The 72,089-nt window shown below is 36.5% G+C and overlaps 4 protein-coding genes across 6 annotated transcripts; 2 read left to right on the top strand and 2 right to left on the bottom strand.

The window, feature by feature from the left end:
* Positions 1-35,766: 35,766 nt before the first annotated feature.
* On the top strand, positions 35,767-38,148 carry LOC113281820 (ninja-family protein 6-like). 2 transcript variants are annotated; one of them, XM_026530690.1, is made up of 3 exons: positions 35,782-35,834; positions 35,936-36,625; positions 37,372-38,148. In XM_026530690.1, exons 1-3 carry the CDS (start codon positions 35,795-35,797, stop codon positions 37,794-37,796), a joined length of 1,155 nt encoding a protein of 384 aa, XP_026386475.1. In that variant the 5' UTR covers positions 35,782-35,794; the 3' UTR covers positions 37,797-38,148. The 2 variants fall into 2 exon arrangements, with proteins under 2 accessions (XP_026386474.1, XP_026386475.1); XM_026530689.1 differs by having other exon boundaries at positions 35,767-36,625.
* A 280-nt stretch (positions 38,149-38,428) lies between these two features.
* On the bottom strand, positions 38,429-41,217 carry LOC113281821 (probable serine/threonine-protein kinase DDB_G0278665). Its single transcript, XM_026530691.1, has 4 exons — positions 41,114-41,217; positions 40,916-40,993; positions 39,241-40,093; positions 38,429-39,106 (listed from the first exon to the last, which is right to left on the bottom strand). Exons 3-4 carry the CDS (start codon positions 40,047-40,049, stop codon positions 38,893-38,895), a joined length of 1,023 nt encoding a protein of 340 aa, XP_026386476.1. The 5' UTR covers positions 40,050-40,093; positions 40,916-40,993; positions 41,114-41,217; the 3' UTR covers positions 38,429-38,892.
* Positions 41,218-41,972: 755 nt separating this feature from the next.
* LOC113281818 (protein CHLORORESPIRATORY REDUCTION 7, chloroplastic-like) lies at positions 41,973-42,937 on the top strand. 2 transcript variants are annotated; one of them, XM_026530687.1, is made up of 3 exons: positions 41,973-42,126; positions 42,265-42,398; positions 42,498-42,937. In XM_026530687.1, exons 1-3 carry the CDS (start codon positions 42,066-42,068, stop codon positions 42,540-42,542), a joined length of 240 nt encoding a protein of 79 aa, XP_026386472.1. In that variant the 5' UTR covers positions 41,973-42,065; the 3' UTR covers positions 42,543-42,937. The 2 variants fall into 2 exon arrangements, with proteins under 2 accessions (XP_026386472.1, XP_026386471.1); XM_026530686.1 differs by having other exon boundaries at positions 42,488-42,937.
* LOC113281819 lies at positions 42,923-43,709 on the bottom strand. The gene is made up of 3 exons (XM_026530688.1): positions 43,453-43,709; positions 43,270-43,375; positions 42,923-43,193 (listed from the first exon to the last, which is right to left on the bottom strand). The coding sequence occupies exons 1-3, from the start codon at positions 43,578-43,580 to the stop codon at positions 43,149-43,151; spliced, it is 279 nt and encodes a 92-aa protein (XP_026386473.1). The 5' UTR covers positions 43,581-43,709; the 3' UTR covers positions 42,923-43,148.
* Positions 43,710-72,089: the final 28,380 nt, after the last annotated feature.

Genomic DNA, 72,089 nt, shown 5'->3' with positions numbered 1-72,089 from the left:
CCAGTATTCTTATTTGTATTTGTAAGTTTTCCGCTTAGAAATATATGAGTGGGTGTAATAGAAGTTAAGGATGTAATTGTTCATGAATCATGACATCCTTGAAAGCTTTGTTTGAGTATATCTACTTTTCCAAATTGGAAAGTGATTGTAGGGGCTGTTGTAGTTGTTTCATTTCGATTTTTATAGCTAACATAGTATACGTGCCATAATACTGATGTGTAACTGCGGCTTACACATGTCATATGCATGTGTAACTGCCTATTACACATGCCTATGACATATGTAACTGCGACTTACACATGATATATGCATGTGTAACTTCCGATTACATGTAGAACAGTTTGCTTGTGTATGAATTTTTTCTAGGTTTTTTTAGTTGTTTTTACTTCTTTTAACTGTTGTAGCATTCAAAATGTTCTTTTACATTTATTTCATGAAAATATCCAACTGAGGAAAGTAACTAGATTTCTGATGAAGGATGTGGCATCTCGTTTGGCTGAGAGGGCAATTGCACTAGCTGTATCCGATGTTGCATTGGATATTGTACTGACTGAAATCTACGATCCGATATGTGATCTACTCAGCAATGTGCTCTTTCGTCCTGAATAACGAAATAAATTAGGATTATAAAGTTTTCTGCGAGGTTATTCTTATGTTCCTGTTGTTGCTTACAGAAGTTGCAAAATCTTCTTTGTCTATTTTACATGTATATGGCGCTAGGATAATTAGGAGGTGGCTAGAGAAGAAGGTGGTGACAAAGTTGTCAAATATGCTTCTAAGAGAGAAGATTGATGAGAACTCTACCGTGTATATTGATGCAAGTCTAGATGGAGCTGAACTTACTTATCAGGTGGAAAAGAATGGTGGACTGGTGAATGCCATCACCGAAATTGCGCTTGATACTACTGCAAGGTTAGTCCAGCATGCCTCAATCTATATTTTGTTTCCTATTCTTCGTTTTCGCGGAAATGTTGAACCTTTAACTCATAGCTTTACCGCAGAAATCAGTGGTTTGAACATCATACACTTGGTAATCATGCTTATGTTCTTGCATTTATTGGTTCGTGTGCTGAATTCCAATATGGATGTGTAACTCCTAGTTACACTAGTCAGTTGCATGGGTAACTGCTAGTTTCACTACTCAGATTTATGTGAAATTGAATATACATTGTTTTTCATTTAATCTTATAAAAACTAATTGCTTGTCGTTATATTTTTGGTCTCATTGGAACTGGAGTTGACGCTGAACACACAAGTCAAACGCATGTGTAACTCTCAATTACACTAGATAGATGCATATGTAACTCTCAATTACACTAGACAGATGCGTGTGTAACTTCTAGTTACACATGCTAAAAAATTATTATAAATGGATTCTAAAGTAATACATGTATTTTTTTTATGCGTTCTTTTTTATGTCTATTTTTTGATATGTAACTTTGCATTACACATGTCATAAGGATGTGTAACTTATGGATACACATGGCATATGCATGTGTAACTTCTTTTTACACGTTCACACTATACTATAATAATTTTGGGCTTAAATTTAAATTTTATTTAATTTGGGGTTTGACAATATATAAAAGGGCATGGATGTCTTTTAATAACTCGGGGCCTAGATTTAAACTTCTTTTAATTAAGGGCCTCATATTATGGGTTATCCATGGGTTGGGCCTTAGCCTAATTTCCCCTTAGAGAAATATAGAACTACTATATTCGGAATATAAGACAGTATTATCGGTCTTACAAACTGAGAAAACTGTTATATGTTTGAAGCCGTATTACATGTATTCATACACGTAGCGGAGTATCTATATATCAAATTTCAGATTTGTGTGATATGCATATTCGTATGTACATCATGAAAAAATCTGTTTGCTTCATGATCCGGATAGGTGTGTATATTCGTTTACAAACCATTGTGGTACTATGGTAAGGGAACCGGGTTAAATAATCAAACCAATATGCAATACAAAACAGATCTATGTTCTAGAACCAGTTTAGCACCCAAACCGGTACGCAAGTTGAATGTTCTGTGAACCCCGGAACCGGAAAAGTCCTAAGTTTGCAAACCGGTACGTGAACTGAAAAGTTCTGTACAATCCGGAACTCGGTAATTGCATAAGTTTGCAAACCGGTTTATGAACGGAGAAGTTTTGTAGACTTCGAAACTCGGCTATTGCATATAAGTTTGCAAATCGGACCGCATACTGTGACTTAGCGGATTCACGAACGTTTCATGTAATTGTACTTTGTACATTTACAAACTGTGTCGATTATGATTCAATTGCGATTAAATTATTTCCTTGAAGCAATTTGCATTTGATCAATTCTCTAATTAACACTAGCCTCGTTTGATCACATGATTGTGATTCAATACTAATGTCTTAGTGCACATGAAAATGAGCGTTAAGCTTTTAAGTTCAAATCGGTTAGTTTCGGCTAACCATGTTGAACATAGTCTTTATACACGGTTCGGTTACGGTTTACACAACCAGAGTGTATATCTTGTGTATGTAAATAAGATTCAAAGCTTTCATCTAACGATGATTATTGTTTGTTTAGTTCCAAATCTACCTTAGCTTAAACCTAAAGCAACCTAGGCTTGGAAGTCTATACAAGGGGAACTCTTGGAAAATGGGATCTTTGAATCCTGACACTACTTTTTGGTGTGTCCTGGTTGCATTTAGAGTCGTCCTCTCTAGAAACCCTTTTAGGGTTTAACGACTACAAAGACTTCATTGGGATTCGTGAATCCAGGTCCAGTTATCTTTTATCTTGATAACTTGAGTATCCTGATCTTGATTATTTGTAGAGCCTTGATCTATGAATCAAGATAGATAGTAATCAACAAAGTCTCTTCATTTCATACTTTGTTGATTCCGCAATTTTTATACTTGTGAGGTGAATAATCATCTAGGCTGCACTTCGGGTTGCATAAGTCCGGATTTTGAGGATAGCCAGACTTTTGTCTAAGTTGTTATTGATTTCCATCACCTGGATATTTCATTTGTTCTGAACATCCGTTTAGACCGTAGATCAGGAAATCAATAACAAGCTTAATTTTTTGGAGGCAAATTTGGTTTAAAATCTTCAATTGAGTTGAAGCAACTCTTAGTTGGTGTAAGGCCGTCTATAGGAATCAACCACGCGGAGTCCTGTTGGGATTCAAGAGGCGTAAGGAGCGTGAATATACCTAAATCAGTGGAAGACTGAGTTCGGGGCTCAACTACATTTCAGACCGGAGTTAATTGGTAGTAGGCTAGTGTCTGTAGCGGATTAATACAGTTTTGTGTTCAATATGGACTAGGTCCCTGGGGTTTTTTGCATTTGCGGTTTCCTTGTTAACAAAATTTCTGGTGTATGTGTTATTTATTTTTCCGCATTATATTGTTTATCTTTATAATTGAAATATCACAGGTTGTGCGTTGATCAATCACAGTAGCTAGGTTCAACCTTGTTAGTTGGAAAAGACGTGATTGATCCTTGGACATTGGTCTTTGGTACCGTCCAAGAACTCTCTTTGTAGTTAGGTTGACGGATTCAATTCTGTAAACGTTCTAACAACAAGAGAGAGAGATAACTCTAGGCACTTTCCTTGATTGAATTTTTACTCTCGGAGTTGTGTTGAGTTTGTCCATACAGATTTCCTAAAAAAAGTTGGTAGTGTATTTTAGTACATATTGTAAGAGTATTGCTCGGTCGAACTCGCATGCGTTGCTTTCTCAAGCATGTTTGTCAATATTAGTGATCAAAACTATAAGTCTTGATTACTAGCCTATTAGAGCTAAGGTCTTAGATTAGGATAGAAAGTGTAGTTGAGCTCAAGACTCCATGGCAATCATCATATAATACGAAGGACTACTCAAGGAACTGGTGGATCTTCATCGACTAAAAGGTATGTGGAGACTTGAACTTATCTGTCACTCAAAAGTCTATTTACTCTATCTCCTACTCTTGAGACAAAAGTCGTTTTGATATATAGACTTTCATTATACACATTTGCTATTTCGAGCCGAGTTTATCTCGCCTATCTATTTCTCTAAATGTGTGTTGGAAAGCTTTCGCTTTAGCCGAATTCATCTTTACCAAGTGACGAAAGTCATGTTGTGTTTCAATCACTTTGAAAATTGCTCTGACGAAAAATGGTCTGTGAATAACGTCTATATAACGTTCTCTGAGAATGTTTCAATGATTGAAATGAGAGTTTAGATTACATAACCATTGGTGGATATAAGCATTTTTGTGGAAACACATATATGCATAAGTCCTATTCCTTGAACCAAAGTTTGCTAACTTTTTTGATCAAGTGAAGTTGGAAGTGACGTGAGCCAAGTCCGCAAACTCAGTCCACGAACTTGCGGAACATCTCAGCCCGAGATTTTCTGCTGGAGTTTGTGTACTCCTTCCATGAGGTTAAGTCCGCGAACCCAGTCTGCGAACTTGAGCAGGTTATATCTAAAGTCGGTTGTTCTTGAACTAATGTTTAAATAAACTAAGGAATGCTTTTGCAAACCGTGGATATAAAGTTCATGAACCGATTCGAGTGAATGAAACCGATTTTGCTTCAATTGTGTCTTGTGTAGTTACATAAGATTTCCTTGCAATTGAACAACTCACTAACTAGTTTATTTGAGTCATTTGAACTAGTTATGGTGAAGAAGAATAAGTTTGATATGAGGGTAATCATATGGCTAACCTTTGGTTGACTTGTTGAACCAACAAATGTTAATGTTTGGGTACGGTTCATAAACCCAAAATTGGACATTTAATTTGTGTATGACAAGCTAAGTTTTCGATCTAACGGTTGAGAAATATTAGCTTGAATCTAATCAAGTTTTCATCTAACGGTGAATATTGAATGCTTTGTTACTAAGCTAACATTGATTGCAAACCCTGATTTGAAAGTGTATATAAGGGAGAACTCTAGCAACTGGGAAACCTAATCCCCACACATTCTGTGTGATACTAGTTGTGCTAAGCTAGAGTCGATTCTCCTTTAACCTTTAGTTTCTTCTTCTAAACCAGGTTAACGACTTAAAGACTTCATTGGGATTGTGAAGCCAGACCGATACTACTTTTATCGTAGTTGTGTGATCTGATCTTGTTGTTTCTATCGTACGACTACAATTGTAATAATTGGCTTGATATTGATATCTCCGATAGGCAAGATATAAAAGTAATCACAAACAAACTTTGTCTCATCGTTTGTGATTCCACAATATCTTTTTTCGCTACGTCGATTAAGATTATTGTGAGGTGATTGATAATACTGAGCTGTTCTTCGGGAATATAAGTCTAGTATTATTGATTGGTTCATGTTCACCTTGATATATCAAAACACGGAACAAAACTCGTAGGTACATTCTTGGGAGACGGATTTATCTATTATCGTAGACTTTTCTGCATTTGCGGTTTCCTGGACTAGATCCCGGGGTTTTTCTGCATTTGCGGTTTCCTCGTTAACAAAATTCTGGTGTCTGTGTTATTTCTATTCCGCATTATATTTGCTTATATAATTGGAATAATACAGGTTGTGCGTTGTTCAATCAATTAGAATATCCGACCTTTAGGTTGTTGATTTAAATTGATTGACACTTGGATATTGGTCTTTGGTACCATCCAAGTTATCTCTCTAGTATTTGATAAAGACTCGCAGATTTCTATTTGCTTGAGTATATATCAAATCGAGAGATTGAGATATAAACTCTTTGATATACTTTTTATCTAGATTGAGTCTGACTGTCTAGTTGATTCTCCAGAAAGTATATTGGAGTTTGTCCATACAAATTGCTAAGCGAAATATTGGGTGTGGTTGTTAGACCCCCGCTTTTTCAATTGGTATCAGAGCAGGCAAACACGTTCAAGACCTCACAAGTCTGTGTTTGTAGCGACCTGACTCTATGGATAGAGGTGCTATCTCTATTAACGTACCACCAGTCTTCGATGGCTCTAATTACTTATGGTGGAAAATTCTTATGCGAGATTTTCTTCAAGCGCATGATTTTCAATCATGGGTATATGTTTTTAATGGCTATGATCCTCCTGTTGTGGCAGTTGGAGATGTAAACGTTCCCAAATCTATTGGTGAATACAGCCCTGCTGAGATACTTGCTGCAAAGCAAAGCTCTGACGGTTTAAATGCGATCATACATGCCATTACCCCAAATCTTCATCACCATGTGACTAATTGCACTAAGTCGCAAGAATCTTGGGATATCTTGGAAACCGTATTTGAAGATAACTCCAGTGAAAAGGAAGCTAGGCTTCAAATCCTTAATTACGATTGGGAAAAACTTCGTATGGCAGATGAATAAACATTTGATGAGCTTAATCACAAAGTGTCTGGAATTGTTAATGCATCTTTTGCATTGGGTAAGACTATTCCTGAAAAGGATATTGTGATAAAAATTTCTCAGATCGCTGCCATCTAGATACAATTCTAAGAAGCATGTTATCGTTGAGGGAAATAACCTTGATAATCTTTCCAGAAATACGCTGGTTGGGAAGCTTAAGATCTTTTATCACGAACATTCATCCAAAACTAGGGATGTTGCGTTCAAAGCACAAAAGGACACTAAATTACTTGATAAGAGTAAAAAAGTGTATATCTCTGAAGATGATTATTCTGAGACAGATTTATCAGATGAGATCTTGACAAGTCAGTCTCGATGATCACAAGACAGTTTAGAGATCTTCTGTTGAAGATAAGTAAACGGTTCTCCAGAGATAAGCTTAAAGCATCAGTTAAGCCTCATAATCATATTCCTCTTAAAGACAGGGAAACATATGAAACTGATGATGAGGATATGCCTCAGTGCTTTAAGTGTAAAGAATTTGGTCATTTTGCAAATGAGTGCCCAAATCGTAGAAAATACACTGGGAACAAAGGTCTTGCTGCAACTCTTGATGAAATGTCTGACAGTTATGATTCTAATGAAGACGAGAAATCAAGTGTTGCACTTCTTGGTGAAAATATTGATTTTGATAACTGTAGCAATACATACATTAATCTAAATATTCTTTCAGAAGATAATCCAACTAGTCTGGAAGAAAAAATTGACCCATTTCTTGGAAACTTTGTTTGCAATGTTTCAGGTTCCACCATGTATCTAGCTCCGTGCAAATCTCAGAAACCTGATTTTTATCCTAGCTTGACGTGTTCGTATGTTCTCTAAAGGGTCATGAACTTTCAAGGTGTTACAAGTACAATCACCAATTAAGGCACGTCAACAAACTTCAACGAAGAGCAAATCATTTAGCAAGGAAGCTTAAACTTGCTCAGAAGACCGCTGAGGTATGTAGGATGTTATCTTCGTCTGAGAAGCTAATTTCCAAGGATAAACCAAGACCATTAGAGAAGAGAATATGGTCGAATTGTTTTGATAGACAGAGGTCTGTGGATTCTTCTCAAGAGGAAAATGGTGGACAAATTGTTGTTCACCACAACGCAACTTGATTGTGTTGATTTGGAAATCTTGTCTCATGTGCCTGATCAAAAGAGACAATGATTTTGTATCTCTCAGGCTTTAGGAAAAGTTTTTTCTTTTTTCTTTTCTTAGTTTTTGTTCTTCATGTCTATCAAAGGAGAGTTATTATCGAAAATTCCACTCTATATAGGGTTGTGAGTTGGAGTGTGCGAACCTGTTTAAAGGTTTCGAAACCCTACATTCTTTTTTCCTTTTTCCTTCCTCAAAACCTCTTTTTATCTCAATACTACTTGTTGAGTTCAATTTGTGATTTCCTCTCACAAACCCATACGTATGGATACTCCAAGCATGATGTCTTCTGATGGAAAAGATGTTAATATGATTGTTAATCCATCAATCATGAAGGAAAAAGAAAAATTTATGTTAGCTCCGACATTGAAAAGAAAAAGAAGGAATATGAGGAAGCCAAAAGCCGTTCCTTAAAATTCTCAGAAGTATGCTGATGTTCTTAAAAGTGTTGAAGGAGATGCGAAAGGAGATTCAACAAATAAAGGCTTTTGTGTATAAGACTCATGAGATTCAGAAGGCCCTGGTTCGACAACATCATCCAAGAAGGTTTATTGACATAAACTCCTATCTTAATGAACCTTCTGTTCCAATGGTTGTTGACGACAAGGAGTTCGGGAACGATAAATAATTCTTCAAAGGTCTTAACATCTAGTAAATCTTCTATTTTTCTATTTTTGTTTAGAAGAATAACTAGAGGTTGGAATAGCCATTATTGTTGGTTACACATAGCTATGTCAAATGTTTTCATCTTCATGTTTTTAGATTTATTGGTTTAAATTCTAAATTGCTTGGAAGATGATTTTTTGCAGTATTAATCTTTATGGTTTTATATATTGCAATATTATTATGGGATATGTGTGTTTGCGTCCGTGAACTTGATTGTCCCATATCTTGTCAAAAGTAAAGTCGTTCATGAATTGATATGCATGTATTGATGAAAGAATGAATGGACTTTTGACAAATACAAAAGTTAAGCCTATATTGTCAATTATTGATGAAAGATAGGTTAAAATCTTTTGTTTGCAAGGATTATGTCTATTAAATGTCGTTATGCAAATAGTGATGGAAAATAGAATGAATCCTTCTATATTCCGCAGTAATTGATCTTCCTTGATCCATATTTTATGTATTACTGTGTGGCTCCGTAATGTGTCTTATGTTGAGCACGAAACAACCAAGTTGATTATTTTTATGATTAGCCTTATTGTTTTTCCGTAAGGTACTTTATGTTGAACATTTTGAACTAAATTAATCATCTTGTTTGATTATTTAGTTATGACTCCATAAGTCTTCTTATGTTTGAGCGTTCATGACTGGGTTGATTGTTTTCAAGATTAACTTAGGCATTGCTCCATAGACTCTCTTATGTGAGTATGACCAATTAAATTGATTACTTTTGTGGTTAATTTGGATGTGTATTTCGATTAGATTAATTATGGGTTAACTTGTGATTAATCTAATTGAGCGCTCTTAAGTCTCCATAAGTTTACTTGTGTTGAGCATTTTCGGTTAAATTAATTATGAACTTCTTGTGGTTAATTTAATATTTTGGATTCAAATTCATACTTGTATTTGATTTGTTATGTCCAAAGAAATCCTTCTTTTCTTTCGAAATTAAGGTCGCTCTTGTTGTTCCCTTGGGAATGACATATTATGGGGAAGAGTTCTTTTTGAACTTGCGCTTTATTGCCAAATCTTTGTGGGGAGTGGTGTTGTGGAATATTATATGGGTTATCTTGTATCTTTATAAACTCCTTGATGAATTCATTTAGCCTCGGCTTTATGATTGCATCTAAAGAACAAGTTGATATTTTTTCTTTCTTTTGGTCAAGAAATGTCTCTTTCGGAAATTTCATTAGGATCCCGTTCTTGTACCTTTGCCAATTTTATTGACAAAAAGGGGGAAAATTAATTTGTAGTTCAGACTAAAAATACATATGGTTTTCGGATCATTATGTAAGGGGGAGTGGTTTCCATGTGAGATGGAGTATTGACTAAGGGGAAGTGATACATATCACCATAGTATTGTTGTTGAAGTTGCGATACAACTGAACTTTGACGCTGTATAATGATATTATGACATTGTATAACAATGATTGAGAACTATTGTTTTCTTGTTGTTATAGCTACGGATTTTCAGCAACGATGATGCTAAACTTACAACCTTTGGGATCATTGGAGTACTTGGAAGTGACGAAGATTTCGAGTAATGTTGAAGATTAGGCATGTGGAATAGGAGCTACAAAAGTTAATTAATTTATTTTTTGTATTTCATATGTATTAATAGTTTTGCCACTAAAATTGACAAAGGGGGAGATTGTTAGAGCATTGCTCGGTCGAACTCGCATGCATTGCTATCTCAAGCATGTTTGTCAATATTAGTGATCAAAACTATAAGTCTTGATTACTAGCCTATTAGAGCTAAGGTCTTAGATTAGGATAGAAAGTGTAGTTGAGCATGAGACTCCATGGCAATCATCATACAAGACGAAGGACTACTCAAGGAACTGGTGGATCTTCATCGACCAAAAGGTATGTGGAGACTTGAACTTATCTGTCACTCAAAAGTCTATTTAATCTATCTCCTACTCTTGAGACAAAAGTCGTTTTGATATATAGAATTTCATTATACACATTTGCTATTTCGAGCCGAGTTTATCTCGGCTATCTATTTCTCGAAATATGTGTTGGTAAGCTTTTGCTTTAGCCGAATTCATCTTTACCAAGTGACGAAAGCCATGTTATGTTTCAATCACTTTAAAAATTGCTCTGATGAAAAATGGTCTGTGAATAACGGCTATATAACGTTCTCTGAGAATGTTTTAATGATTGAAATGAGAGTTTAGATTACATAACCATTGGTGGATATAAGCATTGTTGTGGAAACACATATATGCATAAGTCCTATTTCTTGAACCAAAGTTTGCTAACTTTGTTGATCAAGTGAAGTTGGACGTGGCGCGAACTCAGTCCGCGAACTTGCGGAACTTCTCAACCCGAGATTTTCTGCTGGAGTTTGTGTACTCCTTCCATGAGCTTAAGTCCGCGAAGCCAGTCCGCGAACATGAGAAGGTTATATCTAAAGTCAGTTGTTCTTGAACTAATGTTTAAATAAACTAAGGAATGCTTTTGCAAACCGTCGCTATAAAGTTCATGAACCGATTCGAGTGAATCAAACCGATTTTGCTTCAATTGTGTCTTGTGTAGTTACATAAGATTTCCTTGAAATTCAACAACTCTCTAACTAGTTCATTTGAGTCATTTGAACTAGTTATGGTGAAGAAGAATAAGGTTGATATGAGGGTAATGATATGGATAACCTTTGGGTGACTTGTTGAACCAACAAATGTTAATGTTTGGGTACGGTTCATAAACTCAAAATTGGACATTTCATTTGTGTGTGAGAAGCTAAGTTTTAGATCTAACGGTTGAGAAATATTAGCTTGAATCTAATCAGGTTTTCATCTAACGGTGAATATTGAATGCTTTGTTACTAAGATAACATTGATTGCAAACCCTGATTTGAAAGTGTATATAAGGGAGAACTCTAGCAACTTGGAAACTTGATCCCCACACATTCTGTGTGATACTAGTTGTGCTAAGCTAGAGTCGATTCTCCTTTAACCTTTGGTTTATTCTTCTAAACCAGGTTAACGACTTAAAGACTTCATTGGGATTGTGAAGCCAGACCGATACTACTTTTATCGTAGTTGTGTGATCTGATCTTGATGTTTATATCGTACGAGTATAATTGTAATAATTGGCTTGAGATTGATATCTTCGATAGGCAAGATATCTCATCGTTTGTGATTCCGCAATATCTTTTTTCGCTGCGTCGATTAACATTATTGTGAGGTGATTGATAATACTGAGCTATTCTTCGGGAATATAAGTATGGTATTATTGATTGGTTCCTGTTCACCTTGATTTATCAAAAGACGGAACAAAACTCGTAGGTATATTCGTGGGAGACGGATTTATCTATTATCGTAGACTTTTCTGTGTGATATAGATTTGTTTATTAAAGTCTTCGACTTTGGTTGGTAGCAACTCTTAGTTGTGGGTGAGATCAGCTAAGAGAATCAAGTGCGCAGTGTCCTGCTGGGATCAGAGGCGTAGGAGCATAATTGTACCTTGGATCAGTGTGAGATTGATTGGGGTTCAACTACAGTCCAGACCGAAGTTAGTTTGGAGTAGGCTAGTGTCTGTAGCGGCTTAATACAGTGTGTGTTCAATCTGGACTAGGTCCCGGGGTTTTTCTGCATTTGCGGTTTCCTCGTTAACAAAATTCTGGTGTCTGTGTTATTTCTATTCAGCATTATATTTGTTTATATAATTGAAATAATACAGGTTGTGCGTTGTTCAATCAATTAGAATATCCGACCTTTAGGTTGTTGATTTAAATTGATTGACACTTGGATATTGGTCTTTGGTACCATCCAAGTTATCTCTTTAGTATTTGATAAAGACTCGCAGATTTCTATTTGCTTGAGTATATATCAAATCGAGAGATTGAGATATAAACTCTTTGATATACTTTTTATCTAGATTGAGTCTGACTGTCTAGTTGATTCTCTAGAAAGTATATTGGAGTTTGTCCATACAGATTGTTAAGCGAAATATTGGGTGTGGTTGTTAGACCCTCGCTTTTTCAATTGGTATCAGAGCAGACAAACACGTTCAAGACCTCACAAGTCTGTGTTTGTAGCGATCTGACTCTATGGACAGAGGTGCTATCTCTATTAACGTACCATCAGTCTTCGATGGCTCTAATTACTTATGGTGGAAAATTGTTATGCGATCTTTTCTTCGAGCGCGTGATTTTCAATGATGGGTATATGTTGTTAATGGCTATGATCCTCCCGTTGTGGCAGTTGGAGATGTAAACGTTCCCAAACCTATTGGTGAATACATCCCTACTGAGATACTTGCTGCAAAGCAAAGCTCCGACAGTTTAAATGCGATCATACATGCCATTACCCCAAATCTTCAGCACCATGTGACTAATTGCACTAAGTCGCAAGAAGCTTGGGATATCTTGGAAACCGTATTCGAAGGTAACTCCAGCGAAAAGGAACCTAGGCTTCAAAACCTTAATTTCGATTGGGAAAACCTTCGTATGGCAGATGAAGAAACATTCGATGAGTTTAATCACAAAGTGTCTGAAATTGTTAATGCATCTTTTGCATTGGGTAAGACTATTCCTGAAAAGGACACCGTGATGAAAATTATCAGATCGCTGCCATCTAGATACGATTCTAAGAAGCATTCCATCGTTGAGGGATATAACCTTTATAATCTTTCCAGAAATACGCTGGTTGGGAAGCTTAAGATCTTTGATTACGAACATTCATCCAAAACTAAGGATGTTGCTTTCAAAGCACAAAAGGACACTAAATTACTTGATAAGAGTAAAAAGTATATATCTCTGAAGATGATCATTCTGAGACAGATTTATCAGATGAAGATCTTGACAAGTCAGTCTCGATGATCACAAGACAGTTTAGAGATCTTCTGTTGAAGAGAAGTAAACGGTTCTCTAGAGATAATTCTAAAGCATCAGTTAAACCTCATCATCGTATTCCTTCTTAAGACAGGGAAACAGATGAAACTGATGATGAGGATATGCCTCAGTGCTTTAAGTGTAAAGGATTTGGTCATTTTGCAAACGAGTGCCCAAATCGTAGAAAATACACTTGGAACAAAGATCTTGCTGCAACTCTTGATGAAATGTCTGACAACTATGATTCTAATGAAGACGAGAAATAAAGTGTTGCACTTCTTGGTGAAAATATTGATTTTGATAACTGTAGCAATACATACATCAATTTCAATATTCTTTCAGAAGATAATCCAACTAGTCTGGAAGAAAAAATTGACCCATTTCTTGGAAACTCTGTTTGCAATGTTTCAGGTTCCACCATGTGTCTAGCTGCGTGCACATCTCAGAAACCTGATTTTTATCCTAGTTTGACGTGTTCGTATTCTTCTCTAAAGGGTCATGAACTTTCAAGGTGTTACAAGTACAAACACCAATTAAGGCACGTCAACAAACTTCAACGAAGAGCAAATCATTTAGCAAGGAAGCTTAAACTATCTCAGAAGACCGCTGAGGTATGTAGGATGTTATCTTCGTCTAAGAAGCTAGTTTCCAAGGATAAACCAAGACCATTAGAGAAGAGAATATGGTCGAATCGTTTTGATAGACAGGGGTCTGTGGATTCCTCTCAAGAGGAAAATGGTGGACAAATTGTTATTCACCACAACGCAACTTGATTGTGTTGATTTGGAAATCTTTTCTCATGTGCCTGATCAAAAGAGATAATGATTTTGTACCTCTCAGGCTTTAGGAAAAGTTTTATTTCCTCTTTTCTTAGTTTTTGTTCTTCCTGTCTATCAAAGGAGGGTTATTATCGACAATTCCACTCTCTATAGGGTTGTGAGTTGGACGTGTGCGAACCTGTTTAAAGGTTTCGAAACCCTACATTCCTTTTTCCTTCCTCAAAACCTCTTTTTATCTCAAGACTACTTGTTGAGTTCAATTTGTGATTTCCTCTCACAAACCCATACGTATGTTAATATGATTATTAAGCCATCAATCATGAAGAAAAAAGAAAAATCTCCGTTAGCTCCGACATTGAAAAGAAAAAGAAGGAATGTGAGGAAGCCAAGAGCTGTTCCTTCAAATTCTCAGAAGTTTTTTGATGTTCTTGAAGTGTTGAAGGAGATGCAAAAGGAGATTCAACAAATAAAGGATTTTGTGTATAAAAATCATGAGATTCAGAAGGCCCTGGTTCGACAACATCAGCCAAGAAGGTTTATTGATATAAACTCCTACCTTAATGAAACTTATGTTCCAATGGTTGTTGACGACAAGGAGTTCGGGGACGATAAAGAATTCTTCAAAGGTCTTAACATCTAGTAAATCTTCTATTTTTCTGTTTTTGTTTAGAAGAATAACTAGAGGTTGGAATAGCCATTATTGTGATTACACATAGCTATGTCCAACGTTTTCATCTTCATGTTTTTAGATTTATTGGTTTAAATTCTAAATTGCTTGGAAGATGATTTTTTGCAGTATTAATCTTTATGGTTTTATATATTGCAATATTGTTATGGGATATGTGTGTTTGCGTCAGTGAACTTGATTGTCCCATATCTTGTCAAAAGTAAAGTCGTTCATGAATTGATATGCATGTATTGATGAAAGAATGAATGGACTTTTGACAAATACAAAAGTTAAGCCTATATTGTCAATTATTGATGAAAGATAGGTTAAAATCTTTTGTTTGCAAGGATTATGTCTATTAATTGTCGTTATGCAAATAGTGATGGAAAATAGAATGAATCATTCGATATTCCACAGTAATTGATCTTCCCCGATCCATATTTTATGTATTATTGTGTGGATCCGTAATGTGTCTTATGTTGAGCACGAAACAACCAAGTTGATTATTTTTATGATTAGCCTTGTTGTTGTTTCGTAAGGTACTTTATGTTGAGCATTTTGAACTAAATTAATCATCTTGTTTGGTTATTTAGTTATGACTCCATAAGTCTTCTTATGTTTGAGCGTTCATGACTGGGTTGATTGTTTTCATGATTAACTTAGGCATTGCTCCATAGACTCTCTTATGTGAGTATGATCAATTAAATTGATTACTTTTGTGGTTAATTTGGATGTGTATTTCGATTAGATTAATTATGGGTTTACTTGTGATTAATCTAATTTAGCGCTCTTAAGTATCCATAAGTTTACTTGTGTTGAGCATTTTCGGTTAAATTAATCATGAACTTCTTGTGGTTAATTTAATAATTTGGATTCAAATTCATACTTGTATGTGATTTGTTATGTCCAAAGAAATCCTTCTGTTCTTTTGAAATTAAGGTCGCTCTTGTTGTTCCCTTGGGAATGACATATTATGGGGGAGAGTTCTTTTTGAACTTGCGCTTTATTGCCAAATCTTTGTGGGGAGTGCGGCTGTGGAATATTATAGGGGTTATCTTGTATCTTTATAAACTCCTTGATGAATGCATTTAGCCTCGGCTTTATGATTGCATATAAAGAACAAGTTGATATTTTTGCTTTCTTTTGGTCAAGAAATGTCTCTTTCGGAAATTTCATTAGGATCCCGTTCTTGTACCTTTGCCAATTTTATTGACAAAAAGGGGGAGAATTAATATGTAGTTCACACTACAAATACATATGGTTTTCGGATCATTATGTAAGGGGGAGTGGTTTCCATGTGAGATGGAGTATTGACTAAGGGGGAGTGATACATATCACCATAGTATTGTTGTTGAAGTTGTGATACAATTGAACTTTGACGCTGTATAATGATACTATGACACTGTATAACAATGATTGAGAACTATCGTTTTCTTGTTGTTATAGCTACGGATTTTCAACAACAATGACGCTAAACTTACAACCTTTGGGATCATTGGAGTACTTGGAAGTGACGAAGATTTCGAGTAATGTTGAAGATTAGGCATGTGGAATAGGAGTTACAAAAGTTTATTTATTTATTTTTTGTATTCCATATGTATTAATAGTTTTGCCATTAAAATTGACAAAGGGGGAGATTGTTAGAGCATTGCTTGGTCGAACTCGCATGCGTTGCTATCTCAAGCATGTTTGTCAATATTAGTGATCAAAACTATAAGTCTTGATTACTAGCCTATTAGAGCTAAGGTCTTGGATTAGGATAGAAAGTGCAGTTGAGCTCAAGACTCCATGGGAATCATCATGCAAGACATAGGACTACTCAAGGAACTGGTGGATCTTCATCGACTAAAAGGTATGTGGAGACTTGAACTTATCTGTCACTCAAAAGTCTATTTATTCTATCTCCTACTCTTGAGACAAAAGTCGTTTTGATATATAAACTTTCATTATACATATTTTCTATTTCGAGCTGAGTTTATCTCGCCTATCTATTTCTCGAAATGTGTGTTGGTAAGCTTTCGCTTTAGCCGAATTCATCTTTACCAAGTGACGAAAGTCATGTTATGTTTCAATCACTTTGAAAATTCCTCTGACGAAAAATGGTCTATGAATAACGGCTATATAACGTTCTCTGAGAATGTTTCAATGATTGAAATGAGAGTTTAGATTACATAACCATTGGTGGATATATGCATTGTTGTGGAAACACATATATGCATAAGTCCTATTCCTTGAACCAAAGTTTGCTAACTTTTTTGATCAAGTGAAGTTGGAAGTGGCGTGAGCCAAGTCCGCGAACTCAGTCCGCGAACTTGCGGAACTTCTCGGCCCGAGATTTTCTGCTGGAGTTTGTGTACTCCTTCCATGAGCTTAATTCTGCGAACCCAGTCTGCGAACTTGAGCAGGTTATATCTAAAGTCGGTTGTTCTTGAACTAATGTTTAAATAAACTAAGGAATGCTTTTGCAAACCGTGGCTATAAAGTTCATGAACCGATTCGAGTGAATAAAACCGATTTTGCTTCAATTGTGTCTTGTGTAGTTACATAAGATTTCCTTGCATTTGAACAACTCTCTAACTAGTTCATTTGAGTCATTTGAACTAGTTATAGTGAAGAAGAATAAGGTTGATATGAGGGTAATCATATGGATAACCTTTGGTTGACTTATTGAACCAACAAATGTTAATGTTTCAGTACGGTTCATAAACCCAAAATTGGACATTTCATTTGTGTGTGACAAGCTAAGTTTTCGATCTAACAGTTAAGAAATATTAGCTTGAATCTAATCAAGTTTTCATCTAACGGTGAATATTGAATGCTTTGTTACTAAGCTAACATTGATTGCAAAACCTGATTTGAAAGTGTATATAAGGGAGAACTCTGGCAACTGGGAAACCTAATACCCACACATTATGTGTGATACTAGTTGTGATTAGCTAGAGTCGATTCTCCTTTAACCTTTGGTTTCTTCTTTTAAACCATTTAACGACTTAAAGACTTCATTGGGATTGTGAAGCCAGACCGATACTACTTTTATCGTAGTTGTGTGATATGATCTTGTTGTTTCTATCGTACGAGTACAATTGTAATAATTGGCTTGAGATTGATATCTCCGATAGGCAAGATAGAAAAGTAATCACAAACAAACTTCGTCTCATCGTTTGTGATTCCGCAATATCTTTTTTCTATGCGTCGATTAAGATTATTGTGAGGTGATTGATAATATTTAGCTGTTCTTCGGGAATATAAGTTTGGTATTATTGATTGGTTCCTGTTCACCTTGATTTATCAAAAGACGGAACAAAACTCGTAGGTATATTCGTGGGACGTGGATTTATCTATTATCGTAGACTTTTCTGTGTGATACATATTTTTTTATTAAAGTCTTCGACTTTGGGTCGTAGCAACTCTTAGTTGTGGGTGAGATCAGCTAAGGGAATCAAGTGCGCAGTATTCTGCTGGGATCAGAGGCGTAGGAGTATAATTGTACCTTGGATCAATGTGAGATTGATTGGGGTTCAACTACAGTCCAGACCGAAGTTAGTTTGGAGTAGGCTAGTATCTGTAGCGTCTTAATACAGTCTGTGTTCAATCTGGACTAGGTCCCGGGGTTTTTCTGCATTTGCAGTTTCCTCGTTAACAAAATTCTGGTGTCTGTGTTATTTCTATTGTGCATTATATTTGTTTATATAATTGAAATAATACAGGTTGTGCGTTGTTCAATCAATTAGAATATTTGACCTTTAGGTTGTTGATTTAAATTGATTGACACTTGGATATTGGTCTTTGGTACCATCCAATTTATCTCTCTAGTATTTGATAAAAACTTGCAGATTTCTATTTGCTTGAGTATATATCAAATCGAGAGATTGAGATATAAACTCTTTGATATACTTTTTATCTAGATTGAGTCTGACTGTCTAGTTGATTCTCTAGAAAGTATATTGGAGTTTGTCCATACAGATTGCTAAGCGAAGTTTTGGGTGTGGTTGTTAGACCCCCGCTTTTTCACACACACACACACACACACACACACACATATATATATCAACGAGGATAATAAGGATTGAAAACGCAGGGGACTCCAAATACAACCAACTTTTTCGTTCGACAACCTGTATAGACAAAACTTAATACAATATCAAGCAGACCAACTTAATGACCCTTGAAAATATGTATATAAAATTTATATCTTAACCTCCACTCAGTCAGTACGTATACAGACACAAGGTCCGTGAACCTGATTGTTAAGCAGAGTACTTGGACAATCTCAAAAATCAATATCCAAGATCAATCTAGTCGTATCCAAATAATCCAATCGAAATTCTTCCAAGTGGCTAACTTGTTATCTATCTTTCAAGATACGAATTCTATAAGAAAAAAGTCTCGTAACAGATTAAAATTAAGGGGACATACCACTTAGATTGAGTACGTATTAACCTGTGTAAATCCAATTATAAAGATAAACAATATAATACGGAAAGAAAAAAACATAAGACACCAGAAATTTTGTTAACGAGGAAACCGCAATAGCAGAAAAACCCCGGGACCTCGTCCATATTGAACACCATACTGTATTAAGCCGCTACAGACACTAGCCTACTATCATACTTCGGACTGGAATGTAGTTGAGACCGAATCCATCCTCCAAGCGATTCAGCTGCAGTTGCGTTCCTTATATGTCTTGAACCTCGCAAGGTTCAACGCACGCGATTCCTTTAGCTGACGTCCTATATCCTAAAAGTTGTTTCGGCCTAAGTTAAGACTTTTGATACCAATCTTCCTCTAACAGATAAGCCTATTTGATTTCATTTTAGATCAAAGATCAGAGTGTGGAAATATGTTTGCAATAGACAAAGCTAGAAAACCTCACAAATCGGGAACTTACGACTCCTAAAGAGCAGCCTAGATTCTTAACCACCTCTCAAGAAAAATCGTCGAAAAAAATCAACTAAGATCAATCTTTAGATATCTATCTTGAAGAATCACAAAAATCTGAGATGAAGAGAACTTTGTGATTAATATTTATCTTGCCTGAAAGAGATTGACGAAAACCTCGATAACAGAAAGCGAGATTAGGATACACGAACTATCAGGGTAAAGATAGTCAGACCTGGCTTCACGAATCCCCAATGCGAAGTCTTTTAGTCGTAGACCTAAAAGGTCTATAAAGGACGACTCTAGAATCAACTGGGACACAAACTGTCAGGGATTGAACTTCCCAGTTGACAGAGAGGCTCTATTTATAATTTTCAAAGTCCAGGGTTAGCATAGAATTCAAGCTAAGATAACTTTAGAATCAAGTAACCTACTTTCAATCTTTGAAAGACAATAGAATAGTATACATGTTAGGTTCGATAACCTTGCCATGCATAATGATTGTTCGGCTTTGCAAGTTAGCCAAAGAACTAAAAGCTATTTGATGTTTATTCAAACAATCAAGACTTTAATCATGAACCACACACATAAGTATTTATGTGATTAAAAAAGTCTTAGAATTATTTAAGAGAATTGAAACAATGCTAGAAATAAGTCTTTGTGCATCTGTTAAACATTATCGGGACAATTAGTACAACGGTTCTTGAAACGCAACGCTTGTTCACGATTCAGGGTGCTACGGTTCGTGAACCGAGTTCGCAAACCCTACAAAACTCCGGAACTCAGTTGAACTCAGTTCGTCAACTGAGTTCGCCAACTGCTAGCCAATTTATCCAACATATAATTCAGTTCACCACGGTTTGCAAACCGGGTTCGTGAACTGTCCGCTGCTGAACTTATGGTTCGCAAACTGAGTTCGCCAACCTTCCCTGCATTTCTGTAACTCAGATACTTATGGTTTGCTAACTGAATCGCTAACCTACCCTGAGACGAAATTCAGTAAGTTCATATTTCTCTATTACGATATATTGAAACATTCCCACGTGACAAATCATTTGCTTGAGGAATTTTCAATTGAACCACAAATTAATTCATAAAACTAATATTGTTAATGGACCGTTGAACATCTAATTGCTAAGTCACATTTCGATATTCCTCTCAAGACAAGATTGACTCGAAATCTACTTCATTGTAAATCTACTATAAGTCATACGACATAGTCTCAACAGAAAGAAAAATGGTATAGTGAGTAAAATAGAATGGTTCAGTCGTCACATACATGGATACAAAAGTTCTCCAAATGTCTTCGTTAGGGATGGCAATGGGGCAGGTATAGGGCGGGGACCTTGGATCCCATCCCCTACCCCGTTCAAAAAACCAAAACCCATCCCCTGCCTGTTCCCCGTAAGAATGGGGCGGGGACGGGTATGGGTAATCCCGGTAGGGGATGAGTTACCCATGGGTCACCATAACATTGCACCAAAAATTTAAAATTTTGTAAATAATAATAATTTAAAAATAATTATAATGGTTCAAACAATAATAATAACTTAAGCAGTGCATTTTAAAATTTTAAGTTTATAAGAACCAACTAAAACTGAAAAATAAAGGAAACAATTGATTCACAATTAAGTATATGGTTCTTTTTACTTCTTAGTTTCACAATTAAATAATAAACAAAAGCGATATCAATATATTTTTATTATAAAAGCCTAAACCCTACATATAATATTTTATGGTATGGAGCGGGTATGGGGCGGGGACCGTGAATCCCATCCCTGCCCCATCCCCGCATCACTGCTTTCGGGGATTCCCCGTACCCCGCTCAGTTCCCCGCTCCGTTCCCCGTTTAATTGGGTAAAACCCTAACCAGTAGGGGCGGGTTCCCGCGGGGATGGTTTTGGGTGGGGAAAATTGACATCCCCAGTCTTTGTCAATATTCAGTCTTCAAGGTTGATCTATGATACTCAACTACAATTCTAACCTCGTCCGAGACTTAACTTAGTAGACTAGGAACCAAGACATAGTTTTGATCATCTAAATTTGACAGCACGCTTGAGATAGCAAAACTTGTGGGTTCTACCGACCAGTGCTCTAACAATCTCCCCCTTTGTCAATTTTAGTGACAAAACTATTCAATACATAAATAAAAAACTTTACAGCTCTTCATACTTTAAGTTCTTCCAATGTTTTGCATGCGTTCGTTCAGTACTTTGTTGTTGAAGATCCGTAGCAATAACAACTTATGTGAATGCTCAATAAGAGTTATTTATAAAATGTGGTAATATACTCTGCTCATTAGCCGTTATATGGAAATATAGTATTGTTACCTTCCTCAAAATTCAATTGCTCCACAATTTCGAAGCAATACTATGGTGACATGTTCTCCCCTTAGTCAATAATACTACTTTTGCAAAATAGGTAAAATCTATAGATAATAATTCACTTCCCCTTACATGATGTTTCATAAAAGCCATACGTAATGTAGTAAGATACTACTTAACAATTATCCCCCTTTTTATCAACAAAATTGGCAAAAGCGAAAAATCGGGATATAATGAATGGGTTAATCAAAAGAGTTTCAAGACTAGAGAACACATACCGACCTTTAGTTTAGACGACTTCAACCAAGAAGAAAAAAGGCGCAAGCATCTCCTACAATTCCACATCCACTCACCCCACAAAGGTATTACCTACCATTAAGCACAAGTTCAAGAAAAAAAAAAACTCTCCCCCATAAATGACATGAGTGACCTTACTCTAATCACAAGAGAAGAATCCCTTGGACCTTAAATTCAATAGGCCAGTTACGAACAAATTAAATTTGTATCCAATATTTTTCTCTCTTGTCGCCAGTTACGAACAAAGAAGTTAAAAATAGCGATCGTAATGTTAGAGGCACTAAGATACAATATTTTCGTGAGAAAAACATCAACAAAAATCATTCTCCATGCCAGTTACGAACAAGAGAACAACTAGTGCGATATGACTCAACATAAGAATTATAATTTCTCTAACCATGTACGAATGTAGAGACTGAAGTTCACCACTTATTCCCTGGTGGCGACACAATCAAGAAAGTAAGTCGATACATAAAGAACATCTTACGGAATCTTGTTAGCAGTTTAGAGAAATCAAAAACTGTTATTCTCAAAAAGGTTTTTTCCTCTTTTCAAGAGTAAATAGCATAACCTATGAGAAAATATGAGATATATGTTCTAATCACCAAATAATGATAACAAAGAACAAATCTCACAAAATACGCAAACATATATATAATCCAAAAAGAATTAGGTATTGTATATCATCTTCCAAAATAAAATATAATTTAATAAATTTTAAACATGCAAGATGATAATATTTGGAATAGCTAATGTAACACATAAAAAACTACTCCAAAAACTAGTATTCCTCCTCAATAATGAGAACATAAATTCCTACCAGGAATTAACTAGTGAAAAGCAAAGAACGAAAAAACTCTAAATTCTGGAAGAAGTATCATCATTTCCGTGACTTTTGGATTTGTTTTCAACAGTATCGTCAATCTATCCAGAGAAGATATCTTCATTGAGTATACAGGTGACATGCGATTTCATGAGAACAAGGTCAGAAGAAACCTTTTCCAACTCAGTCTTTAGCATGTCTTGATTTTGAATGCTTCAACAAGCTTAATATTTGCTTCTTCAAATTGTTTAAGAAAATCATAAAACAACATTAGCAGAAATCATTTGTTCTTGTTCAACATCTTGATGATCATATGCAAAGTAGCAATTGATATTGGGATGCTCCTCAATGCCATCAACATCTTCTTCAACAAGAGTCATTTTCTTCTTTCCTTGAATCTTAATACCACTGCTCTTGTTATCAAGAAACTCATCCATGTTGTTAGAAACAGACATGAAAGATAAAACTTGAAAGAGAAAAAGACTTTGAATGAGAAACTCAACTTAAGTCTGCGGTTTTTAAATTCGTGAACCCACACTAGTAGAAAAATGACATTTAGTAACAGTTCAAGCTTTTATAAGGTAACAGTTCGTAAATTTCCTGTTACTAAATGTTAGGTTGTTAAATAATGGTAACAGTTTTTGTAAGAACTGTTACATAGTGTCATCTAGGTTGTATATTGTAACAGTTTTTATAAGAAGTGTTACTATATACTCATGTTACTGTAACAGATTTAATATGTTACCATAGTTGACATTATCGTGACATTTATTTAGACCAACTGTTATTATATACCCATGCTACTGTAACACATCTAGTATGTTACCATAGTTGACATTATCGTGACACTTTTTAGATCAACTGTTACCATATAACCATGTTACTGTAACAGATTTAATATGTCACCATAGTTGACCTTACCATGACATTACTATAAAACAACTGTTACTATTTATCTACATAACTAGTTATATGGAAATCAATTTCAAAAAGATTACCTAGCTCTTAGACCGACATGTCACAATTTACTTGTTGATTTAATTTCATGCACTTATCTAGCCATGGCTGGCATGGCTAAGGTTTAATAAAAATTTAAATCTAAGGTTAACTACGGCTTAATTGAAATTCAAATCTAATAGAAAAATAATAAACAAGTGGTACGCCATGTAGAAATATACTACAATATAAATGTGTTGTAGTTGGGCGGTGACAACAAAGGTGGTGGTAACGAACGTTGTGGTGGAGGTCGATAGTTTATTGTTTAATGAGAATAAGTATTTTATATTGATAACATTAACCAAAAACAAAGAGTGGAATAGTGGTTCAAGAGTTATGGTTAAGTTAGGAAGTGTAATAGGTCTCAAGGTCGAATCCTATGAAAAGTAATTTTATAGAATTTATATTTCAAGCTCAAAAAGCCCAACTCGTGGTTGTGGAACGATGGTGGACATGGTTGCGGCGGTGCTGGTGGTGGTGGCGGCGCTAGTGGTGGAGGTGGTGGTAGTATCACAATAAATTGTTACCTTTATGCTGTTTTTGATGACAGTTTTCATAAAAACTGTTACGGTTACACAAATAATAGCAACAGTTTTATGAAAAACAGTTACCGTAGCAATTATCCAGTAACATATATCGAATAAATTGTTACCAAAAACTACTAACAGTGACAGTTTTAGAATTTATGAGTCATTTTTCAATGATCATTCCATAACAGGTTTTATACACTTTCTGTAACAAGGGCTTTAGTAACACCGCATAAAAAACTAAAGCTGTTACAGAAATAATACAGTAACAGTTCTTAACTGTCACCGAACATCATTTTTACTAGTGCCAAATGACTTCCAAAAATAGGATTGGTACGTGACTAAAGAAATTTCGGAAGTTGAGTCAAATAAGGAAAAGTGTTCGTGAGCTGAACTTCCTTAACTCTAGATTTATTAAAAAAAACATGAAATTAATTTTAAGTAAATATAGTCTTCTCGTCAAAGCTCAAGAGTATTTCAAAACATCCATAGCATTGTGAAATATTCCAATAAACAATTCAAAACTTTTGGAGAAAGGCTCAACAACAAAATTTGAAAATTACCAGATGAAAATCACAGTAATATGCTTATATATTCTCTTCTAGAAGTGACAATGTAACAATGTCAAAAGTAGAACTATTTAAAACAAATAAAACACCTATTTACTTATATCCGCATCTGACATGATATTTTTTAATGATGAGGATTACCGTATTGAAGCTTAGAAATGAGTATTTTCATACTCACCTTTTGAAACCTTTCGATGTTTTGTTTTGACTCTTCTTCTGGGCTTACCACTAGGTTTTGAAAAGTTATCATAGAACTCACTATCATCATGAAGAGAGATGAGGTTGGAAACTTTACCTGAGTTGTTCTGCCTCTGGAAGGTGCTAGATAGCTTGTCAATGATATTATTAGAACCAGTAATCATCAAATCCATATTTTCTAGTTGTACTGTCTCTTTAACTGGTAAATCCTTAGATTTTCCAAGAATTGAGTACTTACCGAAACCAATGATCGTGATGACTTCCTTAGGTTTTTCTTAATAATTGTACCAAACCCTGTGCTCTTTGTCCTATTTGATGAGTAAGCAGTACTAGCATTCCTAGAAGGTGCCTTGATTTGAGAATCAGTATCTTTCGTCATCAAACCCAAGGATTTTGATTTTTGAGTATCAGTAACTTCTTTTAATATGAGATTCAACGTGTTTTGAATATATTCAGACCGAGAATCAGTATCCCTCGTCATCAAACACAAGGGTCAGCTTAGAATTCAAGCTAAGATAACTTGAAAATCAAGTAACCTCCTTTTAGTCTTTGAACACAATAAAATAGTATACACGTTAGGTTCGGTAACCTTGTCGTGCGTAATGACTGTTCAGTTTGGCATGTTAGCCAAAGAACCAAAAGTTATTTGATGTTCATTCAAACAATCAAGACTTTAATCATGAAACACACACATAAGTATTTATGTAATTAATGAAGTTTTAGAATTGTTTAAGAGAGTTTAAGAAATGTTAGAAATAAGCCTTTGTGTACCTGCTAAACATTATAGGGACAGTTGGTACAACGGTTCATGAACCGCAAGGCTTGTTCACGAGTCAGGGTGATACGGTTTGTGAACCGAGTTCACAAACCCTACAAGACTCTGGAACTCAGTTGACCTCAGTTCATGAACCGAGTTCGCCAACTGCTAGCCAATTTAACCAACATACAATTCAGTTCACCACGGTTTTCCAACCGGGTTCGTGAACTGTCCGCGACTGAACTTATGATTCACAAACTGAGTTCGCCAACCTTCCCTGTATTTTTGTAATCCAGATACCTATGGTTTGCGAACTGAATTGTTAATCTACCCTGAGACGAAATTCAGTAAGTTCATATTTCTCTCTTATTATATATTGAAACATTCCCACACGACGAGTCATTTTCTTGGGAAATTTCCAATTGATCCAAAGATTAATTCATAAAACTAATATTGTTAAAGGACCATTGAACATCTAATATTGCTAAGTCACATTTCGAGATTCTTCACAAGACAAGCTTGACTCAGAATCTACTTCATTGTAAATCTACTATAAGTCATACGACATAGTCTTAATAGAAATAAAATGGTACAATGAGTAAAATAGAATGGTTCAGTCGTCACATACATGGATACAAAAGTTCTTCAAATGTCTTCGTCGATCTTCAGTCTTCAAGGTTGATCTCTGATACTCAACTACAATTCTAACCTAGTCCGAGACTTAACTTAGTAAACTAGAGACCAGGACATAGTTTTGATCACCTAAATTTGACAACAAGCTTGAGATAGCAAAACTTGTGGGTTCAACCGAACAGTGCTCTAACAAGGATACTTTGATTTGGTCCCCTTCTATTTCAGGTAAGTTTCCTACAAAATCCGGTTATAAGATTTTTATATATTATATTTCTAATTCCTTAGCTTCAAATGAGTTTCCTTGGAAGAAGTTCTAGTTGTTTAAAAATATTATCCCTAAGGATATGGTCTTTGCTTGGAAACTTTTACATAATGGTTTGGAAATTAAGAAGAATATCATGAGATTCAATAACAATATTGAAAACTTATCCACTCTTTGTAAACATGATGAGGAATCGATAGTGCATATGCTTTTCAATTGTCAACGGGTTAAAACAGTTTTTAACAATGCTTTTACCTCAATTTTTCTTTATCATGAAGTTGATGACCCTCGATCGATATTTATTCAATGGCGAATGATCTTGAGTATCATAAATTCGTAATGGGTCTGTATATTTTATGGAATATGTGAAAGATGAGAAATGACATAACTTTCTCTGGTGCTTCTTCCTCGGTGACGTTAATCTCTGGTGCTTTAATGAATCTTCCATATTTATGTTCTCGACAATGTGAATCCCTGATATTCGTTACATCAAGATTAATGTCGATGCAACCTTCATTCAAAATAAATGAGCTGATGAAGTTACCAATCAAGACCATCTTGGAAATTATATGGGTTTGTGGTACTATTCTTTTTTATGTTACATCTCCATTATTGGCAAAAACAAGGGTTGTTCAAGTTAAAATTGATTTAGCTCGAAGATATGATTTCGTAAGTTATAATATATAAAAATAGACGAGACAAATGTAACCAAAGGCTATTATAGGAGATGTCAAAGATATCCCTTGGAGCATACATTCTGCGGTGCTAAAGATTGAGGAGGCAACCGTCGAGTTTGAGAATATAAAATTTCAGCCTATACGAGAGATTGTAAATTCTTTAGCTCATTCATTATCGTAATTTGTTATGCATGATAAGATTGAAGGGTGGTGGAATGCCTCTTCCCTTCATAGATGTATTTCTTCAAACCTCAATTTGAATGACGTATTTTAATAAAGAAAATGTAGGGACCCTTCTTCATTTAAAATAAAATAAAATAAAATAAATGATGTGATGTGATAAAATAAATAAATAAGATGGTCTAAATGTCCTACAAACTAAATGAGAAAAAAACTTAGGGTGAAATACTTGTCTTTTACCCCAATAGTTTTTTTTTAAGGATTATTTAACCAACTTATTATCTAACTTTCTCTACAGGAGACTTGATATTCATTTTAAGCATCAATTCAGAATATATATGTATGTTAAACTTGGGATTGAAACGACATGGTATCGGTGGTGACCATGTCAGTGGCTATGGTTATTAACTTGGTGTTTGTGGGTGTTAAAGGCTTCTTAAATGAGGTACATACATAACAAAACTCACACGTGTTTCAATTACACTTTCTTTAAATCGTCTTATCAAGAAGAAAACTGCGATAAAAAAATATAACTAAAGAATTGAGGCAGAATTCTGAAAAATTACTAGCTGGCTAAGTTTGGTTACACCAGAAAGTTGTTACGATTTTAGGATTTGACTCAACATTAATGAGCGAAACACAACACATCTCTTTTTTATAGTTCAAACACAATATTAAATTTGGATATCAGATGAAAAAAATTAGATTTTGTCGAAGTTTCTGACCTAGGTTAAGGTTATGGGCATGCATTTTCATATCTTTACCTAATGAAAACAAAGCAGTTCAGAGATGCAACTAGTGCTGACCATTCATGAAAAAGAAATGTAACTGTGTGTTTCATCTGAGCCATTTGATTCTAATAACACTAAACTTATAAAGTCCATATTGGATTTGGAAATTTAGTGATTATACAACCCACTTTCCTCTCCAGTTCTCTTGCTCTTACTCTTCTCCACTTTTGATCTCTTGTCACTTCTTTAGATCGATAAACTTTTCTCATTTATCATATGGGTGTTCTCAGAAGAGAATTTTATAAGATTTTTTTTTTTGATCGATAGAGAAGAGATTAGATTGATAAAAAAAATAGGGGGTATAAAGGTTATACCACCCTAAGCTGTTACAAAAAGAAAAAAGAGAAAAAAACAACTCAAGCTAAGAAGGTAACATGCTGCAATCTTAGTGAGGATCAAAGTAAAGTTTGTTCCAGTATTTCATAACATCAGAACAATTAAGAGAATCAAAATCCTTAATAGCTAGAGCCCAAGTGAAACAACAGTACATAGCTTTCTTAACCACTGATCCTGCAGTGCTTCTTTTGTCAGTAAAGACCCTAGCATTCCTCTCTTTCCAGATGCACCAAAAAACTGCTGCAGATATTAAGTCCCAGATTGCAGTGCTATCTTTACTGTGTTGCAGCAAGTTCCAAGTGTGCACGACTTCAGTAGCATTCATAGGCATAGAAAAAAAACCAATTCAACTTGCTAAAGAATTCCTCCCAAACTTTTCTAGCAAAACTGCAAAGCAAGTGAGAGCAAGATTGAGGTTCATCACAAAATAAGCAATTTTCTGAAACAGTCACACCTCTCCTGATTAAGAAGTCTCTAGTTGACAATCTCTTGTGAGCAATAAGCAAAAGAAAGAAACTAATCTTTGGTGGGCACTTAAGTTTCCATATATGAGAAAAAATAGTATCCACTAGATCAGAGTTCTCCTCCATAATCAGTTTGTCATAAAGAGACTTAACTGAAAATTTAGCATTCTTTGATAATCCCCATTGCAGTTCATCATCAGAATTAAGGTTAAATTTGAAAGAAACCAAATCAGCATTGAGCAAAGCAAGTTCCAGCTTAACAACTTCATTTACTCTATTAGGGAGAAGCAAATTCCAAGACACTGAATTGCCCACATGACTACCTACTTCAGCAACAAAACAATGTTTTGATCTTGAGGCACCATAAAGATTTGGATAACAAGCCTTAATTGGAGAATAATAGAGCCAGTTATCATCCCAGAATCTAACCTGAATGCCATCATTAACCTTGAATTTCACATGTTTTGTAAAAACTGCATTATGTTTCATAATTGCTCTCCATACTGAATGCCCATAAGAACATTTAGGAATCTTAGAGACCCAATCCACTTCACCAAAACCATATTTTCAACCACAATAGACTTCCAGGGAGGGTTATCTTCAGTTGCAAATCTCCATGACCACTTTGAAAGTAAAGCTTTGTTGAACAGCTGCATATTTTTAATACCAAGACCACCAAATTTCTTTTCCCTGCAAAGAGCATTCCACTTAACTGGATGGATTTTCTTTCTACCTTTATTGTCATGCCATAAGAAATCCCTTATTATTTTCTCCAACTTCCTTATAATCGAAACATGAATGTCGTATAAAGACATATAATATACAGGGAGACTGACTAAGACACTATTAATTAGAGTTAACTTGCATTCCACTTTGTTTTTGTTAATATAGGCGAAGAGAATAATAATTAAAGAGAGAGGAGAGTAATGAAAAGGAAAAAAAAAGTTTTTGTTTCGAGTTGAAGAAATGAGTTGTGCAATCGGTATGAGAGGATCCGAAAACTTTGTTTACATTGAATTTGATGCTAGTAGATGCATTATTGAGAATGCATTTCCTAATATTCCAATTGTGAATTGTAAAATATTCATGATAAGTATGTGGGTTTTAAGAAGAAGAAAAGAATGTAACTACAAGAAAAATCGACAGGATGGGAAAAACACTATTGGTTTCTAAGAAGATGAGAAAGGATCGGTTAGTCTGTATAAAATGGCAACACTAGTGTGACTTGCTATTTTTGTTTGGATGAAACCCAACTACTTATTTGCAGGCCCATAAACCATTAATCCCATTCATCACATGATTGTTGACCGGTTTTATTGCTAGGATGATTAAGAACGATTTTTTGGGGACCATGGATTTTCTTGGGGGACCATGGTTTTATTTTGGGTAAAGACATTAGAAGTAAATCTAGGTCACCCCTTATCTAGATATTTATATTAATACCTAAATTATCCTCCTGATTAATTTTGGGTGATGATTAGCTAGTGTTAATAATAGTTAGTGTAATGATTAGTGAGATGATTAAGTTAAATATAATTAGTGAGATTAAAAAATCAGATGAGTTTTTTTTTTAAAGAAGTAGAATTATTGAGAGAGTAAAGTTAGAGAAGATGAAGAAGGAAAACATGAAAAACGATGAATTTTACCAACCACAACTGGAGGAAGGGTATTTGGGTACCCAGGCATGCTTCAAACTTAGATAATGTTGGTTGAATTGCTCCAAACTTTCAAAAAAATGAAATTTTTAATGTAAATTTGGGCTAGTTCGGTTAATCATATGTCAACAACATGTAACCGAACACATCTGAAAGTGTAGTTCGGTTACCATATGTCAAGAACATGTAACCGAACACACCTGAAAGTGTAGTTCGGTTACGTTTTCCAAACACGCAGGTTACCGAACTCGCTCGTTAATGGAGGTTTTGGTCGTACAGTGCAATGTTCGGTTACCTAGGATAAAATGGTAGGTAACCGAACTTTGAACTTGACAATTTATTTGAGTACTTCTTGTGTGTTCGGTTAGTTCGCAAACTTCTACGCAACCAAGTTCCCAACCGAACTTCAGGTTAAAAGTAACCTAGTGTAAGAAGTTCGGTTGGTTCGCAAACTTCAACATATTTTGCGAATCAACCGAACTGGGCTTATAGGTACAGTTCGGTTACAAAGAAAACTTAATAATTTTGCGAACAAACCGAACTTATGGACTTGTATTGTTCTAATACAAGGAGTTCGGTTAAAAGTATTTTTTTGCGAATCAACCGAACTCAAAGTTCGGTTAAGAAAAAAATAATTTGTGATAACCAAATTTTTACTGAAAAAAAAGTCCATTAAATCTCTCTACAACTTCCATTTTCAACTCATTTTGATGATTAGTTCTCATTTATTCAACCAAAAACGAATGACAAGTAATGGGTTTGTGAGAATATCTTTGTTAATGTTTTAAATTAAGCTATATATATAGTGGTGGTGGTGGTAATCGGAGATGGTGGTGGTAATCGGTGGTTGTTGGTGGTGATAATTGGAGGAGGTGGTGGTGGTAATCGGCGGTGGTGGTAATCGGTGGTTGGTGGTGGTAATCGGTGGTGGTGGGTGGTGGTGGTAATCGGTGGTTGGTGGTGGTGGTGGTAATCGGCGGTGGTGGGAGGTGGTGGTGAGAGGAGATGGTGGTTATATATATATATATAGAGAGGTGGTTATTGTGTTGGTTTTAAATTAAATTAGGTTAAGGATAGATTAGTCATTTCAATGTTTTAGGATACCCCTTATAACTATAGGGAAGGTGGCCTAATAAGACCATGGTCCCAAAAAAAAATCATTCCTGATTAATTACCAGCACGTATCAGGTTCAGGACTTATCGTAGCCGTGCAGTTTAATTAGCCAGTGGCCGAATTATTGTAATGTAGGCCTGTAGCAATAAGGATTTGGAAATAAACCTTAGCCAGGAAGAAAATAAGTTGCTTACATTTAAGTATATTATTTGGTGTTGTACTTTTTATATTCTGGAATACACTGAAGAAAGTAGTTCACTGATTCATGCACTTGCAAACTGTTCTTTTCTTGTGGGAGTATTTTGTTTACTGTTCACATGCTTTTCACATCTTGTGTGTGTTTCTGTTGTTCCCTCTCGATATATATATATATTCAAGAATTTACAGGTCAAAACAATATTTATGCTTATTTCCAGATTGGTTATCGCTTTCGTTACTAGACTATGGAAGTCGTTAGCTTGATGAGCTATACATGTGGGTTGTCATCCCTCAAACCGGATGATAGAGAAGCCTGCTCCGTATATCCACCCATTGCATTCACAAGGATGAGCCCCAAATTATTTTAATTTCAATCAAAGAGTGACAGTCTACCGCTCAGTAACACTTCAGTTGAGATCAGATCCATTTCTTCAACTTTCCCTCCCAAAAGTAGCTGCAAACATTGAAGTTTATTAGCTCTGACGAACACGTCCACCTTTCCAAGTATCAAACCGTTATATCCATTGGCCCAAAAATTCACAAAATCCGACACGTTTCAGTAGACAGCAGTAACTAGTACGGTATCCCAACTTTGAACGAAAGAAGCAGTTGTTCAGAATGAAGCATCCCACCCACCAATACTATTCCAAGTCGCGGACACGTGTAAAAGTATCCACGTCAACATCACTGACGTGTTCACGTGTCTTATCAGATCTTCTTATTCAAAGATCTCCTTTCTCTTAAAAATATATTTTTGTTTCACAAAATTCCGAATTAATTAATTGGTGCATGGAGACAGCTGGTGATGTCATTTTTAAAGGTAACAAAAGTTGACACGTCGCCTTCTTTATGTGCAAGTTGATGATGCTGATCTGTTAACACACGCTAATCCTGACACGTGGTCGGGACACGACACGCGGTTTCAATTCTATGCAACTTGCAAAAGGAAAATTGGACAAAAAGGACCTTAACCAACTTGTGTCTTTTGGTGGGGCCCTTTGGTTGGGAAAGAAAAAGTGTGGGGGTCCTTTTTGGGATATAATATATTTCTGTCACGCGACTCACGCCTTGTGTTGGCATGTGTCTTAATATGTTTAGCTCCAGAGTCACATCAAGATCACAACTTGGAATGTTCTGGTCAAACTAGGATGACTTTTGTTGACTAAAGTCAAGATCTGTTTTTATAGTGTTTGTTTAATCGACACGTTTGAACAAGTGGATGGTCTGATATTATTATTGTTATTTTTTTTTCCTCTTATCATGAAATTTGTTTAACAACTCTTTCTAGACTGATGATGATAAAAGGCTAGATTCCACAACCGATGAAATCTTTCTCGACGTGTTGGAGTTTCAATTGATAAGATCTTCGAGAATGATTGAGAATTTTTTTTTCATGTGTCCGGACTCTGAATGGTATTTCACAAGACCGGGTTGTCTTTCTTTCTACTTGGGTACTCGCACTTTATCCGAAACTTGAATGTGTACTATCAGACGGTTGATGCCTTGACGATATAGTGCTTATGTATATCCTAGTTAGTGTAATCACAAGGAGTCGATTATGAAAAAGTTAGGCAAAATTTTTTTTTTTTTTGGGTCAATTGTTTGGCGAATTAACTTCTTAAAAGAAAATGGAAGACGGCTTCTCCAGTATCTCCAAACAGCCTGTAAGAGTTATTATGTTTCTATTTTTAGAAATGCTACTACTTTGGAAAACCTTAGGCTAAGTCTTATGAGAGTGCTAATCTAGCAGCTAGATTAGCAGGTCACGTCATCTGAGAGCATTGTCCAGCGTTGTTTGGTTCAGCGTTTTAAATCTCAGCCGTTAGATCAGAAAATTAATCTCCCAGCGCTGAACCATTCAGCGTAAATGTCATTTTTTGAGCGCCGAACCATTCATCGTTTCAATCTCGCTGTTAGTTTAACTGCGATCAAATGATAGGAGAAAGAACTATTGTAACTTTTAGACCACACTTTTTCTTTTTGAATTGCAACACTTAACTGCCAATATAGTAAATCAATCTAGCCCATAGAACTTAGACTCTCTTGTAAACTATACTTTCTGCCCATTTTCCCTTGATCCAATATTGTAAGAGTTTATCAAAAATAAGTGAAGTAAACCATATTATTTTACTAAAACTTATGGGAAAAGAATATCTAAAACGTGCGAGAAACAAACAATTAATTCCAACGTTTTCTTTCTCCATTTACTATAAACAGGATACACTGATAAAGTTCAAACTAAAGTCATAGATGCACTCGCCAAGTATACTAATCATTCTTCAAAAAATGAAGAAAAGAGTCCAACTCTAACACGTCCGTCAGCGACTCAGCAACAATTGGCGCAACCCTGCTATAAATGTAGTTACATTTAGGGCTGCACAACGGGTAGGGTGGGTAGGATATGGCCTATACCCGCCACCCTATCCGTTTACTGGCGGTTAAGAAAATCTTTACCCGCTACCCTACTCGCCAAATAATGGATAGGGTAGGATACGATTAAAAAACTGGCGGGTAGGGTAGGGTTGGCGGGTATAGGTAGGGTATGTGCACTCCTAGGTAGGGTGGGTAGGATATGGCCTATACCCGCCACCCTACCCGTTTACTGGCGGTTAAGAAAATCTTTACCCGCCATCCTACCCGCCAAATAGTGGATAGGGTAGGATACGGTTAAAAAACTGGCGGGTAGGGTAGGGTTGGCGGATATGGGTAGGGTATGTGCACCCCTAGTTACATTACGAGGAGGAGGAGGACAAAAGTAAAAAAAATTAATGGGATTCGAGGTTTTGTAGTATCCATCCCCGGCCCGACTCTTCGCATACAGACTCACTAGTATATCTTATGAAGTTCGAAGCTGCTGGCCATCTACCGGTTTTTTACACCACATCTCTACATCCCTATGTGTCACATATCTAAATCCTTGATTGGAAAGTGGTGAACCCGTTGGGCCCGCGGTGGATCCTGGCCTGAATGCGTGCACTAATAGGATAGCGACACATAAGCGGGGGATTTTTTTGGTGTAAAAATGCGGTAGATATAAAACATTTTCGTATGAAGTTCGTAGCGATAGTAGTAGATACGTTTGGTTGTTCCTTATTAATTCGAAGAGTCGCACTCCCTTTCCTTCTTTCTCTCTTTCATATCCTAATAAAACAACAACTCGAAATTCGAGGTTGTCCGACACGTGGTAAACTATAACAAACCCTAATTATTAATCCTTCAAATATCCTTTTCGAAGGATAACAGCTAAGAGGAGAGAGAATCCATCAAAACGATGGCGACATCTCGAGTTAAAAACGAGGAGTAACACATCCGTATTCACTACCAAGATATGACACGTGGCGATAACAAACGTCACCACAGTCATGAACCGACACGTATTCACGACAACCGAATCTTGCAACATCTTCTTTTCCCCTCTCTCTCCTCTCTTGAGTTATCGATGGAGACGCTTGTTTGGCGACGCCGCTAAATCTGGACAACATTAACTACGTGTCGATCCTCAATAACACCTGATTGACACGTGTTGTTCTCCAATACTTATGGGTATTTTCGTCTTTTTGTTTCGTTAAAAGAATTTTTTTCTAAGTTCTCGTTTTTTCTACTGTATTTCTTTCTTCTTCTTCGTCTCGGGTTCTCTTTTTTTTTCCCTTTCCTTCCTCAATCAATGGCTTCTTCTTCTCTTTTCTTCCAGACTCGCTCCTCAGGTATTATGTCAATGGAGACTTCTTTATAATACTAAACGCATGGGTTATGTGTGATCGTTTTGATTATATTTTCATTCTGTTTTTTCTTTGTGTTGTGATAGTAATGGGTGAAAGAAATAATGAGAATTCGGCAGATATTGATAATGAATATCCAAAAGATTTGTTACAGAGATTTATGGCGGGAAACCATTTCCCAACGGAATTTGCAGCGAAAACTGAGGAAACAGAAGAAGATGATGAAGAGATTGAATTAAACTTATCATTAGGAGGTTGTTTTGGTGTAAACCCAAGTGAGAAAAAGAGGTTGATGAGGTCATCGTCAATATCAGTATCAGGATTAAGTAATCTGTTTAAAGATGAAAAAGAAGGGAATAATTCTTCATCAGCAGCATCTTTGATAAGAACATGTTCATTGCCTGTAGTAGTAGCAACAGAAGAAGAAAGAAGGAAAAGAAAAGAGTTACAATCTTTAAGAAGATTAGAAGCGAAAAGAAAGAGATCAGAGAAACAAAAGAATTGTACTAGGGTTAACAATAATAAAGATTCTCAACAAGAGAAGATGCAACAGCAGCAACAAGACAATAATAAGCAAAAGAATGGACTGTTTTCTTCTTCATCAATGGCTATATCTTTTAGGGGACCAAATTGGGGTTCTAATCCTTCTCTTGGTAGGAATATTGATATCAATGGTGTTCCTCCGCCAGCACCATCACCAGTTTCAGTTTCTATGAATTCTCAAGCTAGTAGTTCATCGGGTGGTTCCGATGAAATCCATGGTCGACCTGTCCCAGGTATATTATCATATAAACTTCTTATTAGTCAATAATTAACTTAATGCAGAGATTAGAGTTTGTTGTGTGTTTGTTGAAGTTGCTTAACTAATAATATTGCACAATGTTTTAGTTTTGTTATTTGGTTTCATTCATAATTGTTGGTTGTTACTTGTTAAGTATAGTAATCTCTTGGGATACATGATGAGGGTTTTTTTTTTTGTATATGGTTGAGAATGTTTGTATAGTAGATCTCTAGACTAAAACTAATTAACTTAGATTCACCGACTGTTGAAATCATATATATTATGTATGAGCCTCATGAGTCAACTCTAGCTGCCATTCGAAATCAAAGGGAATATAGACTATTTACTTGAAGAGGATGGAATTTGAGTGAAAGCAATTGGTAATTGACGATTAGATGGGTGGAGGGTGGTATATTTTTGTACGAAAGTAAATATGTCTTTTTTATTTTTGGAACAAAATATATGAACCCAAGTAGATTCTGAAGTCATGTTACAGTTGCATATAAAGTTTACCTGAATTGGTGTTGAAAGATGAATGGTTAGTTGCTTTATAAATGGGTGTTACATCTGGTTAGTTGCTTTATTAATGGGTGTTACATCTTTGCAAGAGACAGTGGTACATGTGCACAACCAGGTTCCTATTGGAAGCGTGTGGTCACAATTAGTAGGAAATTTGAATAAGAGTTTTTTTTTTATATATATTTTTTTTCTTCTCACTAATTATGTAATCCAACATAACAGGATTGAACAGTAGATCTGAAATGAGAAGCCCAATGAGTTCTCAATCTTTTAAAGAACACATTGAGCAAAAACCAGTTATGCCTCCGGCACCAACCACGCCTTCAGAAAAACCGAGTAGCGGAACGGATGTCAAGATGGAGAATACATCTTATAGCCCTCCTAATAAGGTAGCAGAAACCGGCTCAAGGGAAATGGGAATGAAAATGATGGAGGAAATGCCTTGTGTGTCTACGAAGGGATATGGACCTAATGGGAAACGTATAGAAGGATTCTTGTATAAGTATCGGAAGGGTGAGGAAGTAAGAATAGTTTGTGTGTGCCATGGTAGTTTTCTCACTCCAGCAGAGTTCGTAAAGCATGCTGGAGGCATCGACGTGACACATCCCCTGAGGCATATTACAGTCAGTCAAACCCCTTCCTTTTAAGATTGTGTTTCATATTTTCTCTTGAATTGAAGAGTGAAGAAAGAAGCAAGTTTACTTTAGCTAAGATTGGTTGAAGAGTAGCTTTTTTAGAGGCTAGTTTTGATTTCTTTCCTTTTTTTGGTTATATTAGGAGGCTTTGAGTGTGTACAGTGAAATACGAGTTAATAGGAAACATTTAGTAGTGAGGATGGTTATAGTTGAAATATTATTGAGAAAACAAGTATTAACTTCACCAATCAACCTCTTAACAATTTTAGTTTCTTCTCTTTTTCTTTTTTTGTGGATGCAAATTGAAAATTTCCAAAGGCATTTGGATACTTTTAAGAGAATGTATATATAAACTTATTGAATAAATTAGGTCAAAACAAAAATCTATATTAGTGTGCTTATCTTGGAAAATACTTCATTATCATCTCCAATATCTTTTAAAAAGTGGGAATTTAGTTTCTTAAGTAATTTGGAAGTTAGGTTATGAAATCCTGACAATTACAAGTTGAGGAGACACAAAAATGGTGTGGTGGGGAAAGCAAGCAATGCATATTCTGTCAATTGTATTACTTATTTTTTAATTTATCATATTACTTTCTTTTAGGATTAAGAAATTGGTTAATGTTTGTTCTTAGGTAAGGAAAGATTGAAGTTTAAATAATATATTTTCTAAGAACTGTTTCAAGCTAAACAGTGTAAAAACTAAACTGCACGTGCAAATTTCAGCTCATATTCCTTTCAGTACACACACAGATTACATTCATGTACACCCTTTTCTTTCCTATTGAGTGGTCCTTGTCTTGTATATTTTTGTTGTGGGTTTTTGAGTTTTAGACCCCTTTCTTGGCACTAAACCTCCAACCAGGTTCATCTACAACTAAGTCATGCCAAACATGTGAGATGCAAACTGTATCTGAACTCAATCCATGTGGCAGTGTGATACTTTTCATGCATGAGTATGAAATTGTGGCACTTCATTTCGAGTATGTGCTCCGCACCTCGTACAATGATGATGATTTCCTTCTGTGAAGATTGAGATGCAGGCGTATGTTAATATCGGGAGAGTTGGGAGGAGTATGTGTGTAACCTCCTGGGTGGACAAATACTCTCAAGAACAAAATGAGCAACAAGAGAAGCATGAAAACCATTTCCGATCATTAGCGCCTGTGGCATTTGGTGTGGTTGGTGTGTTGGGTTGCGGCTGTTGCGACACTTGTTCCTGCTCCTCCTGCTGCTCATTCGACTTTTCTTTAACCTGATGCAATGGATGTTCCGTCTCTACCTTCGTGGATGGAGCCCTCCCTCCTTCTGCAGACGTCAATCTGCATATAAAAGAAGAAATGTCAGTAGGCTATTCGGGTTTATGAAGGTATACATGGTGTTAGAACAAATGTTTTGTAACTTGGGATGTTACCTATTTTAAGTATATATGTGTGTGTAAATGATCAAAACTTACATTGGAAATGCAAAGGAAACTACGCTGGCTCCACTCTCGTCAGAACGATAAGAAATGCTGGAAGAATGACGAGCTGAATCTACAGGAGGTGTTTTCTCTGTATTTTGATCGTCCTCTGACACCCTTGACACTTCGTTCATGGTAGCCGATGCTGCTGCATCTTCCGCATTTAAGCTTTCCCCAACCTTATTCCCAGGAGTAGAAGCTGGAGATGGGCTATTAGGATTGCTAGGGGGGTCCTTCTTGAGATCGAGGAAGTTATTGTAATCCCCTGGCATGCCTAATTCTCCAGACCTTCCCATTAGAAAAATTTGGTCAGCGGAGAAACTATTATTTCCCATATGGATGCTGAACAATGATTCGTTGGATTGCACACTCCATTCGACTGGTGTTGCCGATGGACTCCTTGCGAATACAGTAGATGGAATCCTATATGGATCTGGTGCAACTTCTTCTCGTTCCATCACTTGTATTGGAGGTGACTGGTTTGGTGACGCCTCATTAATCATTACAGTAGGATCTGAAGTGCTGGAAGGAACATCAATAAGAAGTTCTGGATGGTCTAAAGAATCGACATTATGCTGCTGCAAAGAATCTTCATCAGCCGGAAAGAGTGAAATGGGATATTTTTTGCTTCCTTTTACTAGAGAGTCCAAAGGAGACGAAGATGATGAAGAAGAGGAAGAGGCAGAGGACAAAGTAGATGTTGCGGAAGGAGATTCTACGGGAGTTGCTATCGGGGTATGCTTTTTACTGCCATTTTGTTGTTGATCAGATTCCGTAACTGAAGTTAGATTATCTGAATTCATGGTTCAAAACCTACTATATCCACATATAGATTCTTTAGAAAACGCTGCAAAAAAGAAAATGCAGTAGTAAGAAGCTTCACAAGGTAGGCAAATGCAAACTCACGTTCTAACTCAGAAATTCAGGATACTTGATAGTCGCATCAAAGGACAGTACCACGAAACTTAAATAAGCATACATTCTTCAGTGACATCTGACATGTTAATGAAAGAAGATTCATGCTTGAAATGGAAACCGTAAATGTTTCTTTGTGTGACAAATTGCAGTCTATATTTTCTATACAAGGCTAATGTGATAGATGCTCGGCTAGAAGCTCAATACATTAACCTCAGGATGATCACGAATAATGTACACCTAACATTTCAATGTTCCGGTAACTGGATCATACAAGATGCCATACTGATTGCTTGAAGTTCTACTTACAAGTTCTGTCAAGAAACACAAGCCACAAGCCTTATTCAGATATTCTTCTTTCTCGTTCATCTATATCGTATTATGTTTATTATGGGTTGATATTCACGTTAATAACTAAACCCTGGCAACTAGAAAGTTACAGGATAAACCAACAACTTGCAGAAAATCTTAAATTCATTATGAGAGGTAGCATCTCTGGCAATATGTAACCTTTAAGGCTGGGTAGTCTGACCCAACTCAACTACATCTAATTAGGCAAAGGGGCATAATACAAATACATTGCTCCAAACACCGCTCCATTAATGGCGTTATAATGACCCTATGGCTTATTGAATGTCAATTCACCTAATAGTTAGCTACCTCTCATAAATTCATGAAAGACATACTTACAAAATTAAAGAAGAAATTAACATACAAAAATGTATAAAATATTCAGAAAGTGAAAGATATCTACCAGGTTAATGGAGTTGCAATGCTTGAATGTCAATTCAACCAGCTATAAAAGCAGCATCAGAAATGAAACCCCTTTCTCCTTCAAAAATGAATAGAAGCCACCATTTTTAATCAAAACAAAAAATGATACCAAGATGTCTTCCAACTATAAATATTACAGCAGAAAAATGGAGGTTATTGGATAAACATTGAATATTACCTGAATTAGATTTTTTACAGTTCTTCACAGAAAGGATTAGATGATGGAATTTCGAGGTGGGATCAAAACTCGATTTTGGTCCCCCTATTTTGTGTATCAGTGTCTATCCAGGAATATAAAATTAGGGTTTTTTGTGAGTTGGATTCAGAATGGACAAGAGACATTCTAGGCATATTTGTCTCTACCAAAGTAACTAACTTTTGTTTCTGTTCGCGCCATTCCTCAACTACCTTCAAAGGTAGTAAGTACCCTTAACAGATTACTGAGGAGGTTTAATGGACTGGGCTTCACAAAAGTCCATATCAAATGGTCGAAAAAATCATCAGGACCAAAATGTCATGCATGCAAGTTGCTAAGCAAATTATGTTCTAAAAATTACTGTTTGACTTGTTATCTTTACTGGAAGGGAGCAGGAATGTCGTCAGTTTAAACACATAGAGTAATAGAGTTAAGTACGCCTCATTTATTCAATATCAGCTATCGGTGTCTAAGTGCCCTTTAAGTGGCTGAAATCAAATGAGGTGATAAATGCAGAATTTCTGATTTTCTTTTTTGTAGAGGAGAACATCCTGAATCACATGGAAATCGACTAAGTGTCAAGGTGCAAGAGGGTGGTATTATTGCAGAAAGTCATTGCTAACCTTCAAAAAAAGAAGAAAAAAAAGGCGCAGAAAAGTTCTCCTACAAAATTACTCACAGCACCATAAACCAGCAAAACTGAAGTGGCCTCCGAAAAACCAGCAAAACTAAAGTGGCCTCCAAATGTGGTAGAAAATTTGGCAATGCCAAACTCTTATCTCTCTAACATTGGATAGGACCAGGACCACTTCTGTAAAATTGTTGAGCATTGAAGGGTAAACAAATAAAGATTTTATGAGTGGTACAGTTTTATCTTGTTATCTCCATAGAATTTTGTTTCTGCTAATTTTCATTTCATATCTGCTAGACTGAAATGGAGGGAGTTTTGAAGAAGCAGTTATTCAACAATGGAGTACAACTTCACTCCGCTAACTGTAAGTATCTCTTAACTTAGTTTCCTGTAAGTTTAAGATTTTGTTAAATCTTTAAAACAAAAGAGTTCACATTGGAGAAGTGCTCGAATTATGTACACAGATTTTTGGTAAAGAATATCATTTCTTTTGCTTTTGCAGTCAATGAATCATCAAGACATTTCACTCGACCCTGGTTTTCTCGGACAAGCCTAGCTAGTAGGCCTGGAAGCAATATGTACTCGGAATTTCGTAATGGACTGCTAAAGAAAACATCAAGGTGGAGCAAGCATCAGGTAAAACTTATGTTTTCAACTACAACTTATGTTCTTGTAAAGAGACAACATGTATTCTTAGTTGCCTCAGTTATTTTTCTCCTGTTTAGGTCTGCGCAGGTAGGCGGAGAAGGGCATATTTACAATCTGAAACTTATGTTTTAATTGAACCTGGCAAGGACGAGGAGTTTGTCTCTGAAGACGAGTTGAAAATTAGGTTAAAAGGTTGGCTGGAAAACTGGACTCGGAACTCTTTGCCTCGAGACCTTGCAAAGTTCAAAACTCTAGATGATGCTGTTTCACACCTAGTAAAGTCCGTATGTGAACTTGAGCTTGATGGTGAAGTTGGTTCAGTTCAATGGTATCAAGTTCGATTGGAGTGATGCTGCTTTCAAGTGAATTACTCTGCAGCGTGAATACTAAGTGCTACTCATGCATTTTATTTTTTTTAGCTTATCAAAATGGGCATAGGCAGAATTTATAGTTGTAGGTTTAGCAGAACAAATCGAAAAATGTACTAAATTTGTAAGAAAAATATGAAACAGTTGAACTAAAGAACACCTATCTCGATTCATTTACTTCCAAAGGGTACACATAATTGAGAGCTTGTCTCGAAAGCCCGTTACAATCTTGCTTCACTAGAAAAATCCTAAAAACATAAATCCGAATACAACACAAACTAGGTCCAGAAATCATATACATACATTAGTATATATCGAAATTATAGAAACTACTATTCACCAAACCCCTCTTCTATGTATGCATCCACATTTAGACTTGAGACACACCAACATCCTGAAAACACTTATCAAGTATCTGTCCATAAAATCTAAGTCAGACAATATCCCGAACACCTTAAATGACTGTTTTCTAGGGAGTTTCAGGAAATTACCTTAGGTGGATTGGCAGAAGGTGGTATTAAAGAACCAGGTCTTTTGCTTCTAGCTAGAAGTCCTTTAGAAACAGGGGACATCAATTTATCAGTTGGACTCATATACCTGCAAAAAAAAAACAAAAAAAAAATCAGATAATTTTAATTAACAAAAAATTTGAAACGGAGAAAGATCTAGTGTACCTTTCAGGACACTTGAAAGACTTGAATGCTTTGGGAAGTCTAAGGGGATTGATCTTCTGATCAACATTCAGAGTTTGAGGTGGTGTTTCACTGGCAATTTCTTTAGGGGTCTGGGGAGATGTATCCATGAATTAGATGTGAAGAATGAGTTCGATTGATTGAAACTGCTTGAACTGAATTCAATAAACTGATTTGAGGAGGAGAGAAAAAGAGAGAGGGGTTGATGGTATTGAGCAAAAACCTGTTGGTTAGTGTTTATATTATGAACGTTTTGGGATAATATGACCGTTTGGGTGGAAGAGTTTATAACGGTCGAATTAGGATTCACAATTGAGTTTCTTACACGTGTACTGGATAATCTTAGAGGTTAATATTGGGCTTGGGCCTACTGAGCTGCGATGGCATCGTGATTCTTGCGAGTGGAGAGGCATTTCCAAACAATATGTTTGATCCTTTCAGATGTGTTCATACTCCATATATATTTTCAGAATTTTTTTGATTCTGCATAGACAGAAGCTGATGAATTTTGAAGCTTCGAATAAAAAGAGCTAACCGTAAACTTTACATATTTGGTTAAGGACCATCTTAATCTATCAACTAGTCCTCCATGTGTATTATATATTTAATATTTTTGTAATTTCAGAATCACTAAATATGGACTGTAAAATAGTTGCATTCCACTTTTTTGGATCTGAGTCTATCAACTCAGACATAAGTAGTTTGAGAAGAAGTTTCTGCCAAAACTTCTTCCCTACCAGGAATCCAATTATCATTCCAAATATGAATTGATTTACCATCTCCAACCTCCCTGTGCTATACTATTTTATGTATTGTATGTCTTGCAAAATACACTTCCAAGTCCAGGATGATTTATCCATTTTCTGAGAGTGCAAAACCCTTGTTGTTCTAAAGTACTTTTATTTTAAGGTTTTAGTACACAAATTATCTGGGTTACTAACCAGTCTCCAAACTATCCTACTAATCATATCTTGATTTACTTTATCGGCTTCTTTAAATCCCAGGCCTCCGAAATGTCATTAGCTTGGACAGGAAATCAAATGATTTTAGGTATACACATTTCAAATTCATATGTTTACCCCACCAGAAATCTCGCTGAATGGACGTTATCTTTTTAGGAAATACAAAACATCTCGTAGTAAAAATGGGCAGACTGGATAAAATAGATTTTTTCAAAACCATTTTTCTAGGTTGGGAGAGAATCTTTCCCACCAATCTTTTTATTATGAATCCAGTACTGAAAGGTTGGGTAACTTTTGATAACTCTTTTCTGGTACATTACAATGAATGGAGAAGAAAAAATGAAACTAGTATCTCTAGGGCATTAGCTTCTACCGAATGCTGACATATTTGGAAGGAAAATATGCCTAAGAGTTATTGAAAATAAAAGTACTTCTCCATAACAAGTAGCTCAACAGATTGCTAGACATATTCAATATTGACATCATAATTTAGACCAAAATCTAGTTGATCTTCTCAAACAACCATTACAACGGTTGAATATTTTAAAAATTAACTGTGATGCCTCTTGGATCTCCGAATCAACTAATGCGGATTTTGGTTTTCAGTTACAAAACTATATAGAAACATTCAAAGGAGCAACATTATCAAAGTTTATGATATACATATCTCTATCATGATAACTAAATAAAAATTTGTCAACATTCAGACAAATTTGTTTTGCTACTCTTTCAGCCGCACCTAGTCACTCATAATATCTTATACCTTTGTTATAATACTAATTGTCCATTAGTTAATACCCTCTTGAATATCACATGAAGCACAAAATTAATTATGATATACATATTTCTTTTCCTCGATAGCTTATTAACAACATTAACAAAGTTTATGATAAACATATTTCTATCATGATAACTAAAAAAAAAACTCGTCAACATTCGGAGAAATTTGTTTTGTTGCTCTATTAGCCGCACCTATAGTCACTCATAATATCTTATACCTTTGTTATAATACTAATTGACCATTTGTTAATACCCTCTTGAATATCAGCATCATGAAGCACAAAATTATTTTATTATATTGAAAAATCATCATGTAAAAGTTAATACAGGCGGAGTCCAATTCTAGTCATACAATTGTACTATCTAGATAAAATCATATAGTTGTATTACCTAGTTGTACAATATGTGAAGAATCGATATAATATACAACCGGATATTGACAGATAAATGCAATATATTGGAAGATCATCGACATATAGGAATAATATTTCTGTTAACTATGATACTCTTTTATATTTGGTAAGCATATGAAAATACGATTGAAAAGGAGAGGGTACCAAGCACACCACCAACTTTTTTATTCGACAAACTATGTGGACAAAACCTAATACAATTGCAACTAGACCTGCTTAAAGATCCTTACCAATATGTATATAGAGTTTATATCTCTTTCGCTACCCAATCAAAAAGTCAAGACAATAAAGTCCGTGACAATGATTGTATAGAAGAGTACTATGACAATCTAAAAAATCAATATCCAAGATCAATTTAGTCGTATCCAAATAATTGAATCTGAATTTTGCTAAATATGATACTTGTTATCTGTTTTTCAAGATATGAATTCTACAAGAACGAGTCTCGTAATTGATCACAATTAAAATGAACTTGTTTACTAATATAGATTACATACTACTTGTGTTGTTCTATATTAAAAAGATAAAAAAAATTATAATGTGGAAAAGGAAAAACAAAAGACACCGGAAGTTAGTTAACGAGGAAAACTGCACCTGCAAAAAAAAACCCGGACCTCGTCCAGATTTGAACACCGGACTGTATTAAGCCACTATAAACACTAGCCTACTATCAGACTTGAACTGGAATGTAATTGAGATGAAACTCACCGTCCAAGCAATTCAGCTGCAGTCGTGCTCCTTACATCTTTTGAAACATTGCAAGGCTCTACGCGACTGATTCCCTTAGCTGGCGTCCTTTATAGCCTAAGAGTTGCTTCAGTATAAGTGAAAACTTTTGATACCAATCTGCCTCTAACAGATAAGCTTATTTGATTTCTCTTTAGATCGAAAAATCAAGGCTTGGAAATTTGTTTGTATATAGATAAAGCTATAAAATCTCACAAATCCGAGACACTTACACTCATTTATCTGAGAAGCCTGGATTATTAACCACCTCTCAAGAAAAATCTTAAACTGATCAATAACGAAGAGTTTTAGATTTCTATCTTGAGGAATCATAAAATCTGAGACAAAGAGAACTTCGCGATTTCTATTTATCTCGTTCGTGAAAGAGATTACTAAAGCCTTGATAAAAGAAAGAGCAAGATCAGGATACACGAACTATCAAAGTAAAGATAGTCGGACCTGGCTTCACGAATTCCTAGTGAAGTCTTTAAGTCGTGAACCTAATAATGTTTTTCAGAGGAAACCTAGGTTCATAGAGGACTACTCTAAAAACAAACTAGGACACATAAGTGTCAGGGATTGATTTTCCTGGTTGTTTGAGTCTCTCTACTTATGTACTTTCAAGATTAGAGTTGCTTAGAATTCAAGCTAAGATAACCTGAGATTCAAGCAAACACTTTCTATGTTTAGATGAAACTCTTGTTAGTAGTTCATGTAAGCATGTGAGAAGTTTGTATATAAATTACATAGAAGAATATACACTATAGTCCAGAGTACCGGAACCGTGTATTGATAGACACATTTTTGTGTCTAATTTATCTCGATTTTATATATTGATAGTGCTCATTTTTGTACTTATTATGGTGTTTTATGTGTGTGTAGGTATTTTTGGCCGATAAACATTTTTGGAAAAATCTGCTCGAAAAGTTGCGCGGGGCACCCCCGGAGGACAATTGCTATTCGGACCCCTCAAATGGATAAGGGGTAACCAATTACTAAGGGGCATCCATTTCCAGGCAGCTGCTAAAGGGAGACCAACACAGGATAGGGGGAGGTCATCTTCAACATTTCAAAAAATCAAAAAGGCGGAAAAAAGAACCAGGTTGCATACCAGACTTTGGGTTGGATTTCTAGGTTAGAGAGATTCAATCGCTGGAATTTGTTGGGATGAACGTGATTGAGCATAACAGGCTTGGTATGTGCGCTGGAATCGATCAAATTGGGCTGGATAATCCGAAAAAAGGAAACAGAGGTTGAGTTGTATACGAAAACTGTGTGGAATTATTTTAGGAATTTCAGGGAGACTAAAGGCGTGATATTGTTTCTTAAGGTGAGATTCTATCTAAGGAAGAGTTTCGGATGATTTGGAAGTCTTAGAAACGCGTAAGGAAGTTGACAGAGAAGATTATTGTCGTGGCTTGCACGAAAAGAAAAAGAGAGAATTAATCGCTATTTTTAGGTTTTTGAGCAGTATAAAAGGTGTGCTCGAGTTCCAGGGAAGGGGACGAAGTTATTGGAGCAGTCTCAGAGGAGTTTGTAGCACTACAGAGCTGAATTGATCAAGTTGCAGGAAAACCCGTGTTTCTGCTGCTGCTGCTGAAGAACAAACGTGCAAATAAGAACATCGTCTCAAATTTGTAACGCTTCTACAGTGACTTCTTTGTAACAGTCAGTCCTTTGTTTACAACGCCATTACACCGTTGCAAATAATCAGTGTTATAGTTTTTCATCTTTTAATCAACTTTTGAACCATAAACAAATATTTTGAGCAAGTGATTAATATGAGGAGCTAAACCCCATTGCTGAGGCGGCGGAGGAAGCCATTTTTCCAATTATTATGTGGTAAATTCTATTTAATTTAATTTTTGTAATTCTTTTATGATTATTTGCACTGAACTGAAATCGAATATATGATTCTGATTAAGTGGTTGTGTTCTCAATTGATGGGTCATGCTTAGGTTAAGTCTTTTGATGGTCAATGCTTTCGATTTACAACTATTGTTTTGAGAATCTACTTGTCTAGGCAAAAATATTAGAATCACTTTAAACGTAAAGAGTTGCATAAATATTGACTAGATTAAATCACATAAAAATTGGAGATTGGTGGAATCCCGAGTCTCAGTGCTTTTTATAATCTTGATAATAATTTCTTTTTAAGTTTTCTATTTTAATTTGAGTCTAAAATCGAGTCTACACAAGTCTGAGTTGAACGAACTTTACTACCACTTAAAAACTACACCATGTATAATGATAGTTCATGGAAAATATACCTTAAGAACTAATAAGCGTAATCGTGTTCATTCAAACACTTAAGACTTGAATCATGATGCACATACACAAGGTGTTTTAGTGATCAAAGATATCTTAGAGGTATTCACGAGAGTTGTAGCAATGCTAAACGTATTTATAATATAGTTCGTGAGCATTAGCAAAATCGTACTGGGTAGGTATGCGAGGGTACGTGTACCTACGAACCAGTTCTTGAATTCATATGGTCAAGGTACGCGTACCAGGTATGCGTAACCTAAGCTTATTTACGATCTCAACCTCTTGAGGTAAGCGTACCGAGTATGATACCCCCCCCCCCCCCATTTTCGAATTCAGAACATCGTGGTACGCATATTGGGTATGCGTACCTACCTGTATTATGGAACTTCAGATATCCATGGTACACGATTTAGGTATGCGTACCTACCCTGAGTCCGGATTTTAGTAGTTATAAAACTCTTTTTTTGATGTTTGAAACATTCCCAATCTCCATAAACATAAATATCATTGCGTGGGAAATTTTCAAATGATCCACAAACATAGTTCTTGAACAATAAATTGTTTCGAACTAAGATTGTTACGGACCTATGAACATCCATTGCTTGAACCATATTTCCAGATGTTTAACAAGACAAGATTGACTCGAAACTTCTTCTTTGCAATACTAAATCTACGCGAAGTCATGCCACATAGTCTCATATAGATAGAATGGTAATATTTTGAGTAAATAGAACGGTTCAATATTCACATATCTTTTTGTTGACAAATCTCTCCAAATATCATGGTTTGATTTTCAGTCTTCAATCTTCGAGGATTATTCAGTGATGTCTGATATTCAACTACCAAACTCTAATCCTAGTCCGAGACTTGACTTAAGTAGACTAGAAATCGAGATATAGTTCTGTGCATCTAACATTGACAACAAGATTGAGATAATAAAACTTATGAGTTCGACCGAACAGTGCTTTAACAACGATTGTGTAGTTAAGTCTTAGGATTATTTTCTTTCCTCATGTAATACTATTCTCCCTTATTCATGTACGTAAATAATATGTGTAAACCTATATAATGGCCTGTGCCAAATCACATCAGTGAATATAATAACAAGAAGGGTTTGTGAGATTTTCTTATGGTAATAAAGAGAATTCTCTCATAAAACTCTAGTATTCAGTTTTCTTGTTTATTTTGTTCAATGGCTAACTATTCATCCAACACCGATACTACCCAGTACTCATCCAATATTAATTCAAACATAAACCAACACAAATGATGCTGTTGCTCTCAATCTTTCGGTTGGACCTTATGTTATTTATCCGTCAGACTCTCTACCAACGTTTCATCACACCCTTGCTTTCCGGTGATAACTACTCCAGTTGGGTACGAAGGTTGACCATGGATTTAAAGGCAAAAGGTAAGTTTGGTTTTCTCGATGATTCTTTCAAAAAGTCAACATCAACTAATGACTTATATTCTTGGGAAAGATGCAATGGTTCTTAATTATGTGAGGCCTGGGATTGAAGCTAGTATTTTATACAATGATGATGCTTGTGCTATTTGGGAGGATATCTTTTAACCATTTTTGCATTGGAATGCTCCGAAAATATTTCATCTCAAAAAGGTTATCATGTCTTTAAAACAAGATGGTATTACTGTTTTCGAGTATTATACTCAGTTCAAAGCCTTATGGGATAAGCTTAGTTCTCTAACCCCATTGAACCATGTGTCGCGGTAATGGAAAATATTTGGTGAATAAGTTGCTTCAAGATTGTGTGATGGAATTTCTACAGGGTCTTCACGATCGGTTCTCTGCTATCCGCAATGAGAGCCTCTTGATGGATCTGTTCTCATCAACTAGCAATATTTATTCCCTGGTTTGCCAGGAGTAAAATCAACAGGAACTTAATATATCGTCAATAATTGTAGTTGAGTCAGTAGCTTTGCAGGTTGGGAAGCAAGATCGTAGTCCTAACGCCAAAAAAAAAAGTTTGTCACCCTCCTAACAAGAAACGACGACGTCCAAGGAATAATCAATCAGCCTTTGTAGTTTCTCAAGACGGTGGATCGGCTTTGGATGAATCGCCAAGTACCACTCATGTTTGCGCACCAATAATCACTCATGAGAAATAAAATCGTCTGCTCTCTCCTTTCACCTTCAGATGGTCTTTCAAATCATGTAGCAACCGCTAACTTCACTGGTAATGTTTCTCGTATCGCTTCTTGGATTGATGAAAGTGGTGCAACACACCATATATGTTATTCATTAAATTGTTTTACTAAGTAGTCAATGCACTTGCCAATTTTTTCGTTCAACTACCCGATGGTAGTTCTTATTCTTCATATTGGGACAATAACTTTTTCTCCCAACTTAATACTTGATAATGTTTATCATATACCAAGTTTTAAATTGAATCTTTTATCAATAAGTCAATTTATTAAATGTCTCCACTGTACTATGGTTTTTGATACATCTACATGTGTATTTCAGGACACGTCAAGGAATATGACGATTGGTCGGAGCGATTTGTGTAATGGTCTCTATTTTTTACGTACCACACCTTACTGCTTTTCAACTTCTCGTCCGATATTTGATCTATGGGCAATGGAGGTTGGGCCATCTGCCAAATTTACATTGGATTTTTAGCAAGCAAATTTAGTTGTATAAGTTCTACTAATAATCATCTATGTTAAGTATGTCCACACGCTAAACAAGAACGTATTACTTATGTTTCAAATAATCGAAAATAATTAAAAAGAATTAGTTACTTCGTGCGGATATTTGGGGTCCTTTCTCTGAATCTTTTTTATGGAAGCATAGATACCTTCTTCGTAATTTTTTATGATTAATCAAGATGCACTTGGATTTATCTCATGTCTAATAAATAAGACACCAATAAACATGTCTCTTACTTTTTTTAATGACACTAACATTACGGTTTTATCATCGGGGAATGATAAGATTTTTCCCCCGCTACTACAAAAATTTAGGTCCGGCAATGGGCCTGAATTTCTAACCAAGGAACTGCAACAATGGTTTTCATGACCATGGTGTTGTTCGTCAAGTTAGTTGCATAGCTATTCCTAAAAAAATAATGTCGTGGAACGTAAACATTGTCACTTACTTGATGATGCTCGGACTTTGTGTTTTCAAGATGAATTACCCTTTAAAGTTTCGGTTGAATGTATCATAGTTGGAACCTGTCTAATAAAAAAATCGCATACTTCTTTGTTAGACAACAAATTCCCTCAGTAAGCCTTATTTAACTCGCCACCTTCTTACCAACATTTAAGGGTATTTGGCTGCCTATGTTTTGCTAGAAATATAAACATCAAACACAAGTTTGATCAACATGTAAGGCCTTGAAATTTCATTGGATATCTGTAAATGGGGAAAAAAAGGTTTGCTGGTTTTTTAGGAAAGTAAAGAATCGAACGTGTTGTCGAGACTCCTCGACCGAGCAAACTGCTGAAACCTCACACAGATGCACTGCAAAGGGAGTGCTTAGATTCGAGAGATCAATCTGTAGGACTCCGGCCTAAACCAAGTCAATGGTCGTTCCAGAGTCAATTCGGTCACAAAGAGGAAGATGGGTTGGTATGTAAGAGGAAAACTGAGAATTGTGTGGGATCAATGATGATCAAGGATTGTGGATGTGTTGAAGGTTTCTGCAATAATCGGTGAACTGGTAAGCTCGAATAAGTTCTGATAGATTGATGAATTCTTGAGAGTAGTTACTCGAGAAATTCTGTATGAACGATTACTGATGATGTTTCTCAATCATGGATTCAGAGACTCATTTATATTGTCAGAGTTGTGAACACACTTATCCCTGTAATTGTGACGGTTTCTTGAGTGAAAGAGCGGGAAAGTGGGAGACCGTGTTAAAGTAAGTTCCATATCGTGTGGAGACTTGACTAATCGTGCACCCACTACTTTGCTAACTCCTTCAACCGTTTGCACGACTTACGCACATTTCTCTTCGTGGGTGAATCCACGTGTCGTCGACTGCCAGACCAAAACCCTAAGTGATATCCCCCCATTTGTGACGTGATTGATGTCTCACGAATCGTGGAGTCTGTATGACAAACGTGTCTTAGTTAGTCAGTTGTTGACTGATCAGACAATGAGTCTAGATTTTTTTGAATCGAGCATGATTGATAAATGCTCAGCGATTCATGAATATTAATGTTGCTCGTCTGAGCAAATATTGTAAATTCGACGAGTTGTTGAATATTGATGAGTTACTGAATACATGTGGGTTATTCGAGCAACTGAGCAAGTATTGCTCAGTTCGACGAATTACTGATAAATTACTGAATATTGATAATGGGATCAATATTCGAGCAACTGAGCAAGTATTGCTCAATTCGACGAATTATTTATTTGTGACGTGACCCAATAAAATATTAATTAAAATATTGGTAGATTACCGAATACTGTATAATTAATTCAGATGTTGATCGCTGGATTAATATAATTTAGTGTTTGAACTTGCTCAGAATGGTAATTTGTGGAGCGTTTGTTCGAAACCCTAATTTTTGATCAATCCTTCATCAATGGACGAATTGCTGAAAATTGGTCATGAGTAAGGGAGGGACCGACCACATGAGATTTTGGACATCCATGTGATTCCCAAGTGCTCGAGTAAGCACGCGCCAGGGTCCTCAGTTGGACTGTTGGTGAAGGAATGATGATAAAATGCCGGTTTCATTATTTATTGAAAAAAAGTTGCTCGATTGAGCATTAGGTGATAAAACCTAATTCATGGAGAAGTGAGGGACCGGACAAGAAGGAATGAAACCGGCCCTTAGGGGTGTGGGATCAGATGGTGCTCCATTGAGCAAATCCCCAAGTTAGTTGGAGAGAATTTGGGTCCAGTATGAGCAATTGAGCAAATTAGGTCAGAATTATGAAATTTTGTGGGACCGGCTTTGTACAAGCCCTAGGGATGACTCTGGTCGGTCATTAAGGAATGCACGTGTTGTGATGGTGTCCGTGTCTCCGTACTGAGAGTTTTAGTATTTCCTGACGTGCATTCGAGCAACATTGTGAATTTTCAGAAGAGTTTCATCCTGACTGAAATTCTTGATTTTTGTTGGAATGAGCATGTATGCTCAATTGATCAATATTTTGTAAATATTAAAATAAGAAAATTTTAATATTTAATATTACCGTGAGAGGCTAACCGGTCATGTGACCATGTTGGCTTTTAGTTTTTCATGATTCGAGTAAAATTTGAGAAAATATGAAGGAATCATGAATTTTGCTCAAACCAAGGAGTTTCATGAATTGAGGAAAACAATAATTATAAAAGACTAGGGATTGCAAGGTGTGGGGCCGGCCACGGCTAGGGCGTAGCCGGCTGGCTATGTTGACCGGTCCTGCACGCCTTTTCCTAATTTTATATTATTATTTTTTCATGAAACCGTGATATTATGGAGAATCCATGAGTTTTCGTTGAAACAGAGAAGTTTCACGAGTTTAGGGAATAATAATTACAAAAAATTAGGGATTGTGAGGTGTGGGACCGGCCACGGCTTGGGCATGGCCGGCCGGCTAGGTTGCCTGGTCCGCATTTTATAATATTATTTTTCACGAATCCATGAAGTTATGGAGAATTCATGAGTTTTGCTCAAACAAGGAAAGTTGCTAAAATCAAGGAGTTTTCATGAGTTCATGAAAATAAAAAAATAGGAAAAATAATGGAAGAGGCATGGGACCGGCCATGGCCGGCCGGTGGGCCCGGCCCCTGAGCGCCTCTTATTATTTTATTATTATTTGTTGTTTTTCTCCAGTTTTGCGTAGGATTCCTCATCTGTCCATATTTTTGAATGCTCGTTTGTGCATCCGGGTGCTCAGTCATGCATCATTGTCGAGTACACTTGCACCATTTTTGTGGGGCTTACTCGGTGATGATCCAGATGCCCAATTGTTGAGTATTTATTACTAATTTATGAAATTCAGTGGAGAATGATTCATGAAACAGAGTAATAAAAGTGAGTAGTTGTTTATTATTAATCCATAGGATCAGCCGTGTATTCGACCATGAATTCGGAATAATAGAGTCGAATATTATCATTCTATGGGATCGTGGATTCGACCATAGAATCGGAGTAATTAAATATTACCATTTCATGAGACCAGCCGTGGATTCGATCATGAAATTGGAGTAATAAAATTATCTATTATCATTCCATGAGATTAGCCGTGAATTCGATCATGAAATCGGAATAATGAGATGATACAATTGTTTATTTCCATTCCATGGGATCAGGCCGTGGATTCGACCATGGAATAGGAGCAACTGTTATTGACATTCCACGGGATCAGGCCGTGGATTCGACCATGGAATAGGAGCAATAGTTATTGCCATTCCATGGGATCAGGTCGTGGATTCAACCATGGAATATGAGCAATAATAGATCATTATGGGAATTTAGTGGTAAATATCACGATAGAATTAATCTATTACAGAAGGGATATTAGCCAGTTAAAGCATCATACCCATTCCGAAGGTGCATAGTGATGGGTGCCAAATAATGTACATATTTATCCCTTTTTGTTGGCATTTAACTCATCTTTTGCGCATTAATTCTACATTTTATCCCATATTCTGTATTTTCATTGTTTTCAAGAATAAATATTTTTCTTACTTAATTTTGCATTTTTAGGTAATAAATAAAGTCTGGATGACTTGTGGAGCGGAAAAGAGCTGAAGAGTAGTGAAAAGCCGGGAGGAATTACGCAAGGAAGCCGCAAAGAATGGTGCGCACAAGACCAAAAGGCTAGAAGTGGGCTTGAAGAGGAAGAATTGTTCTTAAAGAAGATATGGGCTTAGCATACCCAAGGCCCAAAACCCTTACCCAAACCCATTTTCTATATCCAAGCCCGTCTCGGATTTCAGCCGTCAGATCGAAGCATTTCAGCATCCTACGGTCGCTCCATCATCGCACATCAAACTCCGAAGCCCCCGCTTTACATCACAACACCCATCTCCATCTTGGGTCGTCCGTTTTGCTACACCCCTTCATCCGACGGTCGCTACACGCTTACCTCCGTATCGCCGTTGGATCCACCTACCATCTTCCCATCCATCGCTCCTTGTCGCAGATCATCAAACCTCGCTGAACCCGCCTAACACCCAAGTATCGAACACCCTATACCCAGCCAAACGCACCTTTCTTCTTTCTTCTCCATCTCTTCTTCCTTCAGAACCCGTACCACCACCATGTCCGTCTCCATCACCACCATCTTCTCCCCAAATCACTCCACCATCTACGCCACCAAACCAACCCTAAACCTAAGCCCATCATCACCATCACGTGCTATCTCTTTATCAACCACTAATTTCTCCAATTTCTCATCTCTCTTCTCACTGAAACCCTAGGTGAGAAATTGGGGATATAAGTGATGTTAAAGCAACAATTGGAGCATGAGATGAACGAGAAGAAGTAATTGGAGAGTGGGTCGACGAGATGGAGTGAGTATCTCAACACATTAGGTAATCAATTTTACCTAATTTTCTGTTTTTGGGGAAAAGGGGTTGGAACCCTAATTCTGATAGGGGGAGTATATATTTGTAATGTTTTGTGTGAGAGAAGAGAGGGGATGTTCTCTGGACTAGCCAGTAGAAACTTGAAACAAAATTCATGCAATTCCAAATTTCAGTTCATCTATGCAGTTAACAGTGAAAGTTGTGCTTGTTTTGATTTATTTTGAATGTTGATTATTGTGTTTAATTTATCTTATATTATGAATGTTATTGTTATTATCATGTGTAGTATGAGCTAATTAGCAACAAGCTAAGGCTTTGATGAAGCCTTGGTGCACTGTCAAATGGTAAATTGCTAGGATAGGATGCCATATGCTTGTTTTTCTTGTGCATTGGGAAGAAAGCAGTGCTATGATTGCTTGTGATTGATTGTGCTGTCAAAAGACAGTCAATACTAGGGGTATTTCTGTTAGCAAGCTGTTTTTCTTTCCTTTCTATTGTATGCATAGGACTCAACTCAACCTAGGAATATGTTATTTGATTAGGACACAAGGTGGAATCTAAGCCTTGGCTTAGCCACAATATCCTTCTCAGTCACTTACATTTTCAGTCTTGCTTTGCTTCAAATTCAGTTTATATTTCTTAGCTGTGTTGCTCGCCTATTGTCTTGCAATTTGTAGTCTCTGTGCACTGAAAACAGTGCACAAAATCTCCCTCTGCCCTTGGCTTCCAAGCCTTGGTTCTTAGCTGTTTTCTTTGCTGCTTTGCTTTACCTTGCTGCTTTGGTTCTTTACTTCTGCCACTTTGTATGCCATATTGCTTTGTCTTGCTCATTGTCTTCATTGTTAGCTTAGGTTTCTCTTATAGTTCTCCCACTCTCTGTGGACTTTCCCCTGCTTTCCTTCTATTCTATAAACTTGGCCTTGTATACTTGCAAGTTTCTGTGTGTTTTCCATTGGCACACCAAGTTTTTGGCGCCGCTGCCGGGGAGTGGTGTTGCCACTGCTGAGTTCCATTAGCATCTCTGCCTTGCAATCATTGCAGGCCTGCTTCACTATCATTGCAACCCTCTGCTTGCAATCATTGCAGCAGATCATTGCATACTTGCCTGCAAGCATGTATGGAGAACTTTAACCCTTTCAAGCATGTATGGAGAACTTTAACCCAGATTCCTATGATGATGCATACTGTAGTGACGTCCTATCTCTGCTCGAATCTGTACCTCAAATGGACATCACTGAAAGGAAATATGAAGTGGAACCACCCTTACTCTCTGATTCCAAGCTTATTCCATCCATTGTTGAGCCACCCAAGCTTGAATTGAAAACATTGCCTAGTACGTTGAAGTACGCATTCCTAGGTTCTTCTGATACTTTACCCGTCATTATTTCATCATGTTTAGACACGGAACAGGAAAGTAAGCTTTTAGAAGTACTTAAGGAACACAAAGAGGCCTTAGAATGGACCATCTCAGATCTCAAAGGAATTAGTCCCACCATTTGCATGCACCACATTAACCTTGAAGAGAATGCCAAACCATCGAGGGAAATGCAAAGGAGACTTAATCCTAACATGAGAGATGTAGTCAAAGGAGAGATCCTGAAACTACTTGAAGCGGGTATCATATACCCAATTCCCGATAGCAAATGGGTTAGTCCCATTCAAGTTGTGCCTAAGAAGTCAGGCATTACTGTAGTTCAAAACGACAAGAATGAATTAGTCCCTACTCGTACAACCACAGGATGGCGAGTATGCATCGACTACAGGAAGTTGAACACAGTAACAAGGAAGGATCACTTCCCGCTCCCTTTCATTGACCAAATGCTAGAACGTGTGTCTGGACACAGTCACTACTGTTTTCTAGATGGCTTTTCCGGTTATAACCAAATTCACATTGCTCCATAAGATCAGGAAAAAACTACATTCACGTGTCCATTTGGGACGTTTGCTTATAGACGTATGCCCTTCGGGTTGTGTAATGCACCTGCTACTTTTCAGCGTTGCATGATGAGCATTTTTTCTGACATGATAGATAGTTTTCTCGAGATCTTTATGGATGATTTCTCTGTTTTTGGTTCCTCGTTTGACGAATGTTTGAAGCATCTTGCCCTCGTGATATCCAGATGTAAAGAAAAGAACCTTGTTCTAAATTGGGAAAAATGCCATTTTATGGTGAATTCAGGAATAGTTCTAGGACACATCATCTCAGAAAAAGGAATTGAAGTGGATAAAGCTAAAGTTGACCTCATTCAACATCTACCACAACCTCGCTCTGTGAAGGAGATCAGATCATTTCTAGGTCATGCTGGTTTTTACCGGCGATTCATCAAAGATTTCAGCAAAATCTCCAGACCTCTGTGCAGTCTTCTCTCCAAAGATGTTGCCTTCAATTTCGATGCTTCTTGTGTGAAGGCATGGGAGGAATTAAAAACCCTTCTCACCACCGCTCCTATAGTCCGACCACCCGATTGGAAACTACCGTTCGAACTTATGTGTGATGCCTCTGATTATGCTGTTGGTGCTGTTTTAGGACAGCGAGTTGATAGACTACCATATGTGATATACTATGCTAGCAAAACCCTTAATGATGCCCAACTCAATTATTCAACTACCGAGAAGGAATTGCTTGCCGTCGTTTTCGCATTAGACAAGTTTAGATCTTATCTGATAGGGTCTAAGATCATCATATACACAGACCATGCGGCTTTGAAGTATCTTCTTTCCAAGAAGGATGCTAAAGCTCGCCTTATTCGATGGATACTATTATTACAGGAATTCGATCTCGAAATCCGTGATAAGAAAGGTTGTGAGAATGTGGTTGCTGATCATTTGTCTAGATTAACTTTAGAGTCTATTGATGAATTTGAGCTGATTAGAGAATCATTCCCAGATGAACAGCTGATGTCTATCTCAGACCTTCCTTGGTTTGCTGATATTGTTAACTACCTCACTACAGGTAGGATGCCCTCACGTTGGTCGAGACAAGACCGCTCTAAATTCCTGGCTGAAGTCAAACATTTCCTTTGGGATGACCCATATTTGTTTAAGTACTGCCCAGACCAAATCATCAGGAGATGTGTCCCCAACAGTGAACAGAAAGATGTGATATCTTTCTGTCATGACCAAGCATGTGGAGGCCATTTCAGTGCCAAGAAAACCGCTGCAAAGATCTTGCAGTGTGGATTCTATTGGCCATCATTGTTCAAGGATTGCCATGATTATTGTGTTGCTTGTGAACGCTGTCAAAAGCTAGGAAGCATTTCGAGGAGAAACATGATGCCATTGAACCCCATTTTGATTGTGGAGATTTTTGATGTTTGGGGGATAGACTTCATGGGTCCATTTCCCATGTCTGACAGCAAGTTGTACATCCTAGTCGCAGTTGATTACGTTTCTAAGTGGGTAGAAGCCATAGCAACCAGAACAAATGACCACAAGGTGGTACTTTCATTTCTAAAGGAAAACATATTTGCACGTTTTGGTACCCCTAGAGCTATCATCAGTGACGGTGGCTCACATTTCTGCAATAGGCACTTCGAGTCTTTAGTACGCAAGTATGGCATAACTCACAAGGTTGCTACTCCGTACCACCCTCAGACTAGTGGACAAGTGGAAGTTTCTAATAGGGAGATTAAGCACATTCTGGAGAAGACGGTCAACCCGTCCAGGAAAGATTGGTCATTGAGATTGAATGATGCTTTGTGGGCCTATAGAACAGCTTATAAGACACCAATTGGCATGTCCCCCTATCGTCTAGTGTATGGAAAGCCATGTCATCTACCTGTGGAATTAGAACATCGAGCTTATTGGGCAATCAAGCAACTGAACTTTTCTCTGGACGAAGCTGGAATTCAAAGGAAACTTCAACTCAACGAGTTGGAAGAATTGATAAATGAGGCTTATGATAGTGCCAAGTTATATAAGCAGAAGATGAAGATGTTTCATGACAAGCGTATTCTACGCAAATCCTTCACTCCTGGTCAGAAAGTCTTGCTGTATGACTCCCGATTACATCTTTTTCCAGGAAAACTGCGTTCCAGATGGAAGGGTCCGTACCTAGTTTTTCCTCATGGAGCTGTAGAGCTGGAGGATGTTTCCAACAAGAACGTTTTCAAAGTCAACGGGCCGAGATTAAAGCCATTCCTTGAGCCATTTCCACCCGACATTGAAACAACCAACCTGGAGGACCCAGTCTATGTGGACTAAACTGGTCCACTCTTTCCCTAAATAACCAAAAAGTTTTCCAAATCTTTCCCTAAAAACCAAAAAATTTCGTTTTCCCAACAAAACCAAATTTTTCCCAAAAAGTCCAATCCCATTAAAAACCAAAATTTTCTTGTAGATAATGTGTTAGTTAAATTTCCTTTTGTATATATTTTGTGCTCATCCATTGTGACTCCTAATATGATGGATTTTTGCCTTGAATAACGGAGTTTTAATCGAGCTATCGCCGTACAATCGGGTATTCTCTCTCCTTTTACTCTACTCAGCATGTTCCTCTTCATATATTGTTTTATAATTCTTTCCATATTTTGAAACATTGAGGACAATGTTTAGTTTAGGTTTGGGGGTATAGAGTAGATACCACGATTTGAAATCGAACTCCTTCTTCTTTTGAAAAAATCGAAAAAATTCAAAAAAATTAAAAATCATAAAAATGAAGCTCATTTACCTTGAAATGTTGACTCTTGTGCAAATATGTATTTTTATTAGGAGTCTTAGTCTAGATATTTAGGCACCCTGATTCTAGCACAATTCACATAGTGATAAGAAATTTGCACGCGCACGATCTACCAATACATGTATGGCCTCGATCTTCAAGGTGTTTGATAGGAAGTTACGATTGCCAATCACTTTAGAATACTGAACGAAACTTGACTAGCTTGTTCTTTGGTTGGTTGGGATAGAAGGTGGAGGTTACATTAAGAAAGACAACCATCGAATTTAACTGGGTGCATCAAAAAGGGCTACCTCTTGCAAAGTGTCATGTAATTTTTGTTTCCTTTTGTATATGTATCAAAAGTGTTTGCTTAGTTAAAAAAAAAAAAAAAAAAAAAAAAATATCAGAAAAATCAAAAAATCAAGTATTTATCAATTCCATCTCTCTTGTTCCAAAAATAAAAAGAGTAGTCAATGTAAATAAGAGTCATGTAAATAGTCATTTTGTTGTTTCATTGTAATAAGCAAGGAGGGTGTATGCCATTGATGTACAACGCGAGTAATTGTGAAATACCTCCAACTCATTCACAATTCTCGTAAAGTCCGGACAGCTAGCTAGATTTCGACCTTGGTTCTTAGCCTGAGAAACTATCTCTTGGTGATTAGTAGTCATAACTTCAGATCTTTCTTTACACATGTGTAGATACACTTTACACTCTTATCACATGTCTTTTTTTGTTATCAGTGCTAGGATTGTGCCTTTGATAGCTAGATTGACATCTCCATTTTGCTGTGAGCTTAAACTGTCTTGCACATGTCACATTTGATGGAATCTGAGCTTATATTTTGACCTAGAACTTTGTAGGTACGTTCTAAGCAAACCTTCACGAGACTTAACTCGTCCACTAGGGACACTTAGTGGTTTAAAAGGCTTAGTGCATACGCTAAATGCATTCGAGAGACCAACGACAGTGGTATAGTTAGGATTTCCTTAGTTTTGTTTTACTTGAGGACAAGTAAAATTCAGGTTTGGGGGTATTTGATGAGTGCCAAATATTGTATATATTTATCCCTTTTTGTTGGCATTTTAACTCATCTTTTGTGCATTAATTCTACATTTTATCCCATATTCTGTATTTTCATTGTTTTCAAGAATAAATATTTTTCTTACTTAATTTTGCATTTTTAGGTAATAAATAAAGTCTGGATGACTTGCGGAGCGGAATAGAGCAGAAAAGTAGTGAAAAGCCAGGAGGAATTACGCAAGGAAGCCGTGAAGAATGATGTGCGGAAGACCAAAGAGGGTATAAATGGGCCTGAAGAAGAGATTTGTTCTTAAAGAAGAAGTGGGCTCAAGATTTCCCAAGGCCCAAAACCCTTACCCAAACCCATTTTCTATATCCAAGCCCGTCTCGGATTTCAGCCGTCAGATCGAAGCATTTCAGCATCCTACGGTCGCTCCATCATCGCACATCAAACTCCGAAGCCCCCGCTTTACATCACAACGCCCATCTCCATCTTGGGTCGTCCGTTTTGCTACATCCCTTCATCCGACGGTCGCTACACGCTTACCTCCGTATCGCCGTTGGATCCACCTACCATCTTCCCATCCATCGCTCCTTGTCGCAGATCATCAAACCTCGCTGAACCCGCCTAACACCCAAGTATCGAACACCCTATACCCAGCCAAACACACCTTTCTTCTTTCTTCTCCATCTCTTCTTCCTTCAGAACCCGTACCACCACCATGTCCGTCTCCATCACCACCATCTTCTCCCCAAATCACTCCACCATCTACGCCACCAAACCAACCCTAAACCTAAGCCCATCATCACCATCACGTGCTATCTCTTTATCAACCACTAATTTCTCCAATTTCTCATCTCTCTTCTCACTGAAACCCTAGGTGAGAAATTGGGGATATAAGTGATGCTAAAGCAACAATTGGAGCATGAGATGAACGAGAAGAAGTAATTGGAGAGTGGGTCGACGAGATGGAGTGAGTATCTCAACACATTAGGTAAATCAATTTTACCTAATTTTCCAGTTTTTGGGGAAAAGGGGTTGGAACCCTAATTCTGATAGGGGGAGTATATATTTGTAATGTTTTGTGTGAGAGAAGAGAGGGGATGTTCTCTGGACTAGCCAGTAGAAACTTGAAACAAAATTCATGCAATTCCAAATTTCAGTTCATCTATGCAGTTAACAGTGAAAGTTGTGCTTGTTTTGATTTATTTTGAATGTTGATTATTGTGTTTAATTTATCTTATATTATGAATGTTATTGTTATTATCATGTGTAGTATGAGCTAATTAGCAACAAGCTAAGGCTTTGATGAAGCCTTGGTGCACTGTCAAATGGTAAATTGCTAGGATAGAATGCCATATGCTTGTTTTTCTTGTGCATTGGGAAGAAAGCAGTGCTATGATTGCTTGTGATTGATTGTGCTGTCAAAAGACAGTCAATACTAGGGGTATTTCTGTTAGCAAGCTGTTTTTCTTTCCTTTCTATTGTATGCATAGGACTCAACTCAACCTAGGAATATGTTATTTGATTAGGACACAAGGTGGAATCTAAGCCTTGGCTTAGCCACAATATCCTTCTCAGTCACTTACATTTTCAGTCTTGCTTTGCTTCAAATTCAGTTTATATTTCTTAGCTGTGTTGCTCGCCTATTGTCTTGCAATTTCTAGTCTCTGTGCACTGAAAACAGTGCACAAAATCTCCCTCTGCCCTTGGCTTCCAAGCCTTGGTTCTTAGCTGTTTTCTTTGCTGCTTTGCTTTACCTTGCTGCTTTGGTTCTTTACTTCTGCCACTTTGTATGCCATATTGCTTTGTCTTGCTCACTGTCTTCATTGTTAGCTTAGGTTTCTCTTATAGTGCTCCCACTCCCTGTGGACTTTCCCCTGCTTTCCTTCTATTCTATAAACTTGGCCTTGTATACTTGCAAGTTTCTGTGTGTTTTCCATTGGCACAACACATAGTCAGAAGACAGCGAGTTTCCGAGTTCCTGAAGACGTTGCTGCTTTCAATCTACGGAGAACCGCCTGGATCTATACACGGTCTCTCTACATAGTCAGGGAACAGTGAGTGTCTCCGACGTCCTGAAGGCGTTGTTGCTATCAATCTACGGAGAACCGCCCAATCGTTCTTCTATGTAGAGGCAGGTCTCTCTCATGTATTCATGGAACAGTGAGTGTCCCCGACGTTCTGAAGGCGTTGTTACTCTCAATCTTATGGAGAACCGCCCAATTACGTTATTCTACATAGAGGACATGATGAAATGCGTGGCACTGAACGCTCAGCTAGTGGAGGCCTATCAGGAAATATATTCATCATGGCTTCGTAAAATATGAATCATCACATGCCTGAAGCCAACTCAGAAACATGCAGTATCATGATTTTACGATTTTGTCCTTTGTTGAAATCCACCATCAACAATATCCATATGGACAGAAAGGATATCGTGTCTACGACCTCGAATCTATTAAAAATATTTGTTTCTCGATGTAACATTTCACGAAAATAAATTTTCGTACAAAGATTATCATTTCATAAAACAATCTCCTCCTGAACTTCATATTGTATTACAGTTAGAAGATGATTTTACATGTGATTTTAATTTTTGTTCATTAGATTACCTACATGAAATGATGCAAGCACATCCGGACCTAGACTTGTTATCCTCAAACAACATGGATATTTCATCTCCCATGCCTAACACATTGCATGGACATACACCATTATCTCCAGAAATTTCTCTTATAAAATCACCCGCCTTATCTCCTGATGACTTCTCTAACTCATCACCCTTGTCAACTAATAATGGTAATGATAATCAATGCCTTGTCGTCGACGCATTTCGACCAGTACGGGAGCGACGACTACCATCACATTTGAGAGATTATGTGCGTGCTACGATGCCTTCCTTTTGCGTTCTCTACTAGTAGCACACCATATCCTTTAGCTAACTAGCTTTCAGTTGACAAATTTTAACCAACTCACCGAGCATTTTCAACTTCAGTTATAAATACCACATAACCACGTTCATTTTTGGAAGTTATGAAGAATCCTAAACGGAAAAATATTATGGTTAAAGAAGTCATTGTTCTTGTAGATAATAATACATTTTTTTTATGTGCGATCTATCATCCGACAAAGTTCCTATAAGATGCGAATGGGTTTGTAAAATTAAGTTTAGTGTTGTTTGCTTCGTAAAGCGATATAAGGCACGCTTTGTTGCCAAAGGATACAATCAAATTGAATGACTCAATTATAATGATACAGTTGCACCTGTTACAAAGCTTAGCACAGTTAGAGATCTCTTATCTCTTATTGCAATAAAAAAATTGGCAGTTATGTCAATTGGATGTCAATAATACCTTCTTACAAGTTATATGAAACTACCACCCGGTTTTTCTAGTCAGGGAGAGACTAGAATTTTTTGACTAAGTAAATCATTACACGTGATTAAATAAGCTTCACGCTAATGGTTTGAAAAAATTTCATCTCAATTACTCAAGCGCGGTTTTACTCAATCTTTGGAAGAATATTCTCTCTTCAACTACAAAGAAGGTAAAATACGTATTTATCTTTTAGTTTATGTGAATGACATTATTATCACGGGCAATGATGATAATGCTATTATAAATCTAAAATCTTTCTTAGAACAATGTTTTCAATTAAAGACTTGGGCAAACTTCAATATTTTCTAGGAATTAAAGTATCGAGATCCCAAAAAAGGATTATTTTTTTTATGTAAACGCAAATATGTGCTTGATTTGCTCAAGGATACCGGGATGACAACTGCTAGAATGTAACACCCACATTTTTCGTATGTCGCGTACTCAAAGGTACATAATTGGACTAGATGAAGCCTCATCTTAATCTTGTGAAGCTTATTCTGGGAAGCAACATTTACCCATGTTGCTCACTAGTGGAAGCATTAATGATGTTCCGGAGATGTTTCTGTCAGGCTTCCTTAAGGAAGTAGACGATGTTTCCTCAAGAAAGTTCCTCAAGGAAATTGAGAATGCTTCCTCGAGGAAGTTGAAGATGTTTACTAGGGGAAGCTGAAGATGTTTCCTCGAGGAAGTTGAAGATGTTTCCTCGACGAAGTGGTACGTACTCAGTGGGTGGAAAAGTGGTCCACAATTTTAAGTGTTCGAGCACTGCTCGGTCGAACTCGCAAGCGTTGCTATCTTAAGCTTGTTTGTCAAGTTTTGTTGCCAAAACTATAAGTCTTAATTTATAGTCTACTTATATCTAAGTATCGGATTAGGATACAATGTTTAGTTGAGCTTTAGACTTCACGGCGTTCATCGATTGAAGACGAAAAACTACTAAGGGGAGCTCGTGGAACTTCATCAACAAAAGGTATATGGAGACTTGAACTCATCTATCACTCAAAAGTATATTTTTACTCTATCTCTTATTTGAGACAAAAGTCGTATAGCTATATAGACTTCGATTATACACATTTGATATTTCGAGTTGAGTTTAACACGCTTATATATTTCTCGAAATATGTGTTGGTTAGCTTTCGCTTTAACCAAGTTCATCTTATATTCTTGACGAAAGTCAAAAGATGATCATGTGAAAATCGCCAGGTAACATCGTATATGATTTATGTGAGACAGTCATTTGGTATAGACTCAGAATGTTTCATATTGATCATTTGATCACTTGAAAATTTCTTTGAAGCTAATAGTTTGTGTGAGACAGCTACTGTCGTCTTCTAAAAATGTTTCAATGATTGAAATGGGAGTTTAGAACAATTAAACATTAATTGGATATATAACAGTATGCATACTTGTATGCTAACTGTTGCAAGTTATTCCAAGTCCGGGAACCATAGTATGCATACCCGTTTGCGTACTGGTTTGATAGTTGAAGTCCAAGAACTTAGTATACATACATGTATGCGTACCGGCGTAAGTTCAAGTCCTGGAATTCAACTGAGTTTGGTGGTGTACGACAGTATGCGTACCCGTTCGCATACTGGCGAATCCATACCAAGTACGGCTACTTAGGTATGCGTACCCACTTGCATATTTGAGTGGGTTAAGTTCGAAAATCGGTTTGTGCGTGAACAAATACATTTATATAATAAGGAATGCAATCTTTTGCAAACCGTGTCTATAATGTTCATGAATTGATTCGAGTGAATCAAAATCGATTTTGCTTCAATTGTGTCTTGTATACTTCTATGAGAATATAAACAATTGAACAACTCTATAACTAGTTTCATTTGAGTCATTTGAACTAGTTGTGTTAAGATGAACAAGGTTGATATGAAAGTGTTCATATGGCTAACTTCGGTTAACTAACCAACCAAGTGTACACGTTTAGGTACGGTTACCCATATCTTAATGAAGTCACTTTTTATTTGTGTATAACAAGCTAAATTCGATCTAACGGTTGAAAGATATTAGCTTCAGTCTAATCAGGTTTTCATCTAACAGTGAATATTGAATGCTTTGTTACCAAGAACATTGGTTACAAACCCTGATTTTAAGATTATATAAGGGAGAACTCTAGCAACTGGGAAACCTAATTCCCACACCTCATGTGTGATACTAGTTGCGACTAGAGTCGATTCTCCTTTAACCTAGGTTTTTCCTAAAACCATTATAAGTTAACGACTTAAAGACTTCTTTGGAATTCTGAAGCCATACCCAACTTTTTTCTCTGTAGATGCGTGTTTTGATCTTCTTGTTATATCGTATTGAGTACTATCTTCTCTAAGATTTGCTCGAGATTTATCTCCGATAGGTAAGATATAAAAAGTAATCACAAAGCTCTTCATCCCATTCTTTGTGATTCCACAATATCTTGTTTCGCTACCATCCGATTAAGATTATTGTGAGGTGATTGATATTACTAGGTTGTTCTTCGGTAATATAAGTCTGGTGTATCAATTGGTTCATGTTCACCTTGATTTATCATAAGACGAAAGAAAAACTCGTAGGTATTTCCGTGGGAGACAAATTTATTTATTCAATAGACTTTTCTGTGTGAGACGGATTTGTTTATCAAGTCTTCGACTTTGGGCCATAGCAACTCTTAGTTGTGGGTGAGATCAGCTAAGGGAATCAAGTGCGTAGAGTCATGTTGGGATTCAGAGGCGTAAGGAACTCGACTGTACCTTAATCAGTGTGAGATTGGTTAGGGCTCAACTACATTCCAGTCTGAAGTTAACATGTAGTAGGCTAGAGTATGAAGCGGCTTAATACAATGTGTTAGATCATAGCTCGGTTGAACCCACCAAGTGTTGGTATGTCAAGTTTGATTATCATATTTTAGTGAATCAAAACTCATTTAAAGAGTCGCTTGATTATTTACTAGATTCAACTTCGTATAGGTTAGCTAGAAAGTTACTAGGATATGAGACGTACAAGTATTACATGAAGACTTGAAGAATGTGAAGAAGTAAAGAACTACAACGACGACATCATCCTTCCACTTGAGGTTAGTAATATTTGACTTGAGCTGTTTCATTCCTAACGTATCTTTCAAGTCGTGCATATTGAAAACATAACTGCGAAGCTGCGAATGATTATACTCTAATTATACATAGTATTAAGGAATTACAATACGAAGTATAACGTCTATCTTTTGAACTTCGTATATAAGACATCGACATAATCATATGAATGATATTGTGATTATGTGTATGGGTATGGGTGAAAATTTCGTCCTAGGAAACAATGTTTTACATTCGTTTAAAGGAAGTATAATTCATAAACTTGTTTTATGAATCGAAAGGGAAATCGCTAGGCTTATTGGTATTGTTATTCATTGCAAATCCTTGGATTACCAATATGTGTGTTTAGTATAACCGCTCATAACTTGTTTATGTATCTTGGTAAAACTATTCACAATGAATGACTTTTGTATTGGTATGACTTTTATTAGTGAAACCGATCTTAAGTAATCACCTGAGATGATATGATCGATATTTGTAATTGGTGTGACCATTCCTAGTCATTGGGTGACTGATCCTAGAACTTGGTTGGGATTAATCACAAGATGTGTAATTGATCCTTGTAGTAGGTTAACAGGTTTTAGTAATTGGTGTGACCGATCCTATAACTTGTGCAACCGAATACAAGTTTATACCATATATATATATGTGGTAAACGATCCTAGTACCTAGTCAACCAACTTTTTGTAACTAGTGTGACCGATCCTGGTACCCACATGGAGGTAGAACCGAAACTTGTTTTGGTAGAACCGTTAAACCTATGAATGGCGATTGAATGTTTTTGATCAATCACATAATTCTTGGAAATCAGATGAACCAATTCTAAACTTGTTTGGAAGTGTGGCAAGTCGGTTCCAAGATTGTAAATATGAAAAAGGATTTACAAAGTAAAGATGTCGACATACTTTGAACATGTGCAGTAACTCTTATCTTTTATTGTTCAAAGATATTCCTTAATATCTAAAGGAAAGAATCCCTGATCAAAATAAATTGAGAATCTTTTAATTAAGGTTTTTAGTTTTATATGCTTTTAATTTCCAGCAATTAAAATGCATATCTTTAGAAAATAATATTTGGTAATGTGCATTCACTAATTAGAGATTTTCTACTGAGATTCCGATCATTATTTGGACAGAGCATTTCCAGGAATTATGAAAATCGAATTTGGAAATATATTGCATATCTTGAGAATATTTTCGGCTTTGGAAATTCCTTGGTGTCCAAACTTCCTTGGTCTATAAATATTGAAGTTTGCATTTCAAGCAAACTAATCCTCAGAGCCAGTAAAACTACCTAGTTCTATTGTTACTGGTGGAGCCGTCTACTCGGAGAGGAAAGTACCCTAATTAGGCGAAATCTCTTACGACCGCTCGATTTAAAGACTTCTTTGGGATTGGGAAGCTCTACGAGTACTGTTGGTGGGAAACTAGATAATTGCAGTTTATTATTAGTTTTCGATTGATTTGATTGACTAATGGTGGTTAAACTTTGATTGCACCTAGTTTGTTTATGCTTGAGAATCTTCTCTTCTGATATAAGATTTACTCAAACTAGATCGAAATTTGGACGGGGATATTTAGACTGTTTGTAGATCTAAAGACGTCTTGTGATAATCCTTTGTTAACAGACTCCGTTCTGTGTGTGATTGATCACAAGAGATTCAAGTTGATTGAGCGCAGGTGTTTATTGAAGATTTAAGGATTTGAAGACAAAGAAGATTGCTTGTTTGAGTTCATAATCTTTGGTGTGCACAAAACTTGATCGGCTGGGGATCCAACTATAATCGGTTTGTCTTTGTGATAACCTTGATTGATTAGTTGAGTAGATCGGCATCAATATATTGTCTTTGTGATTAAGAAGTATTGATTGCAAAATCTAGAGAATTACTTTGGTAGTTGTATTGAGATAGATCTAAGAACCTGACAAAGGAGTTTATAGGGATAAACGGAAGATCCTTTTGTCAAACTCATATCACTTGTTTGAAAAGAGTTGTTAGCGAACAGATTTGTTGTTCCTTTACTGTTTGGAATACGAACCAAAGGAATTGTTCCAAGTGCGTTGCTTATTACAAGTTGGAGGCGCAGGGTTACAAACGGAACTAGGTGAACTATAGGTTTAGTTGCTTGGTCTCAACTATATGAAGTTGGTTTAGATTTTGCATATCGGCTTAATCCTGATAGTATTCAATTCTGGACAAGGTCCCGAGATTTTTCTGCATTTGTGGTTTCCTCGTTAACAAAATCTTGTTGTGTCTTTTACTTTTCTATTTCCGTAATTATAATTGTTGGAAGTAAAATACACAAACGTTAATTCCTAATTACTTGATAGCAATCCTATTGTGTTTGGTTAATTCCGAATCTATTATCAAGTAATCACACTTCGTTGTTGTATTGTCTCGATCTTGAATCCATAGTCAATCACACAAGTTATCTTGTTGTCGTATTATCTCGATCTCGTATCCATAGACGATCACACGAAGTGTGAACCGATTAGTTGTATTGTCTCGCTCAGTCCATTGAAAATCACTTTTGGAGAAAGGACTTATAGGTGGAAAAGTTTTATATTGAGGTATATTTGGGTACCCCTCGTCTTTTCAATTGGTATCAGATCAGGAAAACACGAAAAGATCTAACAATATGTGTTTGATGCGATCCAACCTATAAGAAATGAACTTGAGTTCTCATGAGTCGACTTCAATTAACGTACCGCCAAGATTTGACAAAACAAACTATCTATGGTGGAAATCTGCTATGAGATTTTTTCTTCAATCACGAGACTTTAGTACATGGATATTAGTCGTCGATGGTTATAATTGCCCGAAAGTACAAAATTTGGAAACTGAGGTTAAACGCTTAGCAGATTTTTCAAAGGAAGAAGGGCTTTTGCTAAGCAGAATTCAGATGGTTTGAATGCTATTATACATGCTGTAAGTCGTGATCTACAACATCATGTATCAACATGTCAAACTTTGAAAGAAGCTTGGGATAATCTTCAGATCGTATTCGAAGGAAACACATCAGAGACAGAAGCTAGACTTCAAAATCTTACGTCTGATTGGGAAAACCTTCGAATGGATGACAACGATACTTTTGAAGAGTTTTATATCAAACTCTCTGAGATGGTAAATGCTTCTTTCTCTCTTGGAAAGACTATTTCTGAAAAGGATATAGTGTGCAAAATTCTCAGATCGTTGCCATCTAGATACGATTATAAGAAGCATGCAATCATAGAAGCAAATGATCTTTCAACACTCTCACGAAGCATACTCATTGGAAAGTTAAATATCTTTGATCATGAATCACAGTATATTCAAACTAAAGGAAACGCTTATAAAGATGCAAAAATTCTGAAAGCTCCAATGGAAAGAAATAGACAGATGGATGATTCAGATGAACAGATTGCAGAAAATTTCTGATGATAAAATTGAATAATCATTATCATTGATTACTAGACAGTTTCGAGATCTCTTAAAGAAAAGAAGTAAGAGATCCATAAAGGATACTCATCGATCTTCGCGTCCACATGATCGAGTTCCTGTCAAAAAGAATCAGGAAGAAGATGATGAATATCAGCCTCAGTGCTTTAAGTGTAAAGGGTTTGGTCATATTGCTAAAGACTGTCCCAATCATAAGAAATACACTGGAAGCAAGGATCTGGCTGTAACTCTAGGTGAGACCTCTGGTTCATATGATTTTGAAGAAGAGGAAACAACTAATATTGCATTATTTGTCAATCTTATTCCTTCCTCCTCCATTAGTGATTTACCCATTTTAAAAATGGACATGTCTTCCGATGTTATTAAATCATCTAATGGTAAAGGAAAAAATAAGACAAG

This window comes from Papaver somniferum, chromosome 5 (genome assembly GCF_003573695.1).
Source record: "Papaver somniferum cultivar HN1 chromosome 5, ASM357369v1, whole genome shotgun sequence".
NCBI classification, from domain to species: Eukaryota; Viridiplantae; Streptophyta; class Magnoliopsida; order Ranunculales; family Papaveraceae; genus Papaver; species Papaver somniferum.
Note: the sequence above shows the minus strand (reverse complement) of the source record. Positions and strands in the feature narration are given on the sequence as shown.

Excerpts from the sequence above, each read along its gene's own strand:
- LOC113281820 (XM_026530689.1), top strand. The coding sequence starts at position 35,881 with ATGTGTGATCGTTTTGATTATATTTTCATTCTGTTTTTTCTTTGTGTT. Across the intron at positions 36,626-37,371 it reads CCATGGTCGACCTGTCCCAG|GATTGAACAGTAGATCTGAA; the intron begins GTATATTATCAT and ends CCAACATAACAG.
- LOC113281821 (XM_026530691.1), bottom strand. The coding sequence starts at position 40,049 with ATGAATTCAGATAATCTAACTTCAGTTACGGAATCTGATCAACAACAA. Across the intron at positions 39,107-39,240 it reads GTTTCCTTTGCATTTCCAAT|ATTGACGTCTGCAGAAGGAG; the intron begins GTAAGTTTTGAT and ends TTTTATATGCAG.
- LOC113281818 (XM_026530686.1), top strand. The coding sequence starts at position 42,066 with ATGGAGGGAGTTTTGAAGAAGCAGTTATTCAACAATGGAGTACAACTT. Across the intron at positions 42,127-42,264 it reads ACAACTTCACTCCGCTAACT|TCAATGAATCATCAAGACAT; the intron begins GTAAGTATCTCT and ends TTGCTTTTGCAG. Across the intron at positions 42,399-42,487 it reads CAAGGTGGAGCAAGCATCAG|GTCTGCGCAGGTAGGCGGAG; the intron begins GTAAAACTTATG and ends TCTCCTGTTTAG.
- LOC113281819 (XM_026530688.1), bottom strand. The coding sequence starts at position 43,580 with ATGGATACATCTCCCCAGACCCCTAAAGAAATTGCCAGTGAAACACCA. Across the intron at positions 43,376-43,452 it reads TCTTTCAAGTGTCCTGAAAG|GTATATGAGTCCAACTGATA; the intron begins GTACACTAGATC and ends TTTTTTTTGCAG. Across the intron at positions 43,194-43,269 it reads CTTCTGCCAATCCACCTAAG|ATACTTGATAAGTGTTTTCA; the intron begins GTAATTTCCTGA and ends TTTTATGGACAG.